General features: G+C 42.5%; 2 protein-coding genes across 2 annotated transcripts; one reads left to right on the top strand and one right to left on the bottom strand.

Moving 5' to 3' along the window:
* Positions 1–16,862: 16,862 nt before the first annotated feature.
* Positions 16,863–19,537, top strand: CNR1 (cannabinoid receptor 1). Its single transcript, XM_031052688.2, has one exon. It carries the CDS (start codon positions 16,924–16,926, stop codon positions 18,343–18,345), a length of 1,422 nt encoding a protein of 473 aa, XP_030908548.1. The 5' UTR covers positions 16,863–16,923; the 3' UTR covers positions 18,346–19,537.
* A 25,580-nt stretch (positions 19,538–45,117) lies between these two features.
* SPACA1 (sperm acrosome associated 1) lies at positions 45,118–65,063 on the bottom strand. The gene is made up of 7 exons (XM_034060748.1): positions 64,850–65,063; positions 61,201–61,257; positions 55,270–55,371; positions 52,711–52,817; positions 52,069–52,207; positions 45,482–45,623; positions 45,118–45,208 (listed from the first exon to the last, which is right to left on the bottom strand). The coding sequence occupies exons 1-7, from the start codon at positions 65,061–65,063 to the stop codon at positions 45,118–45,120; spliced, it is 852 nt and encodes a 283-aa protein (XP_033916639.1).
* Positions 65,064–72,089: the final 7,026 nt, after the last annotated feature.

Raw genomic sequence — 72,089 nt, 5'->3', positions numbered from 1 at the left:
CATGCTGCTCATTGCTATCCTAGCAGCAAAGTCTTCTAAACTGGACAGTGTTTGAGAGAAGCAGGCAGTCTTCTGAAGTAGAAACTAGACATAAGACCAAATCCTGTCTCTCACTCAAAAGTAATTTAAGAAACTGCCGCATAAACATTGTGAAAACCCATTTGCCTGTGGACAGGACACAGGGTAAGAGTATTAGAAGCCAGTGTGCTTCTCTTGGGAGATCAATTATTTCTTGTTCGATAGTTGTACCTACCTATGGAAGAAGGCATAAAAGTGAGCAAAACCTCCAAGCCCATATGAGGCAGCAGCAGGAAATACTTCCTGTTGTACGGATTTTTGATAAGTGACACTCTAAATTTATTTTTCATTAAAATACAAAATACAGGTATTTGGGAAAAAAAATCTGACTGAGAGGCCAAGAATTGGCAGAATTTGTGATTTAGAAAGAGCACAGGATCACCTGAATTATCTCATTTCTTACCCCCTTTCCTTCTCTTCCTGAAACAAGGACCGAAGGAAATTCCAGTTGCCCTATGTTGGGATTTAACCCCAGCCAGCCACACAGCCACTCACTCACACTCCCCCTACAAGGAGATGGGATTGAATTGGCCAAATAAAAGTAAAACTTGTGGGTTGAGATGAAGGCAGGTTAATAGGACAGAAAACAAAATGGTAATAATAACAATAATAATACAAATAATTAGAGTTTGAATATACAAAACAAGTGATAGACAATGCCCAGCCAGTTCCTGAGCAGCAGCCCCCCCACCATTTATACAATGAGCATGATGCCATATGGTATGAAATATCCCTTTGGTCAGTGGAGGTCAGCTGCCATGGCTGTGTTTCCTCGCAATTTCTTGTGCACTCCCAGCCTACTCACTGGTGAGGTGGTGTGAGAGGCAGAAAAGTTCCCAACTTAAACACTGCTTAGCAACAGCTAAAGCATCATTGTGTTATGAGCATTATTCTCATTCTAAATCCAAACCCCAGCACTGTACCAGCTACTAGGAGGAAAATTAACTCTATCCCAGATGAAACCAGGACACAATATTACTGGCGGTGGCCACCTGACTGATGCATTACTTTGAGATATATTAACTGAGAGCTATCAAAAGGAAAGGGAGGACTTCTGCTCTCGGGGTCTATGTCCACCCCCATCTTTTCCTTCAGACCTCAGCTTTGTTGTTGAGTAGTTTTCTCTTGACTGGTAGCAAGGCTTAAAGTGTGAGTAAAGACAAGACTGCAAGCAGCCCTCCACTGTTTTAAGTATTTTGCAATCACGCACTTTAGAAAGTGTGTGCTGGAATTCCATCATGGGGCTGAGAGCGCAACAAAATTCAGATATTCTAGTTTCCCTAGGTGTCTGGCATTTAAAATTTTGCTCCAAATCAGAACAGCAGAATTCTTTACCTCGAGCAAGCTCTGGAGAACATTAATTTCAGATCAATGGAAACATGTGATTCAGCTTTTCAAATTTGGTGTTATTTCATAATATATAATATAAAAGGAAATATTTTGAAACCAAAACCCATTTTGAAGGAAGAAATTGAAACATGTAGCTTGGAAATGTCAAAATGAGATGTTCCCACACTGTTGGAACATCCCTCCACCACTTACTCTTTTTTAAAATGACATTTTCAGTGCAACCGACACAAGTTTGCAAAGCATTTCGATTTTGACAGGGTTGCATTTTCCAGTGGAAAGCTGTTCTTTAAGAGGTTTTTCCAACCAGCTCCACTAGGAACAGGTGTCAAAGGATTGCAGCAACCTTCCCTTTGCCAGATTCCTAAATTAAAAGCAGTATCCTGGAGAAGTGGCTGAGGTGTGCTAGGCAGGAGGGGTCACGGGGTGCTCCGCCATGAAGCGGGATGAGAACCTGGTGCTTGAATCACCTCTGGCCACCCAGGCGTCTTGTCTCCTTTGGAACTGCTATGCTTGTGGGCTGAACTGGCAGTAGCAACTGTGGGGGATTTTAGGGGGAAAAAAATAAAGCCTCTGTGTGTGGGCATGGCTACATGCTCAACACTGCAATTTCCCTCTTTACCATCTGAATAAGAAAGAAGGATTACCCCAAGATTGGAGTAACGCCCAGTTCAGGATGGGGATCTTCAGCAAGCCATGAATGTGGAGGTGGGATGTGCAGTAACACATGCCCTTAAATTCTCTCTGTGAGCTGATTTTAATCTGGTGATGTCCACTGGGTGTGACTTGCCTTTGCCATGGGGAGGTGTCCCTCCACGTGGAAGAGGAGTTTAACCTGGTAGGTTCACCCTGAAAGCAAAAGGACCCGACTCTTTCAGAGAATTAAGCAGTCTTAGCCCTCTGAGAAGCCAGTACTTTCTAAAACGCGTAGCCAAAGACAAATCTGTTCTGATTTACTGCAGTGTTAAATAAAGTTCTTTTTATATACCACCAACCACTTCCGAATGACCAGACTGACTAATATCAGAAACTCGAGCTGGGCACAAATGAGTTAGCCTTTTTTTCTTTTCCACTTTTCTCACAGGAATGCCTTTTGAAATAATCTCCTTTCTTGTTAATTTAACGATTACCATCAGAAAGAGCCAGCGGCAGAAAAAATATAGGCGGTAATTATGATCTTGCAGGCTCACTGTGGGACTCAATGCATGGAAAACAATGGACTTTGAGAATGGGTTGGTGCTCCTTGGCAGATGCACTTCCCTGCATGGAGCCCTGAGATTTTGGGTGCCTCAGGCCTTGGGGGCCCAGCCCAAGAGACCTTCAAGAAGAAGACACAATGTCAGATGGCAGACATACCTTTGGTTGGGTACCCCTGAAAAATACAGCCACCTGAAATCTTTAACACTCACTTGTGAAGAGTTGGGTACTTTTCCTCCTGAGAAATGAGGAATACAGCCTATTCCTCCTCCATGGCTGGATATGGTAGATGGACCAGTTGATTTCATTCGATACTATGTCAAATTATAAATATTTATCATGATTCTGTATTAATTTGTGTGAAGGCAAATACATATTTATGGCACTGCAGAGGCAGAAGCATGCAGAGCAAAGCCAGCTGGATATTACAGCCTTTAGGAATCAGCTGCTGAATAAAGACCAGCTTTTACGGATTTGCCCATTGCCCATGGCTTTTGGAGCCATTTCATCCCTCAGAGAAGAGGGATTCCCCAGCACTTCTGAGGGAAGTCCTGTAAGCCCCGAAATACCCAAGGCAGGACTCAAGAATCGTGAGGAAAAGGGAAATGAACGACGGTAAAACTCCGGTGTTCCACAGGGAAAGGGTTCAGCCTTGAGGGTCGCCTGCGGGCGCTACCACAGACCGAGGCCACCAGCCGCCAGCCCTCGCAGTCCCCCGGGTGCACCACCGGCGGGCAGAAGGGGGCAGCGGCAGGGCCGTGCAGAGCCGGGGCCTGCGGCGGAGCAGCGCTGCCCCCGCGGAGGGCGAGGAGGCGTCGTCCGGTCCCGCGGTGCGGAGGAGGTGCTGCCGGCCGGCCACATTGGCTGGAGGCGCGCTCCCCGCTCGGCGGGGCGCCGGCACGACGGGGCTCATCGCTATTAATGGTCCCACGGCCGGGTTAGCGGGGGGCGGGCGGGCGGCGGCGCGGAGCACGGCCCGGGCAGGACGGGGCGGTCGGGGCCCGCTCTCCGCCGCCGCCCGCCCCCCCGCTGTCCCCTCGTCCCTCCCCCCCGGGGCGAAGTTTAGCCGGTGCGGCCGCCCGTGTCCCCCGGCGCTGCCCGTGCGTGCGGGGCGCCTCCGCCGCTGCCAGGGCCGGGACAAAAGGCACACGGACACGTGATGGGAGACGGGCTTCATAAATGGGACCGGAGCGGGGCGGAAGGCGGGGGGGGACGCGGCGGCGGCGTGTGCCGGAGCCGCGCCGGGCGCCCCGTGGCTCCCGCGCTGCCTCCCCGCGCCGAGGCGGAGGCGGCGGAGGAGGGCCGGGGGCGGCGGCCAGGGGGGGCGGGCGGGAGGCACATGGAGCGGCAGGGCGGTGGAGCACCGAGCGCTGCCTGAGCAGGGCTAGCGAGGGCGGCGGTGGTCGGAGAGAAGGCGCGGAGGGGAGGCAGCCGCGGCGAGAAGTCTCCCACCTCCTCCTTCCCCTCTCGGGCACCGCCTCCTCGGCGCTCCCCAGTGCCGGGGTGCCCGGGCGGGGCGGTGCTCCTGCTCCCTGCCGGGGGTCGGCGCGGCCGGAGCAGGCTGGGGACGCGGCCGGTGCCGTGCGGAGGGTAAGGACGGCTTGGGGTGGGGGGGCGGGAGCGGGCAGCGGGTGCCCACCGGCCGGGGCCAGGTAACCGTCGTCCCCCTCAAAGTTTGTTGGCGGCGTGGGTAGAGGGGTGCCGGGGGTGACACCGCCCGCCCCGACGGCGGAGCGGCCGGGGGAGAGGCGTTTGCCTGCGGGGGCATCCCTCCCGGGAGCCGCCGCCTCTCGCCCTGCGGAGGGGCCGGGAGAGCGAAGCTCTCATCTGTGCCCCGGGCATGGCCCCGGGCAGCTGGGGAGAGTTGGCGGGTGCCTCGGGGCCGCCCGGGAGAAGCCGGTGGCACGAAGTGCGCGGTTTGCGTTCGCGATCCCGGGCGGAGGACGGGGGGACCCCGCTGCCCCTCGAGGGAAGCCAGCGGTGGGCGGGGGGCGAGTGCCGCCGTGGTTAACACGCGTCTATTCTTCTGTGTGCGGGGCCGGCGGCCTCCTGAGTTCCCACAGGACCTCATCTGACATCGGAGGTTTCTCCTCTCCTCCTCACCCACCGGTGATGTACAGCGGGTGGCATTCACCCCGTTTTTCCTGTGCACTTCTCCTCCCAAAACTCTGCCGTGGAGGCTGGAACCGAAATAAAAGGCGGTTCGTGATTTTTGTGCGCAGTGATGTTCTGTTAGAAGATGTCACTTTAGGCATCCGGCATCTTCAGAATATCCCAGTAGGGTTTTTGGTTGGTTGGCTGGGTTTGGGGGTTTTTTGTCTGAAATTCGGAGGTCTGGGGGGGAAACAGCCGAAAAAGAGTGAGCTTTTTAAACTTAACTCAGTGTTTGTCATGCGAAATCTTCAGCTGTTGAGAAATAATTAAGAGTAACCAGATGGGCTTATTTTAAATGGGCATCTTTTTGTCTCAAAGACGTCTGCAAATCTCCATTGAGAACACCCCTGGATGAGGTAGGTACCAAGCCTTTGGTAGGAGAGAGCTCTTTACTGCGTTTTCAGTCTGATTAAGTAAAATGGTGTCAGAAGATGAAGTCCATAGTTTTCTTCTTTCTCTAAAATTACCATCAGTGTTATTTTCTGTATGGCAGCAACTCATCATATGAACAGTTTTGTTTGTTATGTTTTTTTCTTTCAGAAGATAAAGGGACATATATAACATAGAGCCAGATAGCAAAATACTCCTTGTTGAGTGTCTACAAGTTCAGCTGGTTTTAAAATTACCCATAGTGTGGCTTTTTTAACCTGTTAAAGGTGTAGTAATGTTTTGTTTTTTTTCTGTTTTTTCCCTTAGATGTATCATCTTGTTTTCATTGTTATTGTTCACCTTTTCTTAAAGGAACATAGCATTTGCTGCTGGGGTGGCATTGCTGTTCATATGTACAAAAATCATGCAGAGGATCAGAGGATGATATTTAGTACGATATTTAGTAACAATATGTGTAACACTGCAAAAATTACTTGGGTGTGCTTAGTGCTTTTGAATTACACCTCATACAAGCTGCCAGCACAGGTTTTCCCTTCTCAAGAGAGGAAGAAAAACGTGTGACTATAGGAGGAATATTTATTATGCAGGCAGAGTTTATTAAATCAGCCGTAAAAGAAATGAACGCAACATCTTTAACAGTTTAGAAGATGAATGTGTAATTCCTGATTTGCTTGAGGTTAAAATTAGTTTTGTAGCAACCAGGAAGAGCTTTGCTTTATTATCTGTTGGTCTTTGGAATGAGAGGCAGAACCATTTGAATAAAAACATTTTAAAGCAGAATTGATAAAAGCAATTATTCTGACTGAGCCAGCAGGCATCTATTGCCAGGAGGAGAAAAGAAAAAGTTGGCTACGTAGAGAAATCAGCTGTTTGCTGTGAATTTAAATTGTTGACCATTTGATAACACCTAAACCCAGAGTAATCAAATCAAAATACCTGTAAAACTCAAGGTGAAGGTGGAAGCAGGTTATAGTACGGTGAGGATGAGCTGGTAGACGCCTTTGATCCTGGCTGTTGTTCTTTGGTGAATTATGTTAGCTCAGTGGCATAAAGGACCCCATTAAAGGCTTTCATGCTCTGCTGAAGGAATGGCAGGTCTTAGCCAATGCAAGCCTGCCTTTTCCTTTCTCCCTTCACAGGTTTCTGATTGGGCAGTAGAAGTTTAGAAATTAAATAACTTTTTTTTTTAGTAATTTCTGACTTTTCAGCCTTTAGTGTGGCCATCCCAAAATGCTTGGAGACTGTTATCCTATTGGGAGTTTCAGTGATGAAGGTTTTATGTGCTCAAGTGAGAGCTAGGATGGCTTTCATTTATACTGAGTAGAAGTAAGTGAGGAGGTTAAGAGGAAAGGGAGAGCCCAAACCTGGATATTCATGTAGTATTGGCCAAGATTTTTACCGATACATTGCCATTCATGGTTCTGTAGGTCTCGTCCACTATCTTCCACTCACCTAGTTTCTCTTGTTTCTGTATGTTCTAAGAAAAATTACTGCAACTTCTCCAATGCAAACTTTGTGACCTCTCTGGTCATGCAGTTGGCTATCTAGGCATCTGCAGAATTCATTTTTCTCAGTGGTGATTGCTCTTCATTTCTCTGCAGATGTCTCTGTTGGCTTTATCTGAGCCTCCTGAAACAGTAAATGATTTTAGGTGTGTTTCACAAATATTTTAGGATGAGTGGTCTACAAAACCACTCATCGACCATTTAAGTGAGAATCTGGAGGTTTTTCTCTTCTCTAATAGCAAATTCACACACTCTGATGCTGATTTTAAATATGGACTGTGGGCGACCCTAACACTGGGATTTGGCCAAGTTCAAAGCAGCTGTGCAGATGGACACAGAAGGCAGAGGGAAATAGACCCTTTTAATCATAACAAGGCTGCTCTTATTTTCCTATCTATAGTGGAAATGCATGCCAGACCCTTGTACTTAAAAACAAGCTGCAAATGTGCCAGAATAGACAGCAACGGCATTTGTTATTAATGCAAAGTTAAAAATGTGACAGCCCATCTTCTCAGTACTGCTCTTTACGTCTCCATATCTAGACTGTACTGCTGCAAAAAGTGCACATCTGATCACTGTTGGTGGGATGAGAATTCCCCCCTCCCCAGAATTCAGGCTCTTTGAAAGTGCATGGCTCTGTTAATGATCGCTGAAACCAGCCACAACCTGTCCTTTTGAAATGGTTATAATGACTTATAAATCAATTTCTCGTTAGAAAGAACTTCTTTTTTTTTTCCTTTTTCCCGAAGGTGCCATTGTTGCCCATGAAAAATGATTGGGTTTGCAACATAAGGTTGGAGCACATTTTATTCTGCCATTTGTGCCTCATGCAGGGGCATTATGGTGATGAACACACCAAGCCCAGTTCTGCCTCTGCAGTAGAAACATCCTTTCTTCATAAAGCTACCCACATCCAAATTACAGATAAAATAGGTACTTCACTATTCTGTGTGTTAATATAAGGTCAGTCCTCATACTTTGGCTGAACTGTTTGTGAAACTGGATGTTTTAACACCTTTCAGATGTTGTCTTGTTTGTGTAGATTGCGGCTAGATGGCATCAAATAATGCCTCATGCTGTGTTAACCTGTTTTATGGCGGTTGTATATTCTCAGGAAAGGTGTGTTAACTCGCTACAAAGTACTGAACAGGAGCAGTTTCACAAGGGATGCTGTTAGTTCCCTTTCAGCCCTTGGAGGAGTCATTTTCATCTTAATGAATTTTAGGAAACCTCTTAAAGTTTGTGCTTAGGGGCTTAGGGAGCTCCCACATTCCCATTGTGGTGACTATGTGAAATGTGCTCTTGGAAGTCATTGGGTTTAGCCAGTTCTGCCTCTGTTTTAAACAGTGCAGTACTGGAGTCCAGACTGTACATGTACCTGGAGTGTGTATATAAGTACCTATATGTATGTATACATGCAAAGTCTTTTTTACAGGTTCTCAGTGGTAGATGTACTCAGTTTAGATTCCTGCTTTTCCTCAGGAATGCTGTGTATACAGGAATTCAAAAGTGTGCTCAGTGGTCATCTTGCCTATATTTTTTGTACTTACACTTCTAGCTAGTTTGCTTGTCCCCTGGCATTGGGAATTTGAATTTATGCATGACAAACACTACTGGAGCATTTGTGAGATTTTACTTGTTCCTCTAGGTATGTGTATGGGTTTGTATATGTCTGTAAGCTTGTGCATAGAAAAGATACACATGCACACACATAAAAAGTCACAACTCATCGCTCAGTATCTTTTAACTGTTTTTCCAAATCTGGTGTAATACTGGTTTGAGTGTCTGCCATTTGTTGCTCTGGCTACTCAGATACCAGATTCTGCTCTAATTCTTTCTCACTTCTCCTCTTCTCTCCCTCTTCCCTTTTATTTTGTAAAAAAGAGAAGTATCTGCATATTTCGAAGACATGCACCATTGCCAAGCAATCTGGTGTAGTGGCTTAATATGCTGGCAAATAATTTCACAAGTTGTTTGTGTGTGTGAAGGCAGTATATTTGAATATCATTATAATCTCTGAGCTTATTTAAATTTTATGAAAGGCCAGACAGCTCCAGAAACGAAAAAATGTTTTACATTTTTTAATTGGAATGCATATTTTCGCCTTCGCTAATGCTGATGGCGTGGGACATTGCGTTCGCCAAAAGCCTTCCTCTTCTAGCCTATGAGCATGGCCAGTACTTGGTGGCCTAATAACAATTTTTGGGAGAAGTAGATTCCTGAGGACTGAGGTAGAAGGGATGTTGCTTTGCAGTGTGTTGTTGACCTTCTGTGCACTGTCATTGCCTGTAAGCACCTTTTTCTGTTCTGGTGTGTTTACCTGCTGTATGGGTCACTCGGTGGCTCTATTTGAGCATTCTCTCTTCCTTTCCACTTCTGAGGTCTGTATCCTACTTTTGTGCTTAAGCAGTCTCATTTTTATTAATGTCCCTGGCTAGATTTGCTCAGCTGATCTCACCTGAGTGTCCCCATCTTGGTCCCATGTGTCAGCGTGCACAGCACCATCCTTTCCTCTGACCTTACCAAGGATGGCTTCTCTGAGCCCTTTGCATTTTCCTTCACCGTTTGAATACAGATCAGAAATGGACTTTCAAAAGAGCACGTTGATGCCTGCAGAGCAGTGGGTCTATTCTCTCTTTACGGTGAGACCTGAAAATCCCACTTCAGATTACAGAGCTGTCTCTGAAGTTCATGTAGCTTGGAAGAGGAGGGAGGTTTTTCTCCTGTGAGTTTTCTCCTTCACCTGATCTGCTTTCCCCATGCTGATCACAAAGGCAGTTCTTTCTCCTTAAAATCTGCATCCCTACCTCCCAGGGGCTCCTTCTACGTGTGTCTCCTTCTCTTTCCTTGTTTTCTCCCATCTCACCTGGAGATGTCCTATTTCCTGTATGAGGACTGTAGTTCTCCTGCCAGTCCCCATCACACCAGTGACTTAACCAGCATTACCTTTGCTCTTAGCATCTCCTTGTTATCTCAGAAAGTCTTGGATTAAAACTTGTTATGACCACAGTTTATTGCAGGGGTTAGGACGACGCAGACATGCCCTCTGTGTAGTGTCTGAGCATTCTCCCTGGAGCCTGATGGTTTTGCTACCTTTCTGTCTCTAATCCTGACTCTTATAAAAAGTTCACTAACGTTTTCTGCTCCACCAAATTCTTGATCTTTATTGTTCTCCTCTGGCCATTATATGGAAGCTGTTTTCTCTGTATATATATGGGTTTTTTCCTAATAAATGTATTTTTCCCCATTTCCATCCTCTAGATGATATATTCTTTTGGGGACCTTTAGCATTTGGCATCCAGGGGAGCCTGGGTCTTTTATGTCCTGCTCTGCTCTTTCAAATGACTTCTCTCCCTTCAACTACACATTGTGTGTTAAGCTGCTGTCTGTTCTAGGTACTTCCAGGAGACTGAGTATTCAGCCCCCATCTCTTTTGCACCTGGCTGGGCTTCTCTGTCTCCATTTAACATTTATGTCAGTTCTGCTCAGCAGTAATAAGTGCTTGCACCTTTTGACATCAGAGAACGTCTAGAAAGAGGCTGGAAATGAAGCAGTTTCTATTGGAATATTGAAATCCAAGATAAATCCTTTTTTACTTTTGTGAAAAAGTTTGAGAGTTAAAAGTTTAATGAGTTCTCTTAATTTTTCTTTAAAATGCAAATACCAAAGCATTGAATCAAACTTTTCATACTACCTGCTTACTCAGCTTTATTGGGAAATAGGTCCCTGAACTGGAGCTGATTTTAAGCAAATACAAGCTCACTCTTGCTTTCATCTGAGGCTTTCATACTTAAGCAAGCTTCTTCACTCTCTCCTCAAGGTCTGTCTTTAGATGAAATTAAGATATACAAAGTAATCTGTGAAAGACCTTAAAATCCCACATTGTTTTAAGATAGCCACCTCCACGTTCCCTCATCTCTCACAAAAACGAGACAGACCAGGTAGCTGTAGCTTCCCATTAACGTGACCCTGACACTCCCCTTGCTGGTTTGTGACTCCAATACTTCATCTTGTCTCCGACTTGGTAGGAAATGTGTGCGTAGGGGCTTGTATTTCACAAGCTGAGGGCTTTTGAGTGAACTCGGGAGCTTTGGGGGTTATTCAGAGGCAGATGGGGCAGCTGGTCCTGCTTTTCCCCCTGCAGTTGTGTGGCTTGTGAGAGACACATCCTTCGTTTGCTTGATTCAGAGACAGGGCTTCAACCTAAGCCTCTCACTTGCTAGGTGTGCACCCTGCTTGCTGGAGTATCAGTTAGTGCGTTTATTTCTGGATGTTTAACTCCCGATCCAACATGGAACAGCTCGAGCAATTTAGAGACCGGAAGCAGAATGGAGAGGCTGCCAGAATGCTCGCCTGGCTCACAGGATAGCAAAATTTGGGTCCTTCACCTGCACCAAACAGAGCAGGAATTCAGCCTCACCTTTGAACCTCTCTGATGTTAAACACACATGTATGCCCTGCCTGTCTGGGAGGTAAGGCACAGCCTCTTTTGACCTGTGCCTGCAAGTCACCTGTGCTAAAACTGGTGCACACATCCACCTCCCCAACAAAACTTTGGGAGGGGGGGAGGAAATAATGATAATGCTTTTAAAAAACATTGTTGGTCACTGATTAACTTTTCGTTCTGTTTTTGTCATCCAGATTGTCAGCTGCTGGATGCAGAGGGCTGTCATGTAGGGGCAATTTTGTCCCCAGTTTAGAATCATCCAGTCCCTATCCTGCTAGTGTGCAAATGGTATGTTAACTAACATCAACAACCATGTGGTTTCTTGCTAATTAGGATTCAACTTCCCAAAGATATGATCATGATACGTAAGAACAGCGTTTGGGTCAGTACTTGCATGCCCTAGTTTACCCCACAGCTGGTAGTGCCTTGTAACTCGAAGACAGCATCCATCATTTGCTTCTCTCCGAGTGTTTGTGTTCCTTCCCAATCCCTCACACAGAGAAAATTCCCACTGAAGTGAATGCAGGTTTTCCTGATTTAGGAGTAAAGAGCATATTTGCCATTAATAGCCTAGGAGTAGCACAATGTTTAAGATGGAACAGTAAACCAGCAGTAAATAGGATAGGGGTTACATTGCTTTCCCATCATTGTCAACACATGTTTTTTCCTTGCTTGGTGTCACTGAGTCTGAAAGTGCCATTTCTCAGACTGCGTTTCTTTCTGCAAGGCTTCGAAACCTTGTTCTGTCCTCGAAGCAGTATTGTTCATTGCCATATGGGATAAGGTAATTATTAGCCAAATAAATTTTCATTTTATAGGACAGTTCTAATTCCTGGAGGCCAACAGTTATTATGCTAGCTCTCATTTCTCTCAAGCTTTTTCAGCTGACTGCACACGAGTATAAATGACTGCTGTTTCTCCCATGGTAGTGCTTTGTGGACCCAGTTTGGTAGGAGTCCCAGTGTACTGGTCACCACGCAAACTTATCAGAAGCCCTTCTCCAAAGGACTTACAAACCTTATAATGTGTAAGCAAGGAGAAAGTGTTCATGTATTTTTATGCATTCAGAAACTTTCAATTATACTTACTTGTTCTTTAGCCTGCTCTTAATTAACTGTGGGTATCACAGAAGAAATGTATAGGCATGGAGATCAAAATATTTTCTGAAATAGAAGCTAGGAAGGTTTGATTGTGCATTTCCCTTCCTTGTTTTGATTCCTTTTCTTGCCACATAAACAGCTTTGCAGTTATCAGTAGCATCATTGTATTGCTCATAATTACTTTCTGAGGAAGAACACAAATATTCACTGTTTCTATTCAGGCTATTAAAATTGCTCTATCAATCATCCTGGGTTGAAAATTATAATAAATTCAGCCCTTTTTTTAGACAACGATAAAAACCGTTCCAGCCTTCCCTCTCCCCCAGAACAGCAGGAGAAGATAGGTAATAGCATTTTAATGAAGTCACGTTCTTGTTCCCTGAGCAAACTGGTCCTGTGGACCAACAAGAAGTCCATGGGAGGTACGTTTCTCCCCTGGAGATGAGGTACCAGCCTTTTATGAATTACATATGTTATATTTTACCTAAGGGGTCTTTATATTCTGAGAGCATTTAAGCTTCTTTAAGGCTCTATGTAACCACAGTGGAGAGCAGTAGTAAGACTTGCCCCTCGACTCTTCACTGATTGTTTCACTTTGAGGGCAAACCCTTACAAAGGCGTGTCTTTGGCTGATGTTTAACACCTCCTATGATTGAACCCCGATAAAGCAGGCTGGGAAAAGAAAGGGCAAGAGGAAATTAAATCCAGGTCTCTGCAGACCGCTAAGCAGTGTGCTTGTAAAAGCCACTCCATCTAGTGGCAGTCACTTTGCACAGCTGGTCAGGCAGTGCCCATCAACCCGTTGATGGAGAAAAATCTAAACGTTCAGCTATGGGTTTTCTGGTTTTGGTCTTCAGGATAAAAGATGGTTGAAATGTTTATCTATTGTTTAACCCTTATCTATAATCATAATTCATTACTTACTGTGAATTGCTGCATGCATTCATGGAAATGCATCAGAAATTTTGAGTGCCAGCATTAGCACGGGCTCTTCCACATCTTTAATCAATGTTTCAGTTCTTTTTAGCTGTTTTAAAACGAGTGAGGTAGTAGAGCTCATATAAGGAAGGGACAAAGCTGAGAGCTTTGGAGACTCAAAGGCTCTGTTGGAGGAGTGGAATTCAGCAGGGCAGGGCGGCTTTCCATTTGCAGAGCAAAGAACCTCTCCCTCACTGTCCCCATGCCCATGAAGGGACCTTGCTGGGGTACGTGGCCATCACCCCAGTCCCATTCAGAGAGGAGGGATCTTCTACAGAAGCTGTGAGAAGCCACAGAGGCTCATGGTGTATTTAATGTAGAGATGGTCGTGGGTCTTGGGCAGTGTGGGTTTGGTTTGCGTTGAAGCCAGCTGCAAAGAGCAGTGTGGCCATGTGGTGTGAGGTGTCCCGTTTGCTTGGCCAGTGCCTGCTCACCACTCCAGATTCTAACAGAAGAGCTCAGAGCCAAAACTTGTGTGGCACTGGCATGTGCACCTGATCAAACAAAATGACCAAGAACCAAGCCACTGCTTCTGCTGCTGGCTCTTCAGTCAATGTCAAATTGTGCAACACCTCAGCCTGGGACCCTCCTGATAACCACAATGCCACAGGGCTCATCTTGGTTTTACTAGACAGCCATGGAAAACTTCGCTGATTGCTTCAGTGTCCACAAAGTTTCAGTATTGTAGCTTATACTGGGACAAACTACTGTCTAAATTAAAATAAACCAAATTCCAGTAAAGTGCGGTTCCAGATCAGGCGAATGGCTGTTTTACTGCAACTTTAATAAAAATCAACTGCTACTTGAATAGGTGCATGCACACATACTGCTAGATATTTCCAATTATGATATTCCCAGCAGCAAACAAAAACAAAATTAATGTCAGCTGCATCCCCCAAAGCCTAAGCTACACCACTAATGAACTCCCAAGTACTCTCAAAGAAAACTCTCTTTGCAGAGACAATAAGGTGGAAATTACTGTAATAATCTCAATGTAAAAATACAGAGGGGAAAAAAAAACCATTGACATTCAGAGTAAGACTTGCCTCTCCTGATCCCATTAACCATGTTGTTAGCACAGTGTATGCATGCATAGTGATATTGTCACATAACTCACTGCCACCTTCAAAAGAGCACACAGGAATTCGTGTTCTTTCATTTGTATTTCAAACAAAGGTAGGGGTTGCACGGCAGCTTGCACCTTATTCTGAGGAAGTCTGTACTTAACATGACTCCAGCAGGGACCAGCTACTTCAGAACAATTTGTTTGTCTGTCTAGCAGAAGTGCTCAGTTGCATACAATTTTTGAGGCTTTGCTCAAACATAATCTTCTCGACATGGGGCTGTGTCTTGAATCATTAAAATGGTTGTCTGTCTTCTGTCAGGAGTACGCTGGAATAACAGAGAATGTGACAGCCATCTTTACATGTTTATAGGACTACTTGATCTATTTAATAACTTTGTTTGATTGTTTTCAAATGGGTAACACATTTTTCACTTCTGATTCTGAGCTGGTGTTAATAACGCCAAGCTTAAAGTTGCCAGACTTCACCTAAAGCAGATTTGTCAGTTGTCAGCAGGGTCATTTTTGCAACACATAACATCTGCAAATTCTACGAGGAACAGATGTGAAGTACCTTCTGGAAGAAGAGTACCTCGCGTATTAGATGATGGCTGTTCATTTTTAATGTGTGCTTCAGTGACATTTCCCTCCCTCACTGCTCACACTCTCAGAATTAAATTTCTTAATATTGTCTGTCTAATAATGAAGTTGTTATTTGCTGAGGATATTATGTCAGCAAAAGCTGACGCAGCCAGTATGTGTGGTGTGTTGGACCATCCTGGTAAGGTTTGTTTATACCCATCCTTGTTTGCTGCACTGCAGTTGCATTATCTTCTGGAGATCTAGGTTCATATCTTCCCTTTAACACTTGAATGTCCAGGCCTGCTGAATCAAATACAAAACTTTAAAGTACTATGGAAAAAGTCTTAAGTGTTCAGATGCTGTGTGTAAACGCAGTAGAAGTATTCCAAATGATCTCTGCTTCTTTTGGAAATGCTCAGTATTTCTTCTGGTTTTAAGTACTGGTGTTGTAGAGAGGAACCCTTCTTTATTTTTTGTGGGAAAACTCAGCTGAGGTGCACTATTGTGCACGTCCCATCTTAGGAGTTGGGGTGATCAATATGCTGGGGTTCAACAGATAAATCTCTCATGGCCTTTCTAACCTTTTATTGTCAGCTGTGTAAAGTGAACAGGTTAAGTCAGTACAAACCTATATATAGCATCTGGGATTTCTTGAGTGTCACAATTTCCTCCATTCTCAAAACATGAAGAAGCTTGGGTTTGCTCGTGTTGCTGGTGCAATCATCAGGATGTCTCATAGCAGATGCAGAATAGCTGTAGCACACTGAAGCAATGATTCTGGCTGTTATTTACATTCAGACCACTCTCAGGCACTCTGGCAGTGGAAGGGGGCCCCAAAGCAGATGTTCAATGCATATTCAAGGCATGTTACACGGGCAAAGTTATATAAAGGAGCACAGCATAAGAACAGCTATAAGGCCTGTCTTACATATTGATGCATGTAAGATGCTCAGATGCTGATTAGAGTGTTATCCCAAGGTTACACTGTGCAATTAACTACCATCCGTGAGCAAAGGTTGGGTATGATGTGACTCAGAGACCACTGGCTACCAGGGGACCTTCTGCTTGGGTCCCCATTTCTGAGGGGACAGAATGTTTTTGAGGGTGTCCCCAGTGGGACGAATTACATTTCCTTGCTTCTCAGAGGAATAGCAGCTCCTGGTCCCTTTTGCCTGGAGTTTTGGCCAGAGCTGCACTCTGCCCCAAACTTGGTGCTGTGTTTGCCCCAGTTGAAGCTTTTGATCTATGCAGAATGGATCAGACTGATGCACTCACTGGCCTAGCAGTGCTGGTCACTTTTCCTGAAACTGGACAGGGCTGGTTAAAAACCCACCTCCCCCATACAGCCCAAATATCCCGGTAGCCTTGGTTTGCTTAGCAGAAGGAAGGAATAGAGTAATGAAGCCTGCATTTGTATATTAGGTACCTTGCTAATAAATTTGCAGTAACAAATTCAGGATGTTAGGAGACCTCAGATTGCTGTGACAAGGTAATGTGAATACACAGGCATCCTGGGTGAACTGTGAAACTTACGAGTGCATGGCTCTTTCCTCATTCGCTTTCTGTTATCAGGTTTTCAAAACCCTTGGTGCCTTTTGAAAGGAAAGTAGTGAAGCCTGATGATTCAGTTTAATGCTGCTCCTGCAGTGGCACTTGGTATTTAAATGAAGCGTGCCCAAGGAATATTGGTCTGCAGGGTACTTTGCAATCAGAAGCCAAGTTCAGATCTAGAGAAAAATCTTTGTGGTGCAGCAGCTCAGAAGGTTTTGATGAGAAATGAAAATTACTTTCCTGTCAAATACTCAATTCCCTGTGCCTCTGTTTTTCGTGTCACTTCTTAGAGTAATTCAGTTTTAGTGAAATCCAGGTTATTTCTAAGTGTTCAGCTCACTCTCCCACAGGTGGCAAAGCTAGACTGAATACAAGAGAAAAGTCAATTTTATTTGACACAGTTCAACTAAGTTGTTTGTGGAGTTTGTCTCCTGTTCATCTTAATGAATTATGGTCTTTTCCCCTTCTAGGCTTTCCTCTGATGCATTTTTCCATGCCCCAAGTCTCTCTGAAACCAACAAGACTGGGGTTATGAAGTCAGTCCTAGATGGCCTCGCAGATACAACTTTCCGAACAATCACAACAGATCTCCTTTACGTGGGCTCCAACGATATCCAGTACGAAGACATGAAAGGCGACATGGCATCCAAGCTGGGATACTACCCCCAGAAGTTCCCTCTCTCTTCCTTCAGGGGTGATCCTTTCCAAGAAAAAATGACTGCAGGAGATGATCCCCTGTTGAGTATTATTCCCTCAGATCAGGTCAACATCACAGAGTTTTACAACAAGTCCCTGTCCACGTTTAAGGATAATGAGGAGAACATACAGTGTGGGGAGAACTTTATGGATATGGAGTGCTTTATGATCCTGAACCCGAGCCAGCAGCTGGCCATCGCTGTGCTGTCACTCACCCTGGGCACTTTCACAGTCCTAGAGAACCTCCTTGTCCTATGCGTCATCCTCCACTCTCGAAGCCTCCGGTGTAGACCCTCCTACCATTTCATCGGCAGCCTGGCTGTGGCTGATCTCCTGGGCAGTGTGATTTTTGTCTACAGTTTTGTGGATTTCCATGTTTTCCACCGGAAGGACAGCCCCAATGTCTTCTTGTTCAAACTGGGTGGAGTTACAGCCTCCTTCACCGCATCTGTAGGTAGTCTTTTCCTCACGGCAATAGACCGGTACATATCTATACACAGGCCACTAGCTTACAAAAGGATTGTTACCCGACCAAAGGCTGTTGTAGCGTTTTGTGTGATGTGGACCATCGCTATTGTAATAGCCGTTCTGCCTCTGCTTGGCTGGAACTGCAAAAAGCTCAATTCTGTTTGTTCAGACATATTCCCTCTCATCGACGAGACGTACCTGATGTTCTGGATCGGGGTCACCAGCGTCCTCTTGCTGTTCATTGTCTATGCCTACATGTACATACTGTGGAAGGCTCACAGCCACGCTGTTCGCATGATTCAGCGGGGCACACAGAAAAGCATCATCATCCAGTCTACGGAGGATGGTAAGGTACAGATCACTAGGCCTGATCAAACTCGTATGGACATCAGGTTAGCCAAAACCTTGGTCCTTATCCTAGTCGTTTTAATCATATGCTGGGGCCCTCTGCTCGCCATCATGGTGTACGATGTCTTTGGCAAAATGAACAAGCTCATCAAAACTGTCTTTGCCTTCTGTAGCATGCTCTGTTTGCTGAATTCCACAGTGAATCCCATCATCTACGCTCTGAGGAGCAAGGACTTGCGACACGCCTTCCGCAGCATGTTCCCCACCTGCGAAGGAACCGCGCAGCCCCTCGACAACAGCATGGAGTCTGACTGCCAGCACAAACACGCCAACAACGCAGGGAATGTGCATAGGGCTGCCGAGAGCTGCATTAAGAGCACAGTTAAGATTGCCAAAGTTACCATGTCTGTCTCCACAGACACGACTGCTGAAGCGTTGTAAGTCAGAGACTTCTCAGCCTTGTGAGAAAAGGAGATAGTTTAAAAAATAAAGATTTAAAAAATCAACAACAGAGAAAACCAAACCTGTGGCTTAAAGTGTTTGTACCCTCCTGTAATATTTCTTTGGTTTGTCATTGTAAGCTGAGCGATGATTGTGTTAAGCACATTACCATCAGCCAGTTCTTCAGGTTTTGCAATTAGGGATTCAAGCTAGATCTTCAAAAGTGCTTTTCTCAGCAAGTGTTTACTGAATGATAGTATGTTTCCTGAAAGAACACAGATTAAATACCAGGTTAGCAGTGGTTCCTTTTGGGGTGTGAAGAAAAATGGTGAAACCTAATTGAAAACTAATGCATCCTAAACCAATGCCATTGAGTAAGAGAAAAAGCCGTGTAATCATGCTGTTCATTTCAATGTGAAGTGTATTTCATGTCTGTAAGTAATAGGAGGTTTTGATTTTTTCCAAAAGCGGCAGTGTTGAGTTTTAGAGGTTTTGTAAAACGTGTCGTGTCCTGTGAATTGTGTGCTGTTTTATTCCGTGTTATTGATATTTGTCTGATTAAACAAAGTGATAAAGTAGACTTCCGTGGAAATAATGTGAAACGTGGTATGTAAACCCCATTAAAAACACTGTATTTGAAGAATTCCTATGAGCTATTTTGGAAATTTTACACTCTTAGTGGTCTTCTGTGGACTTAGAGAAGAGGGTTTGTGTTCTTCTACTAAATTGTTTCCCCACTACCTTTTACTTTCACACGCATATGAGAGTAACAGCAACAAAGGAATAGAGGAGGAATGTAAGAAAGGAATGCACTGGTTCAGACTTTTAAATACCACTGCATTTATACAGAAGGACGTTTATGGTTGTACAGACTATTGCCCTGCTATTGGGCATTGCGTGAATATGAACACTGAGAAGTGAAGGTCCTGGATATTGTCTCCCTTAACATGCAACTGGTTTTTAGCTACATGCTGGTGCTGGACCACTGAAGACAGCATGTGTCAGACTCAATGTGCGATGTTATCACTGTGCAGTCGATGTATACTTGAATTGTGTCGCATTCCTGTATCCCAGGTTTAAGCAGATGCAGAGCCTGAGATGCCAAACTCCTGTCTTCACTAAAAGAGGAGGAAATATTGTCAGACATTTTCTTATTGTGTGAGCGTGTATATAAATAAATATCTGTGTGTGTACGTGTGTGTGTGCGTGTGTGTGTAAGTACACTAATCAGTGTAAGTCATGGTAGCACAACTAAGATAGGACACTGACCAAATGTAAACTGTATTTCTTGTTGCACGCTTTGCACATGAATTCTGTTTCTACAATTGAGTTCTTCCAACTGATTACTGATGAAAGTACCGTATTAAGAACATCCTGATCCACTATGAGAGGTGTATCCATGTGCTAGAGGAAGCAGTCTTTCAGTTATATTTGGGAATAAGGGGAAACAAGAGGCAGACCATGGCATGAGCCCGCACTAACAACTGCAGTGGCTGTAGATGGTGTTCCTGAAAACTGAAAAAGCCAGAAATAAATTATATCTCTTTTAAGGCCATCAGATTGCTTGAAATGAGGTGTCTCACTGTGAAACTAGGATACAGATTACAAGGTTTGACACTATAGATTTGAGGAAGAAGTTATTGAAGGCAAATGAGGACTCTTAGGTAGCAGGATTCTTTCTGCAGCCTGGGACTTTTAACAAAGAGCACATTACCGGGTAGTCTCTGGATAGCCTTTGAGGCATGAATAGTCTGTGGTTCTGTCATGAATCAGAAGGTCTGGGGTCCTCCTCTGCTGCCTTTCTTTTTTTTTGGCCATTTCCTTGCCCTTCTTCTGGCTGATTTCTGCAAAACAGCTGCAAAGGAGGCTTAGCCTGCCTCCCTGATGCTTGCTGCAGGAGGGTGGCTCTCACCATGGCACCAGGTAAGAGGAGCCAAATCCATGCTGCCATGCCATCTGTCCTTGGGAATACATAGGGAGAGAGAGGTGGATGGCACCCCTGGGTGTCTGGCCTCGGTGGTGTCCCCATGGTGTTTCTGATACTTCAGGGCAGCCCAGCTGATGTCAGCCAGTGGCTCTGTGGGGATGTTAAGTGTCTCCAAGTTCGGACTTGGTGAGGGCTGGCACACTTCAAAGATCTCATCAGGCAGGGTGGAAGACACAGAGGTACTTTCCTTCTCCACTCACCTCCCCTGCAGCTTACTCGGGTGGTAGGAGAAGGCACCATGGTCTCGGCTGGCCATGGCAGTCAGCCAAAACTGGCAGATTGCAGAGGATTCCTAAATGATGTGCAAGTCCTCCTCCTGAAAGGTCTTTCTTATATCTAGGCCTAGTCCATCCTGAAGCAGTCCTCTTGGAGGAGACTTGGGGGAGCCTATTTGAAATATAGAGGTATTTTAAGAGCCATTTTTGAAACTGTCTTCTCGTGAATTAAATGCAAAGGTAGTGGATTTTCGTTGTGCATTCGAGTTCTAAATTTTACATGATCAATCATGGGACAATGGGGCTGTCTTATCACTTAACTTGGTGCTTACTGATATAATAAGAAATAGCATCCTGTGAAATGTTACCATCTATCATCAGTATCTTCGTCTGCATAATGAGTTTTTTTAAAGCTCTGGAAACTGCATCGGTTCACTTGAAACCATTTATTAAAGAGGTGGCAACAATTTCCCTACGTGTTGCATACTAAGTAGAACAACTCTTAAATTAGAAATATCTTCTGCCGTTCCAAGATAAGCTGTACTTAAACCTCAGCTTTAGGTATTCCTAATTTGCAGTTGCCTACCTTCACTTAGTGATAGCACAGCCAAATGATACTGTGTTTCACAGCCACCCACACCGTCATCATCAATCAACCAGCGATAGTTGCAGTTACCTATCTGTACCATCCCCAAGCGTCGCATATGTATTGAGAAGACCATCTATGTCACATGTGTGCAGAGTTAGATTCTTAACTGTCTAATTGTATATTTGTATAATATTATCTCCTCGATGCTGTGCAATCACTATCCACATCTTGCACCGGCCTTCCGATGAAAATGTTAGTGTGTCTATTGTGAGATAGACAGCGCATTTTGCCTGCTGTTATTGGGCTGAATGTATGTAAATAAGTGAAAAATAAAAATGTCATCTGTACAAGCAGTGGCCTAAAAAGTCTGTAATTGTAGACTAGGACGGTTGTTGAAGTTGCTGTGACATCTCAAATACTACCTTTGAATAAACTGTTTACAGGGTTTCTTAGGATGCTGTTCATAGTGAAAGGAAACTTTTTCCTTGTGATAATATAAAGAAATTGGGTTACCTGAGCTTTTTATTTCCAGTGTTTCAAAGTGGAGAACATAACTCTTTATTGTCTGTAAATCTAACATTATTACTTCCTCTTAGAAGAATATTGTATCATTAGATGTTTGTTTGAGCTGGTAACATCCTTGCAACTGCTGCAATATTTTTCATTAGCAACCTGTATAATAGTTTGTACACAAGTACTGTTCAGATTGTCATGAAAAGTAGCTTTGACCATTTACCTACCAGTAGCAGAATAGTATTTCTGTAAGATTTCCAGTGTATTCCTACCATATCATATTTTATTTCTATAATGTAATTAAACTGTTATTTATTCAAGGAGAAAAAGTATTCCTCTACTTTTTTTTGTTTTCCAAATTTTGAGATAACAGAGGAAGCCACGTGAGGATGCTGCTTCATCCCACAATCTGGTGCTCTACGTTTTGTTTATAAGTTTGTCTGTCAGATTCTGAAACAACTGCTTAAACAACTTGACAACAGGTTGTCAGGCTTTGTGGGTTTTAATTGTACGTTGATATGCTTGAAGGAGGAGGTAGATTATATATTTTATATTTGTGTATTCAGTACTATGGAGACGAGAGAAATTACATAGTTAAAACTGAATCTCCTGTTTCATTATGTAGGCAATTTCCCCTTTCCTCTGTATTAGCCAAAATGCAATAAATCCCTTTTGCCTTCCTCAGATGCACATGTTTGCACAGAGATGTCACATTAAGACAAACCCATATACTTCAGCAAAACAAAACACAAAAGAGCAGGAAAAAGGAATACAAACTAAGAGTGCTGCCAACAGCAGCAATGACCTAAATTAGTTATTGGTGGTTGTAAATATAATCAAAGGCTTAGAGTTAGTCTAGTTTTGGCCAGTGTCAATGCGGCAGAGTTACGGATGGGTGAGTGGGGAATGATGGAGTGGTCCAACAGGCGTGAAAACAAGCTGTGCAAGGAGAGCAAGCTCAGCCATGCCACTGCCTACAGGGCACACTAGAGTGCTCCCACCACTGCTCATTCACAACTGAAAGGAAGGGTTGAAAACAGACTTAAGAGTCTCTCTGAGGTCTCACACGCCCAATCCAAAGCTCATTAAATGCTGTAGAAAGGTCCCTGCCCGTTTGAAAGGCTCGGTTTTCTGTGTGACTTAATCTCAGATTCATGGTTTTTGGGCAATTTTCCTTCTCCCCATTTGTGATTTGAGAGCAGTGGAGATCCTTAGAGGATATACTGAGCATGTCCTGGGGCCTTGGATCACAGTAGTGCCACAATATTTGCATTATTAAAAAATTAGGTCACTGATGAACTGAGAAGTCTTGGCAAAACAAAAGCAACTAGAAATGAAAGAACAGCTCTTAATCTTTAATTGCATATTACATTTAAAAGAAGAAGTCTGAATATTTGTTCTAAAAGGTGTCATTCCCAAAGCAGCCAGTAGACAATTCCCACTGTATTTGCATACTCATTAGAAAATAACATCTATACTGCCACAAACAGACACTTCTTGACGCTAACACCTGACTGCCTTTGCACATCTATTCGAAACAACACAAGAGGAAATAATAACAACTTCCCAAACTTTCCAAGTAACTGCTTTCCCACACTATAGCAGCTCAGGAAGCATGAGGGCAAATGTACAGTCATCGTTTCAACCTTTTACATTAGCATCCATTATTGTTTCTGCACTTCTGATGGTTGTTTAAAGAAGTCACAATATCATCATGCACACACATCATAAAACATCTGTCTTCAGTGAAAGTCCAGCTTTGGCTCTATTTAAAAGCTAAATCATAATATTTGGGAACAGATAATGAAAGAAGGAAAAAAAGTAATTTTGCTTGTGTTTAAGAAAGCATAGGGTGGAGGGTTTTATCTGACAATTTAGAATACATGCCTTCCTCTATTCTGCCTTTCTCCATTGGTGCTTGTAGGTAATGGATATAGAGTTTTCTTTAAATAGCAACATAACATATGAAGTACATGATTGCCATTAACAGGGCTCCGTAATATGAACAGTCATCTAATACTCATCTGTAAAATTCAGTTAGGAGTGAAAGGGATCATAGACCTAAGGTAATCTTAATGACTAAGTATGGCATATGCATACACTTCTATTGCTTTCCAATAAATCATCTTTGGTATTCAGAGCAGCACTTAGTATAATGTTAAAGCATATTAAGGTATGGAATTCTGTGTCAGTAAAGTCCCTAAGAAGTTTTTATTGACTTCAGAAGAAATAATACCTTGCCCCAGATTTTCAAACTATTAGTCTGCATTTGGAAAGTGCAATTTTATATTCCATTATATTTTCATTTTTACTGACATTAAAACAAAGATGAGACAGAATAAATAACAGCCTCTCTATTCATCAGTTTGGGCTTGGATTTTTTGCCTTCAAAATAATCTATTTTGAGTTCTAGTGGGTCAATGCAGAATCATAAAGTTTGGCAGGAGTTCAATGGACTTGTCATGAGAGTGAAGCAATTTATTTATCCATATGTGTGCAGATGGGGTAGAGAACATCATGAACAAAACTGCTCTCAAGTAATGCTGACAGAGTCATTTCCTGGCCTCTTGCACTGATGCTGTTTTGACACTGTTTTGCTTCCTTCTCTTGGTATACATGCACATATGTGTGTGCATGGTGAAAATGGGCAACACACATATTCAAAAATCTTTCCCCCCAAAAAAAAACTCTACATGTGATAATAGTAACAATAATAATAATAATAGTAATAATGCTAGCAATAATAATGTGAAACAACCTCACAGCCACTGATTTCATGAAGGGGAAACCTACCATTTGTAGCCATACCCGGATGGATCAAGTGCTACTACTGTTATCTGAACCATTTCTTCTTTTTCCCAGTGGATCTCACTCAACATCCCTCCAGGGCTCAGCACAACAGGGATACCCCACAATCTACTGAGCTGAAGAGAGGGAGAAGGGAAGTGAGCTGGAAACTCCCTGGTTCTTGTTTGTTGCAGGCTGCCCCTGGAGCCACTGTGTGTAATGTTGTGTGAGGGTCTCTGGGGACTCCAGCAGTGTCCCTATCCTTTAAGGCAGGGCTTGGTGGTTGCTGTAACCTGGCCAAGAGGAGAAACCTCCTTAAGAGTCCTCTCTGGTTGAAACTCTGAAAAGAAAGGATTTACGACATAGCAAGGTAATGATGCTGAGGTGAGGACCAGCTATGTGTCATTTCTTAGTTACGCAACAAGAATTAGGGGTATCATTTTAATAGAGGAACATAGGGAACTATGCAGGCTATGGATCCATCCAGTAAATACTCCTCCCAAACCTTCACAACAATAATAAATGCTGTAAGGCCTTTCAGCAGCAGCCTGGGAAAAAAATATAATTATTGTCTCTGCAGTGCTTAACTTGCAACCTAATTCAAAGTAATTTTTAAATTATACACCTACCTGCTACCAATGCAGTCTGAGTAGGCAAAATTAATAACAGGCATGCTCAGTAAACCCAAGGTTTAAAGCTTTAGCTAGAATGTTAATGTCTAAATTGAGTATTACTCTCAGTCATGAGAATTACAGTTATCTGTCTTCTTATCTTTTCCTATTTATTTGAGGGGTTTTATTTATTCTTATTATAGCACTAGCAAGGCCTGACAGCTCTGGCAGAGGGAGGGACATTCTCTCTGCATGCAGTCAGTGGTGCTGCAGAGTTACCTGCAGCAGCGGGGTCACGGCACCCAGGCACTGCAGAACACTGATCTGGACAAGAAAGCAAGGAAAGAGGATTAGCCAGTTCACAGCAAGCCTAGTAAGAATGAGAAAAGAGCAAAGTCTTCCGGGGCAGCTCCCTATTGAGTCACATCCTATATACCCTTACAGCTTAGCAGATGCTGGGTGGACACTACTGCAGGGGAAAGAAAGCTTCAGGTTCACACCCCCACTCCCACCTTGGTAGCTGATATGGGCTCCTTGGCAGGCACATGGCCAAAACTGTTGCACCCAAGAGTTAGTGCCCATAGCGAGACACTTGCAAAGGGAGATGGCTTTTCCTGCCTGTGCTTCATCATCCATAAGTGTGAACTGTGCATAGTTTGAACATCTGCTTTTTTACCTCAAATAGCTCTTTAAGAAAAGCTTCCACTTTGAGCTTTGGTGTTCCTGACTCGGGATGCAGGAGCTGATCAAAATGTGGCTATGTGCACTTGATAAAAACCCACACACATCTACAGTCCTTAAGGATAGATTACGGGAAGAGTTGCTTAACAGTGGAATGTCATAAAAGACTCAAAAAAAGACCATGTTATCCACCTACAAATTGGGCATCTAGCCCAAATACTTTTCTATGCAAGGTATACATGCACATAAGCCATTTAACCTCATTTTCCACTATGAAAGCTGAGGGTCTAGTTTAACTTAGTTAAGACTGAGTTACTTCACTCAACAGCAATGCAGACAGTGCTTGCATCTGGTGCTGGAAAGGACCACTTCTATAGTGACCCAAAGCTGACCTCCTAAACAGATGTCTAAGCTGAAACCTTTTGGGTTTTCTCATTCAAGACGTACAGCTCTGATATGAGGTGAGAATGTCCATCATTTCATTTCATTTCTTTTTAATCCAATTCAAAATACCACTGGGCCCTGTATGCTGCAGGTGCTTTATTTTATTACTGCAGGCATGATGAAGCTACTGGCTACCATAAGAAAGGACAGAAGGGGCCTTCAAACTCAGTGCCACTCTTTTCTTACACTTTTGCTCTTTGCCCTTTGCTGATTACAGGAGGGTTTTTAATAGTTGTTTGGGATCTAATTTTAGCTGCTCTGTCAGCTGGCCCCTGCTGAGGCTTAAATCCTTCTGCTGACTATGAAAGTGTCAACAGAAGTCTCAAAAAGGAACAGGGTGCTTGCCTTCTAGAGAGCAGTGCAGAGGTGGGAATGAATAGGAAGGCATTTCTTGAGGAAACTGAGCATGGCAAAGCACGAGAACATGGGCTGATGTATGTTTTATTTGGTCCCTTGCCCTCCGGCAGTTTGTTCCTTCTCCTCTCTGTGCTGCCTCCTCCAGAGTGCCAACACAAGTGCTTGCTGGTGAAACAGATCCAGCTGAACTGATCCAGGTAAAAAATAGCTTATTTTTCTCTTTTGGACGTTACACCTGACAAATCACTTCCAAGCTGCACGGCCTGGGCTTCGGAGCTGGGAACTGGCACAGAATTTGTCACATGAGCATCTTAACAGCTACATCAAAACAGGTTCCTGCTGTGCCAAGCATTTAACGGGACTTCAGGGTCTTCTTGTTTGTTATCAGAACAGTCTAAAAGTGTTCTGCACTTCCAAACAGGAGCTGTGAGGGAAACCTGAGTTTCAGAGCCCACTGAAGCACCAAAACTGAAGAGATGCATCTGTGTTCTTCAAACACAAAGTCCTCACTAGAGGACTAAGAACTAAGAAAACTCTCACTGGAACTAAGGAACTTCTCCCCATTCTTAGTGCCAATGGCTTTGCTGTCATCAATATAATTTTTTTTTTTTTTAACAACAAAAGTAACCACTGGGATTGAAAATTCCCTTTGTCTTTTCCTTCTCTTTAAATATACCTATGCTCTTGTGGATTCTTCAGAAATTCTCCTGTTGAGTCTTTAGAAAAGCCATAGGTAGATAGGCAGAACATGCAAGTCATTCCTCCTGCTACTAGCCACATGGCCAACTTGCCAGGGGCACGCCTTGCTCTGGGCATGTTATGGTGAATGTGTCTGCAATGGTGATCCCCTCTCCACACAGATACACAAAGTCCCAGTGCAGGCAGGGCGAGCTTGGTGCTGCAGTGGCCCTTGTATCGCATGTGAACACCCCCTAGCACAGATGCTCATCTCCTCTGGGACAAACTTCTCTCACTGCGTGCCTTCTGTTGTCCTTCTCTGTACTGCTGTGTCTGTTTCTGTGCTGTTGCTACTGGGAATCAAAGTAGTAAATGAGTAGAAATTGAAGCAGTTAGTTTCTTGTCACTGCAGAGACACAGAGATGCTTTGCAGAAGGAGCTGCTGACCAATTGGTGGGCAATTATGGAAACAAACATCTTGGGTGCATCTGCAGTGCTCAGGCAGGACAACCACAACAACCTCTTTAGCAGCATGAGCACTTGGTGCTTTTTTGCTGCTCGAATTTTATTTGAATCCCTACTGATGACAACACGAGCACTTGGGAAATGTTCACTCACAGAAAAAACAGGCCAAACTTTGATTTTATAGGCCTGTGCTGTTAAAAAAAGAAACTGTCTGGTTCCTTATAAAGAAAAAAATCAATCCTCTGTAGAGGCTGGGTTGGTAAATACGTCAGGAGGAGAAGCTGCTGTGAATTAGAAAAGTTCCACCACTTTCGCAAGCAGAGGGATAAGGGCCAGTCATGCATCAGTCAGGCACACTGCCAAGCTGTAGGTGTTTGTACCCCACAAAAGTAATGGCAACTGTACCCTTTCACAGGAGGGCAAAGTACCCCACATTTTCCCTGGGGTGCAAAGGTGCCCATGGAAAGCTGGTAGCCATCACCATCCCTGACAGTCCACACTGTACCTCTCCTCACACTAGCATGTGTATAGCTTGTGTACCCTTAAGCCATCCTAACCTAAACGGGGGGCCAGACTAGCCAGACGTTACCAATAATGTGTAAGCTCTCTGGCCAAAGAGTAGTAGACTCAATATTCTCCTTTGCAAGTGCTGAGTTAGTAGCCTGGTTTTACATATACTGCTATTACACCTGGCAACTCATGATAATAGAGGCTTGAGGAATTAGCAACAGCGCATAAAACATAAACAGCTTTTATCAAACCATTCCTATGAGAGAAAAAAAATACAACCCAGCACTGCATATGTCAAAGGCTGCATTATTGGAGTGGTATTTAGTCTGCAGCTAAAAGGCCACACAAGCCTTTGCTTCTAACTGCTAACTCAGGTCTCCTCAAGGGACTTGACTGGGATTTAAAGGGTAAGTATTGTGGAACAGTCTGCAGAGGAGAGTGCAGTCTCCTTAATGCTGTCTTTTCAAGGCATTTTTCTTTCCATTTGTATAGAGACAACTGCTCCAGCTAACCTGCCTGTCCTGTACCCTAGGCAACCTGACAAATTAAAACTAACGGCCTAATCCATCAAACAAATGGTTTGCCCTGGCTCCATCAAAAGTAAATAAATAGCTATCCCCCCTCCCTGAAAAATAAAACACTTCAACATCAAAGAAAGCTTCTTCCCTGCCTCATCTTTCCCTCTTCACATGTCTAAAGGTAAGCCCTTACAGCACGACCACAAGAAGACAAGATCTAAGGACTATCTATTAGCACAAGTATTTTCTCTCTAATCCATCTGTGAACTCAGGGATTCAGGGGGGACTTGCGAGTGACACAGTAAACCATATCTTAACCCCTCTGTTGTGATTCTGAGAGGAGGACTCCAAGATAAAAACCAAACCTTGAGGTTGATGGCTTGTCAGCCAGGGGCAGGTCTTGCAGAACACTCATCATGCTCTCTTCCTTCGCTGCTTTCTTCAGTAGCCTGCAAACGCAATCTTTGCCAGTGCTCCTCACAGCATCTAACTTTGCTTTGAAACTCGGAATGTATTTACTGCCTTTGATTTCCTGGCTGGGGATGCGTGCTTGGAGACTTCTAATGAAGCTTGAGGAAAAGAATTGAAACACTTTCCCCATGCTGGCTGGCACAGGTGGAAGGAAACTGCCTGGCACCAGCCACCATCCTTGCATGCATGCTAGAAGACAATGGTATGAAACAACGCACAGCAAAGGCAGGTACAGGGCTGGGGCTGTGCATCCCTGCACAGGTAATTCCAGCTGATGCATCCCTGCACAGGTAATTCCAGCTGATGCCTTCCCTGTCCTGTACTGCCACAAGCCATAAGCAGATAAAAACTGCACTATATACCGACTTTAGGCAAACAAAACCTCATTAATTCATTAGATTGGCAGCATCTAATATCTAAAGGCACTTAAAATCTTTAGCAATCACCATTAGCACCTCCATTCTGGAGCATAAAGGTATATACACACCTAAATAGGAGCTCTGGGGCTGCACCCTTGTCCTGATCTGAAGAGATGGGCAAGGGATGGCTGCCTCATTAATCTACTCTCCACTTCAGACTCCAGCAACATCTAATCTCTTGCAGCAGCAGCACTGGATTAGGCAGCAGGCACAATGATGGGTATTGCTAGCTGGCCAGAATTCAATTGAACACAGACAGAACAGGCAGCCTGAGCTGATGCAAAGTGCTTCCAGTCTTTGCTTCTCCTTGGGGTCCACAAGCCGCAAAAACAACAGTGCTTCTCAGTTTGGTCATAAAACTTCCTTAATGCTATTTGCTGTTTGTTTTTTGAAGTGAAGCTTTCATTATCCAGAAGAGATATTCAGAGACACTCACAGCTACTTATCGCTAATAAAAACAAACATTAGGCCTGGACAAGCTAGGTACATCAGTGCACTTGTTCAATAGCTGCTTCTTCCTTGCCCTTAGTACCTACCACCCAGGAATGACCACTCAAAAGCCTCCTCTTTGGAAGTACCACTATTTGCACAGAAGTTGCCAGTTCTTGGGGGAGCAAAACAACACAGAAGCATCAAAATTATGTTCTCTATGGTGGATCCTTGGTGAACCGTGCCCAGAAAGTCCATGTACCACATCACAGTGTGGTTGCTCATCCATCACCCCATAGTTTGTATCCCATTACTGGAGGTTTATCTCAGAAGCAGCAGAGGCCAGGAGAGTGCCCTGCTGAGTACCTGGCTCCTGGAGATGCACACCACAGTGTACAGCAGGTTTTCAGCCAGTTTGCCCAAGGGAACAGTATGCAGCATTGTCCTTCTTGCCAATCCCATGATGAGCTGGAAGGGCAGGAGTCGGGATACACATCTGGATAAAGACTGTATTAAGCCTGAGGCTACCTGTCCTGAGAAGGACAAGACTTAGTTTTCAGGCTGTGCTGAACAGATTGAGAAAGCTTATCACCTTCCAGGACTGCACCTAAGCATTGTGTTTATGCATGACTATGTCTTAATGGCACCTGGACTATATACTAAATGTATCTATCCAGGGCTTCCTCCTGCAGACCATAACCAGACACACGAATGTAATTTCTTGTAAGGGAAAATTAGAAAAGGTGCCAAAAAAGCCATAGAAATGATTTAATGGCTTGAAAATCTATTTTTCTGCAAGAGACCTGGCTCATAACATTTGAGTTTTTATCAGAGAAGGCTGAAAGATGACTCTCTTGTAGCATGTGAACTATTTCCATGGGAGGAAATACCAGCTACTAAAAGCCTCTTTAACCAGCAGAAAAATGCATAACAAGAGCCAGTGGCTGGAAGCTAAAGCCAGACAAATTAAAATGGGAAATAAGGCATATATTTTTAAGAGTGGGGGTAATTAACCACTGGAAAAAATCCTCAAGAGAAGCTGTGGATTCTTATCTCTGGAGAATTTCAAATCATGGCTGGATGCCTTTCTAGAAGATGTACTTTAGCCAAAGAAGCTATTAGGTTCAATACATGGGTAATTGTGTGAAATGTAATGGCCTGTGATATACAGGAAGAACAGATGATCTAATGTTTCTTTCCGGCCTTAAACCTAAGAAGCTATTCATCTAGATGGGAGCCCTGTACCTATAGCTGAGAATTTGATCCAGGGCCCCCACTGTAACATTTATAAAACATGTGAAAAATGAATGTATAAACGCAACAAAGAGAATAGAATCAAACAATGAATGGGGAGCTAAGGACAAAGAAATACATCCATATAATACTTTATTTCTTCTTTTTTATATTGAATTATGAATTATGCTGGAATGCAATGAGCACCTATAGAAATCAGGACCGTGAAGCAGTAATTTACACTGGAGAAATTCAATGAAATGGGAAGATACAAGACCATGTTTGGACACTGTCAGTTTTCTGTGATAAAATTGCGTTAGTAATTAATAATCTCCAAGAAAAGAGGGAGAGAGGGATCATCTGCTACCATGTGTCTATTAGCAGATAAATCCAAAGTGAAAGATATCCCCTCTGGGACTACTTGATGGATTATATTAAATTTAATGGTAATGGAAGGAATACTGTAATTGGAAGATGCTGCAGGGAAAAGATATGGTGGGAGCAAGAGAAGGAGGTGCATTGCTGGTGCAGAAGACCCTATGCTACAGAAATGGGCTCAATTCCTGCCAAACTGCACCAAAAGAGCAGAAGATGCTCCATTCCTCACAGGCAGGGATCAGAAAACACATGGGATTATTTTAGCTAATATGGAAGCCAATCTATACTATCCCCAAGGGAGGTATGTTTGGCAACTGCAATATGGAAAATAAATATTAGAAATGCCAGAATTTTTTTAATCTGTGAGTACATTTCAGAGGAATAAAATGACAAGTTCAATTAGGTTCCTCGAAGCAGAGGAGAGAAACTGATTAATCAGGCATGGAAGTTCCTAAGTAACCAAAACAACTGTGTGGGCTTCTCCTCTTGACTCATGTTACAGGAGGAGGGTGTATCTATTTGAAAATGGAATATATTTCCCCATGTTCTGTAAAGGAGTGTCCAAACATATCTAGATAGAAAATGGCCCCTGTTATCTAGGTCTCTCCAGAGCCTCTCATATGTTGTGTGAAGCTCTGGAATACATACAGGAATTTTAGGGTATTTTCTTTGAAGATAAAGTGGCTTTTTAAAGAATACATGGACTCGGTGCTAACATCCCAAAGGGGCAATATAAACTTCACAAGTAAACTTGTATTGAGGAGAAAGATAACTACACCAAATGGCAACCTAGATTAAAATAAAACAGCAACACATTTATGATGTCTGAAGCCCAAAGGCTTCTTGGAAAAACAGCCGTGTCTGTCAGAAACGCACGATGTGGAGAACCATATCCCTGCAAATTGCCAGCAGAACAGCAAGAGTTACCATCCTCAGCCAGTGAAATATCGAATTATTATTGCATCTGAGCTGGCTCTTTCCCAGAGCATTGGATACCGTCTCTACCAGCCTCGGAAAGCCGCCTTCTGCAGATGGGCTTTTTCAGAGGTGTCGTACACCTCACTGCTCAGGGGAAGAGACAAACAAAAGCCAACGCATGTGACACAGAACCGAACTGTGCAAATGATACCACGCAAGAGGTTGCATCCGCATCATAAAGCTACAGGATATCTGCAGAGAAATTCAGTTTTCCAGTTTGCTCACTTTGGCTGAAGGCTGAAAGAGGGGGAAGGGACCCCTCACTATTCTCAGACCCCTCATGCTTTGAGAGGGATTTGGGGATCACTTTCTATGTTTTTTTTGGTGAAAGATGATTGAATTTGATCACAACAGCATGTAGGATGGTGACCAAGGTAGGGCTGTACTCCTTGGTCGCGAACACAGCAGAGCAGAAAGCCACTGATGCAGTTGCCATGCTTATCTTGTTTGGGGTTTTTCTCCTTTCTGCCATGCTCTCCAGTGCTCCTTCACTCATGTGCCCCCTTCTCACTGCTGGGACCTGTGGGTGCATGGCCTCCTGGTGTCACAACACATCTGTGGGTGTTGTTAGTGCCATGAGCAACTCCAGCAGCAACACTGATCTGTGTCATGTTGCCTTTCATCCAGAGTACCAGACACTCCAACACGGGGAACACTAGCTCATTTTTACTGAATGTTTTGTTCATGTGGACTCGGAGCTGCTTCCCACAGGAGAACGTCTTGGAGTAGGAAATGTTCCAAATAACATATGAGCTGCTACATGCATCCACCATAGAGAAGTGAGCTATAGATGAAGCACAAAGCTTGGCACTGAAACCTCACATTGCTTAACCCTGGCTCTGCCAGTGACTTGCTGCAAGAATGGGGATGAGCTTCCTGCCTAATGCCTCTCCCTCTGGCAGTTATCGTAAGGATGAATTATTTAATGTGTGTACACAGCTTTCATGTTGTATGCACCATTTCCTGTATACATAAGTGCTAAAGATTATGGGGTGGTTCTGTCATTGCTAGAACACTAAACATGTGTTTCTGGGCTTAATTAGGTGTGTCAAAAAGGTTGTACACAGCCACACTGGAAAATGTGAGTCCTGATGTATAAATAATTGCAAGGCCATGGCAAAATGGATCTCAGCAACAGAAAGGCCATCTGGATTTAACCTTGGCCAAAGCCTACTAAAGTGCCTCTAATGGCCCCTAAGCTCTTAAGGCACCCAGAGAGGATTCCCACCTCAGTTCTTTTCTGGTCTGCCTGGTGTGAATTTGAGCAGAACTGGATGATTATTTCATTAAAAAAAGAATAAAACAAAAATGTGTGCAGAATTCACAAAAGCTTTGCTACAAGCTCAGATCTTGGGCATGGGTTTATCAGAAGTTTTGCAGGGGCTTCTCTGTACCCTGGGGGGCAAGGTGGTGGGCTGTGAGTTGCCTGGGCATCAAGTCACTCTCAGGCACTTTCCATGGCTTTCCTGCACTCTCCACTGCTCTGCTTTAGGTGTAGTATGTCACATCCAAATACCTGCTAGCCAGTAGCCTTTGGCTGTCCTGGAGAAATGTTCCACTTGCAGAGCCAGCATATTGACACTGGTGAAACCTGTTTCTGCATGTCACAGAATGGTTTGGGTTGGAAAGGGCCTTGAAGATCCTCTGGTCCAACCCATCTGCCATGGGCAAGGACATAAGTCAGCAAGGCACAGCAAGTTGTGATTTGCATTTGTGCAATTTACTCCTTTTTGGGGGCCTGGCTAATCTCCACCAGTGTAAATAGCACCTCTGCCTGTATGCACTTGGGGACAAGAATGACAAAGCCCCATCAGCGGCTGTCACTGCTGGACATAATGGATATAATATGGCAAAATCCCCAGACCAAACAAGACCTTAATTTCTCATTGAGTTTTTTGTTTCCTGAAATCTAAGCTTGAAAGAGGTTTCATCCCTTGCTCAAGGGGTAAAATCCTCTGGCAAGAAAAGGCAAATAAAGGTTCACAGTGCACAAGCTTTCTGCAAATAAATGCCTCAGTATCTCACCAATGGGATCAGCATGATATAAGTGCAACAGCATCTCAGCCTGATCTGTATTGCAGGACCTTGGGAAAAGTAAGTTCAGCTTCTTCTGATGATCTTGTGCCATCACGGGAATGTTTTCAGAGGACATTCTTCATTTGTTAATAGTTTTGCACGTTATTAAACTGGATCTAATTGTGCTTGGTTTGCTAGGAGCAGCAAATCATATTCACAATTGTGATTTCATTAAAAAAAATTATTCTATATAAAGGTTTCATTAAGATGTTAATTTCTACTGGAATTAGATGCACATAAATAATAAACAAGAATACATGCCCATTATTAGGAAATAATTTCCACATGGCAGTGTTCAAGACCAGGTTGGATGAAGCCTTGGGTGACATGGTTTAGTGTGAGGTGTCCCTGCCCATGGCAGGGGGTTGGAACTGGATGATCTTAAGGTCCTTTCCAACCCTAACTATTCTATGATTCTATAATTCTATGTACCAAGCTGTTTAATTTGGTTTAGATTTTAAGTGGCAAGTGGTGTGTCGGGCCACACTGGAAGAGTAGGTGATGCTCTTTTATCATTGAGAAAAACAATGACTCATCTAAAAAAATCTAATGATGGGAAACATTGTGCAGGTTTGAATCGCTGAAGGAGCCAGCACAAAAAGGCGCAGACTGTCAGACAAATGTGTGAGGACAGCGGACACTTTTCTGTCTGTGGATATTGTATTTTAACCAAGCAAGGGTAAACATCAACCTTCCAAAGAGGCCTGGATGGAGTGAGCAGGTCCCCTGCCAGAATCCCTCTGAATTTGCTGGTCTTTCTTTGTGAAGAATCCACTGTGAGATGGAAAGTAAGCTCCCTGGCCTGTGGGCAACTGCCAGCCCCCGGATAGCAAGGGCAGCAAGGACACAGCCATGGCCAAAATCCTGACAGACAAAGGTCCTTCCTCTGCTGAGCTATCAGCATCCAGAAATAACACCAGTTTGCTCAGTCACATCACAGGAAAGCATCTGTACTTGTGCCTTTAGGTCTCACAGTGCAATGACAAGATGGGGCTTATTTCTGGCCTCTAGAAAGAGGATTTCTTGCTCTTGTAGAACATATCTGACATAAAGATCAAATGTTTCTTATGTAAGGTTTTCTGACGTGCCCTGTTGGGGCACAGAAAGAAGAATGAAAAGGAAAATACAAAAGGTTTGGCAGTATCAACAAATTCTCCCCTCTGTGCCTTCCCTCTAGCACCACAGGATGACTCCATGTGCAGGAACAGAGAGCTTTTGCTCAGGAGAAAAGGGGAATTGAATGAGAGGAATCTAAATGCAGTGTGAATCAGAAAGCACACTCGGAATTATAAGAGTTCTCCACTTCAAGAGGAGTCACAATAGAAGCCTGGAAGCCTGAGCAATAGGAGCTAGGAAATAGAAAAAGGAAATTAAATTTTTAAGACCCTGTATGTTTAGATGGTGTTATCTTCAAGACAACAAACAGCAAGGGGCCAGGAAATTCCAAATTTAATCCAACACTCTCCGTATTTCCTGATTTTCTCCTGTTAAGCATAAAAAGCACAGCCAGGATCAAGTTAACATTCTATTTCCTGCCATGTGACTCTGTTGGCATCGTTTTTGTTGCTATGTATATGTGAACTGATCCACTCTGAAATTAAAAAGAAATACATTAATTGCCTTGACATGCAGAGAGAGGTAAGCCAAGAATTTCAGAGCTGTAGTTCACATGAAATGCAACAAGCCCAACTGCTGGTGCCACGGGTTTATTTCTAAATCCAAGGTGAATGTCTCACGGATTGGAGTTCATGTCTCATGGCAGGCTCTGTCATTATTAGATGACACGTATTGATTAGTGTGAGCTATCTGACAAGTGTTTATCCTACCAGAATTTAAATCATGTAGCTCTTTGGTGCTGCTCTGACACAGCTGACATCTTCTAGAGTGCATTAATTCCTGTGAGCTGACAGGCAGGAGGAAAACTTCATGAATGCACCCTCCAGTCCTTTGCACCCAGCAGGTCACCAGGACTGCTGGCTGCCTGAAGATCTTGGAATGCCCTGCTGCATGGCATCTGAGGCACACGGTGATGATTTGGGCAATAGGATGTTTCTAGTCCTGTGGGCAGTTCCTGTGCAGAGTGTTCATCTAGGGAAGCACTCCCAGTGAGACAGTGGGGTGGTGAAATGAGGCCTGACCAGCTCCCCTCCACCAAAGGGACTAAGGTATTAGTCCCTTGTGGTTGTCCATGTCCAAAGCCCTAGGAGCACACCTACCTATCAGAAATAAAAAGCCAAAGCAGAAGGCATACCTAGCACAAGCACTGAAAACTGAGCTCCTCACACATAGGTGATAGTTGTCCTGAGCCCTTACTAGCAAAGTGTGCACGTATGGTATCTCACTGCAATCCCAAGAAAGGTGTTGTTTTGTTAGCATAGACACTGCCAGTGATGTTCCTGGACTGGCAGCAGGAACTCCTGAGGTGAAGAAGTAACACTCATGACCCCAAAAAGTGGTGCAAGGAAACCTGTTCCTTCCCCAGGGTCATCATCAGCTTGGGGTAAACTGCCCGGGGAGAGAGGATGCCTGGTCTGCAGCCATGGCCTATGAATCTAAGCCCTAAGAGCAGCATGTGCAGGACAAGAGTTAGTGGCAATGAAGCTTATTCCCCAGACAAAGGAGATTTAAAAGCCACCTGCATGGATTACAGCCCCCCTGGATGGCCAGATGCCAGTTGCATGTTCTTGGCACAGGCACTGAAGCGTCCAGCTACAGGCTGGTGCCAGTCTTACCATACTCCTCACTCTGCAGCTGAGGTCTTCCCAGCTACTGAGGCTCAGCACAGCCTTCCGGTAATTTCCTTATTATCAGGAAAATAGTTTGGACTCAAACCTTATTAATAGCAAGGTTTTGCTCCAATGAACTCTGGGGGCTCAGTGGCCATAAGCTTTCTGCAAGTGCTTCCACCTGTGTTAATGCTGACTCTGACACAAGGCCTTTCTTTTGGTTTTGCAGCAAGGTCCATCACTGGCCCAAGAACAAACAGTAGCCAGGAGGTGTTGCAGACCCCACAGAGTAGCAGATGCTGCCTGGCTCCCACTAGCTGTGCCCTGTCCCTTCCACCAACATCTGTGCTCTGCCAGCATCCAGTGGCACACAGGTCCCAAAACACAGCCCAGGAGCTCAGCTGCAGTTTTCAAAGCAAAGAGGCACACTTTGATTATTACTTCGAGATTATTGTTACAGAGCAGTTTTAGTCATCATGACCTGACTTTTCACTGATACCTATGAGAGCTGACCCAAACTTCTGAGCTAACTTGGTGCTTTCAAAAATATCCTTTGACAACCCTGGTATCCTCAGACCTGAGGCTGAGAAGTGTCAGGACATTGTACTTTTGCCTATGCCAATTTGGATTTTAAAAGCTGCCTCCTTTTACCCAGAGTCAATACTTTTTGAAAGGAATGAGGGAGGGAGTGACAGAGGAGTGCAGGAAGGGAGGAAAGGGGGAAGGGGGAAAGAAAGTAAAAGGGAGGATGGGAAAGGGGGGGGGGGGAAGGGAGGGAAAGCGACAAGTAAGGAAGGGAAAAAAGAACAAGATGAAAGGAGGACGGGAGAGAAGGAGGGAATTTTACAGTGTTCTGATCCTTCCATTTTTTTCCTATTTAATGTGTTTTCATTCACATTGGAAAAGTCTAGCAATACTGTTCACATCTCAAGCAACACTGTGAATCAGTCTGCCAAAGACAGATAGATACAGTTATTTCTCAGCTAAGGTCTGATGTGCCACTTCCTGATGAGCCGATCTTACCAAACACATGTTGAAATTTTAAGACATAACTGAAGGATAATGTAAGTCCTTTCCAGGATTTGCAAGGAAGTTTTGTCGTGAGGGTTAAAAGTTAGGAATAAAGGCCACCAAAGCTGGTGGCCTGGAGCTGCTGTAAGTGATACCTGAATACAGCCCTGCCATGACATGCTTTATGAAAACCATGAGCAAGAAAACTATGAAAATTAGACTAAATTTTCACTTTTTACATTTTAACTTTTGAAACTTTTTGAGGTCTCTGGGCTTTCTTTTGCATTCTGTACCCTTTCCATTTAAAAATGCTTGAACAGAAAGAGAAGGAAAAACAAAGACTGGAGGGACCACGGTAATGGAACATTATTCATTTTATTTGTCCTGAAGGGAGAAAGATAAAGCAACAGATTTAAAACTTTGTAGAGTTGGATTTTTCATTATTAAAATGATGAAGCATAAGTTTCACACTCTTTAGAACTTACTATAATACGAAGAATCTACCCAGTTTAGACCAGCACTAGCCCCAGGCAGAGGAAAGCTTCCCCAGATGCATACATAGTGTGATTTGTATGAGTCAGGAGGCAAGGGAGTAAGAGAGGTCTCCAGCAAAGACAGAAGCAATGACTAGGCACCCAAAAGCACTTAATGTGCAATTTAATGGACTGTCCTCTTTATAAACTAAGCTCCTGTTGTGCTCAATTGTTCAGTGACTAAAGACCCCATTCTAGACCCATTTCCTTACTGAAAGGAAAGGCAGACCTATGTCTTCCAGGAAATCACCTTCTTCTGGTCTCTTCTTGCCAGTGACTTCCAGTCTCCACTCTTATGGTTTCTCAGTCCAGTTTCTGCTTTCTTATCCATCCAGCCCTACTCTTTCCCTGCAGCTTTGTTCTTCATCACTCCAGTCCTCCAGCCCTCCTATCCCAGCATTCAGTCCCAGGTTGATTCCCCAGTTTCAATGGTCTTCATTCTGCCTTTTATCTCCATGTTCAGTATGCTTGGCTCCCTGCTTGATCTCTCCCTCTCCTGCCTCACAGGGTGTCACAATATAGTCTCCTTCCCCATGTCCCTGACAATTCCTGTCTGGCTTCCTATCCAGCCCATTCTTCCCCTCAGTGAAGATCCTGCTCACAGGCATCTCTCTTTTCACAGTATCTGTTCCTTCACTCCCATCTGGTTTCTAAGCACAGCCTCTTTGTTCCACACAGAGTACTGCTTGGTTTCTTTTTTCTTCTTAGCCTTCCTTCCATGACCACTTCTCCAGCACTCCCAGTTTTGCTCTCTTCCTAATTTCCCTCCTCCCAGGCTGCTCTCATTAGCCCCTCTCAAAATACTCACCCAGCCTGACTTCATCTTCTTGCTCTTTCCTACTTCTCCTCCATCATCTCCAAGTCCCAGTGTCATTTCTTTCTTGTCCAGTCTTAGTCTTACCAAACTAAGGAAGAGCTGCTGATGGGAAAGTAGGCTGGGAATGGGAAAACTGGGATGTAGCAGAAACTAGGAATGCAAGAGAAATGGTCCAGATGGGATTAGCAGCCTATTTTTCCACTGAGTGGGTCCCCAGAAAAAAATGAAACATTTGACTGCACTTTGCATACCCGGAAAGATCGTAGCCTGAGTATCACATATTCATCATGGAAAATTTCTGCCTTAAAGACTAAAATTTGGCAGTTATAAGTGGCAGAAAATTGGATCATTGCAAATATCAAGGGAACTTAACAATTTGCCATTATTCTAGGTGTTATACAACATCTTGTTATCCTGAAATAGTAACTGCTTCATCTGCATGACAACTTCATACTATTATTTAATTCTTATGTTGTGATAATGTGATATCTCAATAAGGATCAGGACATAGTGTTATAAGACTTTGTAGGCACACAGACTACAAAACCATCTCTTTGGGAATGGGCTTACAGTTCAAAATGAAGATATAACTGGCTCAGGTATTCTCATTTTGCCCAGTAACTTTCTGATTATAAGAGTATGAGGATAGAGTGCAAGAGACATGTAGGTTAAGTAGTTTTAAATAACCGATTATCCATATGTAGTTATGTTGGATTTGGTGTTTAATTGCTTCAGACACGCAAGCTTTTTCTCCAGTTATCTTTTCACAGCCCACAAACACAATTTCCTGTTAAAGTGGCATTATCCTGAAAACTCACGATAATGGATTTTCCAGCCGGAGCACTCTGACCCAGTTCTAAGTCAAAAGTTTTTCCTTACAGCTGAGTAAAAAACTTAGTAAATCAGAAGTGAACAATATTGGCCTAATATAATGAGATTTCATAATGAAGTAGAAGCTGAATGCTCAGCTCCTGAAAAATCAATCTCTACACTTTGTAGATAAACAACTGGAAACCGCAGAGCTCTATTTCCTAAACCCATACAAAATCCTGTACATTTGACTTAACATTTAGCTGTAGCTGATTCATAAAACCATAAATCAAATTATTTGCTTTTTTTCTCCCTCCAATGGCTCCACAATGCTGAAATTTTGCCACCAATTATGGAGCACTGAATAGCTTTTCAACTAGCATTTCTTTATTTTATTTTATAGAGGTTCAGGTTAAAAAAATGATCCACATTTCTATGGCAATCTCTCTCCTGTATACATAGGAGCAAAGAAATAAAAACCATGAGTACTTACTATTTGTTAAGTGTTTGACTAAATGAAGTTATAAAAAAATAATGAAAATCACTGCAATTCACCATAAAAAATTCATTTCCAAAAAGAGTTAGTAAAGATGTCAGAGCAAAAAAAAAATCATTTCTATGGTACATACTATTAGACCATACATAAATGAAACTGCACATACATCAAGACTTAAATAACTATATAAATGCATCCTAAATTTCCTGAGACAGATGGTGGATCATATATAGACAAGATATGCATTCCAAAAAGATTTTTCTTTTAAGAAGAATGAGGAAGGGAAAATGAAAGAATAGTGGGGAAATGTTTAAAATACTATTAAATTAAAATAAACCCCACAATATTATGCTGCATTATTAGACAATGCAAAGCAAATGAAAGCAAGGGATGACACGGTCATTTTGGGCCTGATTCAGGAAATTGCTTAAACACATGTATAAAGACATGTTAGTTCAGGAAAGAATGTTAAGTACAGGCTTAAATTTAAGCATGATGAGATTTTCACCTTTACTCTGGACCCCGTATTATGGAATTAGCAGCTGGAGTAGTAGGAGGAGATACTAAAAGTCCTCTGTACAACAAGGGCAGGTCTCCTGGCAGATGAATCAAGCTTGGTGGCCCTCCAAGATGTGATGTAGGTCATCTGAATGAGGGCAATCTAAGAGCTCCCAGGTCACTGGGATTTCTGTATGGATACCACTTTCTAGAGAAGATTAGGAAGGCTGCCTAATCTGCATTGACCAAAAGCTCTTGCAGGCTCCCAAGATCAGGAAGATATTTTAATGTGACCTTTATGTCCCTTCTTCTAGTTCTCCTGTGATTCTCCCCTTATAAATGCATCAAATTCTCACTTAAACACCACTGGCTTAAATAGGAGTTGGGCACATGCCTAAGGTCTGTGAATAAGAATACTTCTGTACCTTGGGGTGATCAGTAAAGATAATGTTTTCACTGCAGTCAGCAAGCAGAAGGAAATAGTAAATATAAACTTAAAACTGTAAAAAAGATAAAATCTTGCTGTGTTTCTTCATTAACTCACTACCAGAAAGTAACAATGAAAGCACTCTTATGTTTCTCAAGCACTGCAAATAAAAGGATTTACATGAAGTAAAGTTATATATCCTAGATGACGAATACTTCTTGCCAGGAGTATTCAAGCAGCTTATAGTATGTTCTTTCTCTCTTTAAAAATACTTAGTTAAAACACTTACTTCTTGATGTCCTTTGTCTGTCACAGCTGTCCACACTGTTACCAAACTAATAACTATATTGTTCAGATTATGGGATCAAAAGTCAGGCAAGGTTGCCATGGGTTGTGCTAAGATAATGATTTTGCTATTCCTATGTGTTTTATAGTGTATCTACTACAAAAAAGCAATTCATTCAAGTTTATATTTAGGGTGAGAGAGTGATAATAGAGTGGTTGTGTGATGGCTGCTTGGACAGAGTAATCTTAAATTCAGGAATTTCCTCATTTCTTTGAGTTTCTGCTTGAGACTTCAACAACAGAACAGCTTGTTTATCCTATCTGTTGAGCAGCAAGGCACTCTTCTGTATTTCATGCTACAGTTTTTGCACCAAATTTTCTAGTGAATGTTTTTCCTATTTTGTAGGTAGCTTTAAGAGGTTATAAGAAAACAAAAAAAACCCCCAAAAAGCAGAAGATAATCCTTTTTTACAAAATACAAGTGAATAAAGAACAAAACCTCCTTGATCTACCCTAAAACCCCCCACACTCACCGCTATGGACTAGTTCAGCTGTTTCAGAATTTCATTTTCTGAACCACTCTGCTTATGTATCTATTACTTTTAGCTGGATTTGCCAGCAGACCAGGGAAATTTAAACCCCTTAAAATATCAACCCAAGTAAGACTGGAAGTTCTTTGCCAATGTTATTAACATACAAACTGGTTGCATAATAGTACAACTTTGCATCATTATGGAAAAGAATATTCTAGTTTCCTCTTTCACTCCTTCAGCTATGTTTCACATTAATTACAACACAAAAGCAAGAGTTCAGATTCAATTGCAGAGCTGACAGCAGGGCTTCATATTTACTACACTTTCAGTGAAGACATTCTCCTGAGTACTAACAACTAGATTTGGCCTGTTTTTAAGACCAGCATTCCAAGCCTAATCCCAGACTCACCACAATATACTGTCGTCGATTGCATGGGGTAAAACACCTCCCTTGAACACATAAGATGGTTTTTCAAACTGCAGAATTTTTACTGTCCGCTTTTTCCTTCTCCATGCATTTTCTTCTTAATGTTGCAAGACTTTTAAGTTTGTCCACTTAATGATATAAAATGACACAGCTAATGATACTGTTTCCAAAAATGTAATTTCCTTTTTTAAAAAAGATATTTTTACAGAATTTAGTGCATGTCATTTTGAATGAATATTTTTGAATACGATGGTTTATTTGCAAAAACGTAAATGATCTTTTCACTAAACAGCAAACCAAATGATGTTATCTCTGAAAAATATGATAATGCTTTTTTAAGGATGTGCAGATGGTGCAGTTAGAACATCTGCAGAATGGAGGATCTGAAGAGAACAGGAATTCTTTGAAAGGATGAGTTACTACCTCCAATCTATTTTCTTTTTTTTTGCTATTCTTTTGCAACATTCTTCACTGAGAATCATTCTCTGCCTGAGAAGCTCAATATTTGGCCTCTTTTCAGATCTTCTACTACACTCAGAAGAAAATCTTGATAATAAAATCTATTAAACATCTTAATCAGTCCAAGGTCTGTATTTCAACATGTCATCAGCTTAGGTTTTTCATTTGCATCAAACAATGTTTATTTACACAAAGAGAAAGCACTTTTATAAACAAGATAGTAACGTAATGGAGGAGTGCTAGCAAAGGTCAGCAAGGATGGTCAGAGATATTGTACAGTATCAGGATGAAGAATAACTAAGTAATCTTGCCCTTTTCAGTCCAGAAAGAAAATAACCAGGGAATATGTTAGAGGTCTAAAAGACAGTGCTTTTCAGGTAAAGGTCAGTGTGGATTGATAGCTCACTGTCTTTTCCAGAAGTAAGGTGTGACAAATGAAGCTAGCAGGAAGTGGCTTCAAGCTGGACAAAAGATGTGGTTGAGCTGTGGATCTCCCTGCTATAGGATGTTTTATGCGACAAAAGCATACACAGATAAAAGGGGATGCTGAACAAAGCCATGCGAAAGAAATCTATTCAAGATTACTAACTGCTTAGAAATTGCACTTGGTTTAGAAAACCCGAAAATGTCTGCAATCTGAAGGAATGGGTGTAGAAAACATCCTACAGCCTTCTCTTGGGTTTGTTCTCTTCCCTAGACATCCTTTTTTTGCCCAGGGTTTTGAGTACAGAGGTAGATGAATCCTTGGTTTGACTTTATGGGGCTACTCTTCTGTTCACATTTTTTGGTCCCCTTAATGCAGAAATGGTTATGTGTGCAAATGTGCAGGTAAAAATTTCATGAAAATCATGAAGCAATTATCTTAACCTACAATGATCTTCCCTATCATTACATATCCTTCCATACGTCAAGAAGAAACTGGATTACAGTGACTACTGTGCTGTGCTTGAAGATCACAAAAAATGGTCTCTGCCTAGCCTATATGCCTAGTTTCACCTAGTCTAGGTTAACATCTTCACAAAATTAAGACATATTAAATATATCATTTTCAACATCTTCACAAAAATCTGGCCTTGTTTCTCTAGTTCAGAGGTGCTCGTACCATTACACTACCTGGGGAATGGCATCCACCTTAAAATACAAATATTTTAACCCATGTTTAACTTATGGACCAATAATTCAAGACAGTGAATGAACTGTAAAAATTATTTCTTAAAACCAGCATTTCAAACATATTTTAATCTTTATATCATATTTCTATGTAATCAATGTTTTTTTTCTAATGTTCATTATGCAAGTGGCTCTGCCACTTTTTGCATTACGGCTTTTGCAGATGGTAAGAACACTGTAGCTGCAGGTAGAGACTCCAATTCCTTGAAAGGAAACTCTGGACCTTGAGGGAGGGGGCTATTTATTCCAGGTTATGCAGTGAACTTTTGTCGATCAGCTTCTCTTGGTTGTCTTGCCCAAATTTTGATTTCCAAAAAGATTTTACAACACCCCTGAAGTGGAAAAAAGAATTAAACAAAAACATACCTTTAAACAGGCTTACATAAATTGGTCTGAATCATTCCCTTCCCATCCACAGTCACTGTAACTGCTTTGCAAAGTACTTTTTTACAATCTCCAGAAGCTTGCTCCTGTTTTCTCTACTGGCAACACAAATATTAAACTACCGAGAAACTTAAAACAGTTCACCCAGGTCATGCTTGTCAGCAGTAATACCATATTTTGACCAAATAAAACATAAATTACATTGTACGCTGTCCACCTACCAGTGAAGAATCATAATGGTCATGGCAGAGAACACACCAACAGCCACAACGATTCCAGTTACAAGGCAAAAGATCAGAATGGCATCTGTCTCTTTCCTTGAGTACTCTGTCTGTATTCTCTTTGGTTCTTCTGCTTGTATTTCTGAAGAAAATAAATACCTGGTCATCATTATGTTCAAATTTTCAAATGAATCAGGCATTTCATCTGATGGATAGGACTGAAAAAGAGCAGGTCTTGAGGCTTGAATATTTACTGACATCTTTCATGACCTTCATGCCTTTACTGTATCAGCAAAATTTAAAAGAGTAACATTTTATACCTTCTTTGTAAAGGCATATCTAAACAACAAAGATGCAAAGAAATGGAGATTAAGGCATGTAAAGTGTGATACCTGTCACTTGACAGCTGTGAAACACAAGAACTGCAATTCCTAAAGACAAGGAAAAAATTGTGGGGAAAGTATTTATATGGAACATGTTACAAAAGACAATATAATAATATTTTTGCTTTAAGAAATGCTTTAATCTAAGATTTCAAGACATGCCCACAAAAGATGTTTGAATGGTAAAGACAGAAGAATTACCACAGGCTGTCTGACACTCGAGGCAGGGTGACTTCTTTGTTCTGTGCATGGTACCAGGTGCTCGGCCACCCAGGGCTGAGGCAGCAAGGTAGCACTGCACTACAGAGGAATTCTAACAGTAATTGCTGCAATAATAATGACGATAATGAAGCCAAAAGAGACTATGCTAACAAAAGACCAGATACAAGGACTTAAGTGCTGCTTTTCATTCCCCTGTCTCTGCTTGGGTCTGCAAAGCCTTTATTTAAAGCAAATAACCACTCAGTATGGAAAGGGCTTTTCTGCATGGCCCAGAAACACACAGTGAGGAGCAGCTGCATGAAGCTGAGAAAAATGTAGCAAGGATATCTAATAAAAATGCATGTTGTAATGCTGCAGCCTGTTCAACCATGTACCTAAGGAAACTGGGGGCCCTGACAATACTCAGGCAGTTTCTCTAAGACCAGACATACCAGTTAGAATACAACTCTAAACAATCCAAGAGTGGAAACTGCTGAAGATGATCAACCAACTTCCTCCATTTGTTTTTTTAAACTGGGTAAAAAACACCTGGAAATCAAACCCAACCACCTTGTGCTGAAATTTAATTGACCTTATTTGTTCAGCCATATTCAACCAAATCAATGAACCATCAGACACCTACCCAGATCCCTCCAGCTTTGACAATTTTACACAAGCCAACACTAATTTTTCTTTCATTTTCCCTCATATAGTGTCTACAACTACAAGGTGCTATCTAATTGCTGACTGGTATGCAAAATTCATGTTCACACTGGTAGGAATTCTGTGTAGCAGAATGACTGCAGGAAAACCATTTCTATTTCTGTTTCATTTCTACTTCTATATAAGGTCCTGTGCCACTGTCATCACTGTAGTATCTAAGCAACTCTCCCATTGCATCATTTGAGTTTCATTCTCCCGCACCACTGAATTTTCATTCTGATATTCTTAATCCACAGCTCATCTATAGGATTCTCCTGATCTTTTTGCAAGATACAGGAGAGTTAAGAATGGTCAACTGGCTGAGAATGTCATAGATAGTAGGTCTGAATACAGGAGTTTTCATATAGTGTAGAAATAGCTGCTTTCAGACTAACTCACTTCACTGACTGGACTGTGTCTTTTTAGAATTACATGCAGTTGCAAGGGATGCAGGTTAATGCAAAGTATCTTCGATTTTGCAATTTCATTAATGTAATATACTTCTCCCTTGGCAAGATGTGAATTTGGAACTCTAAGAATACCTCTATTACAGGCTGCAACAGAAGCCTGCTGAAGAGAAAATCAAGTTTTATGTTATCCACAGCTAATCTACTCAAATTCTCTTTTTAGTCATTCTTCCAATAGCAAGAACCAAAGCTGCCTAAGAGACAACCTGCTAATACAGAGGGGATGCCTTCCAAGTCAACACATGTGTTTAAAATGCAAGCAGCTTCTCAATAGGCTGGTTCACAATGAGCAAAGGCTGATTCACATCAGGTGCGCTTTTAAGCCCCCGACTGCACTCCTAAAATCCAGGCAATGCTCCAATTAGTCAGTGAGGCTTTTGCCACAGCCAGAATGTGCCTTAAAAACACATTCAGCTTTCAGCTAAGGTTACAAAGATGTTTTACACCAACTTTTTTTTTCTTGAAAATCTTAGTTTAATGAAACTAGGAAGAACAATTCTTCTTTGAAAGATGGGAAGCCTAGTTCAATGACTTTCAGCTTGAAGCCTACATCCCACTGTGGGTCTGTGGACTACTTCACTATAAAGAATTATGAAAAAAAAAAGCATCATCATATATATATTCCATGATTACACTGTAAAAAAAATACCTAATATGTGTGCATGCACTCCCTGGCAGTGCTCAAGGCCAGGTTGGATGGGGCTTGGAGCAACCTGGTCTAGTGGAAGGTGTCCCTGCCCATGGCAGGGGGGTTGGAACTGGATGATTTTCAGGTCCCTTCCAACACAAACCATTCTATCATTCTATGATTCTGTGATTTGACGTACATCAAGAACAGTGAAACACCTGCTTTTTCAGCACCATTTCTATCCAAGGGAAACCCACTACTTCTGCCAGAAGCACTGTTCCTCTTAATCCTCCTCTTCCACTGGGTTTTTCATGGAGCTGGAGTTCCTCCTAGATCATTTGGCTGTCCATCTACAAGCAGACACTCAACAATTTTTTTTATACAGTCCAGCAGCCAACAGGAGTTCTTTCCACCCGTTTTCAGATCCAGAAAGTATGTATCAGTTTGGCAGCAAGGAGTAAGATTTTGTCTCTGCAGACTCTAGTTCTTGGGGTTTTTTTGTTGTTTTTTTTTTCCTTAATATAATGGTGATGAGTAGCTTTTTTGTTTTCCTTCTAGATTATCTATAAGCCTTTTTCTTTGTAATAAAAATTGATGGATATATGCTAATGTGAGAGCAGAACTGCATACATACAGAGGAAATCTAGGCTTTTTATCTTGAGCACTGGGAGTCCCCATTTCATTTCTGTGCAAATGCACAGACAACCTGGCCATGCTGATTACTGTACTGCTGGTACAGTAACCAGTTACAGAGATGTGATTTTTCTGTCAAAAGGAAGATCTGGCTCTGAAGTCATCAGCAGGAAATGAAGAAAGATGGGGGGTAGAACAGCCTCTGAGACACAGAAATGCTATTGCCTCCATCTTCTCCACAGAAGCGCCACTAGTACACACACCCAACTGTCTCACTCATGAGAAGTGTGGAGCTTGGAGCACAGCTGGGATCTCAGCAGGTTCACACCCTTCACATAGCATCTTAATGAGGATCCTTCTGTGCTCTTGCATTCCTCCCTTGCAGAGCCCTCCCTCCTCACAGGACTATTATTAGTAAACGTGAATAAACGGCCTTCCAGCTCCAGAGTCTTCACAAAACACTGAAAACCACAGCAGGCATGCGTGTGAAACAACACCCCTCTGTATTTCATGATAGTGATTTAGTAAGAAGGACATATAGACATGTCAGTTATTAAAAGCTGGGATTTTCCTTGCAGAGATCCCAATAATTTTTGATGGAAATATTTTTTTTTTCCCCTACAGTGTTTCTCTTGCTATAAAAGACAAAGAGAACCCATAAGTCTGGACAGTTCTGAAACAAAAGGAAGAGCCAAATTACTAAAGACCACTTACACAAAAGGTCATTATGACTTTATCAGAAGGTCACCAAGAAGCGCAGTGATCACTCAGTAAAAGAGGCATGAAGTTCTCCATGCATAATTTAAAATTAACTAGTGCAAAAATTAGCCACATGGCAGATACACACAAATTCCTGTGAGGTTTTAGCTGCCCTTTTGCAACATTCCTTCCCTTCCTCCCACCTCACACACCTCAAAATCTGAAGTGGAAAGTGTCATGCTATGTGTTTTCAAGTGGTGGCTTTGCAGTGTGCAGATGCTGCTGAATCTGGCCACTGCTGTTCACGCAGGCAAAGCATCAGAGCACTGGAAAGAGGAGGAAGGATGAAACAAAAGCAAATGCCATTTGCTCCTTATCAGCTGCACTGATAATTTTTAGCTCTGCTGGCAACTTCAAAGATTCCTTGCTAGGAAAGTGCAAAGAAAAAAGGCCAGCCACAGAGCAAACATGTCCACTTCCCCTGCCCCATCCTGGAGCTCTGGCATGAAGAAATGTATCTCTGTGGAGTAATGAAAGGAGTGATTTAGATGATAAGAAAGGCAAAATATACAAACTTAAGTTTATCAGCTTGAGTGAGGCAAAGAGATGGACAGAATCACTTCAGCTGGATTAAAAAAAAAAAAAAAGAAGTAATTTAGGAGGTAACAGAGAGGACCTGCTCTTTCCTGACTAAAACTGATTTGTCTGTTCAGCTGGTTCAGATACACCTCCCAAAACCTATACCTGTTGTGCCAAGTGCCAGTGCTTACTGTGGAAAGTAGCTGGGGTTACCCTGTGACAGACACGTATGGTTCCAGCTGGCTCCAACCCAGCCATCGGTGAGCCCACCACACACCCATCCTACCTGCACTGACTAGAAATCTGTCCCTGGCTTTGGATGCTGGAAAAAACACAGTTCAGTCTTGCAGATTACCCAAAAAAGGAGATTTTATTCCTGTGTCTGATACTGATTTTGTGATTCTGCCCTTGTTTACCTTTCAGCTTGGAGACCAGATAGATAGATGGCAGATGTTCACTCAACAAAGAGTCTTAGATTTTCTGGAGTAGGTAGGGTTTATAAACTTGTCTCAAATTTTCCAAACCCCATTTCAAAAAGACTTTTAATGAGGAACTAGAAAAGGTAGCATTGTACCATGGGCAGAAACTTTAACACTTTTTAGGGTCTGAACAATATAGCATGCTATGCCTCCAGAGAACAGAGCAACTCTGCAAATACCAGGCACCAGCTAAGAAAGCCCACACCCAAACACAAGCTGTTAGAAGGATCTTTCGTATTTCCTTCTGATCCTGTTGGAAAAGTAAATGGAGTCCTCTGATCTGGCTAGGCTCTGACCATTCACAGAGAGCAAAACTCGATCTCTATGATGAAAGTCCTGGCACATTTTCAACCAAAATTTCAACTGATAACTTCTTCTATGTACCTAATTATGAGTTAATAATTTCTGAAGTCCAAACAATGTCACACCTGGGGAAGCAAAGCCCAGAAACTCATCTGGGCATCTACAGACACCTCTGCACAAAGCCATAGGACACTGATCTAGCAGAAAGTAGAACGAACCATTCCTTTCATACTCAAAAAACCTTAGAGCTTGTTTTCCTCAGACTTCTGTATAGTTGTAAATGTTTTTTTGAATCAACAAATCTCAACCCTTGTAGGAAGTTCTCAGTGGGTATGTCTGTTGGGTGGGTTTCATCTGGCCACTTTTCACCAAGACCATGCAGTCACAGCTTAAACACAAGTGTGTGAGCCCTCCCATTGACGACTCAGCGGGCTCAAATCAATGGGGCCATTTGCACACTTAAACCTAAAACAGATTATATGCTCTGCTAATTCAGGTCTCAAAACGGAAGTTTCCTCTGTGCAAAAAAGGAATGTACAGACTGAATAGTGGGAGAAGGAAAAAGAAAAAAAGTGTTGGGTGTTTTGTGACTGACGATGGATTTGGAAAATGAATGAACAAATCCCAGTTACTGTACAATGGCAGAAATTACTTCAACAGAGATACAGGAATTAGCTTATCTTACTAAAGAGAGAGGAAAAAAAAGCAGGATTACCAGGCCAGACAGTTTTACCTAGGTAAACATCATAAAGGGGAGAAACACAGGGAGGGGTATCCCCAAGGATTTTTTTTCTTGCTAGTCTGCCAGAATTTTGCATAAGATCTGAATTTACATTTTTTCCAGAAAAAATACCAAAACAACAGCTCTTTTGATGAGCAAGGCACTTTCACATTTTCTCTGATTAGGTAAGATGGAGTTTCCATGTGGCTGTTCTCATGATCTGAGAAAATCAGCACACTGCTATCTTTCCTGACAAAGTCAGCGAAAATAACATTAGCAGAGGATGTAAGAAAGATAGTACTGGCAAACTGTCTTATGATGTATTCATTTTAATGTTAAACTTTGCTAAATCCATTGTGCATAAGCAAAATCCAGAGTCACTAAAAGATGAACCCAAAAGGTTGTTTTCCTGCTTCAGTATTGAAGTGGAAAGGAGACTTAACTGCAGAACCTGTGCTGCTGGTGCTATGTGGCTTAGTGATTCAAAAATGAGTCTATGTTAACCAAATGCAGTAAAAAATAAACAGGTAATAGGAAACCCCCCTTATTTTAGCATGAGTTTTTAGAAAGGATGAAGGAAACAATCCTACCACAAGGAACCTCTTCATTCCCATTCTATCATTTCCTTTTATATGTCCCTTTTATTGGCCTGCATTTCATGACAGTCATTACCACAGCACACAGGCTCCTGCCCATATACTACTGGTGACATGCAATCTTACAAAGATTGAGTACTACATGAAAAACACAAGGCCATCTCACAGAAGGCAGTAAGCATCTCTATGAGCTTACCAGTTTTTGCTTGGACTGTGTATTTTACAGAAGCAATGGCACTTCCTTTCTTCCTTCGAGTTTCACATTGGTATGTAATCAACTGGTCACCTCTGCAAACTTCCATAATAGATGTATCATTGGGAAGAGTACTTGCTGTCTGGCAATATAGAAAGGAAAAACAAACAAACAAATAACAAAAAAGTCTGTATTTTTACAAATAGATCTGCAAAGACGAATTGCACAGAAAAGTGCACATTCTACTCCAAGAGCTTTCAACCTGTCAGGACCTCTTAGCTATGGGAAAATTTCTCCCATTTCTGCAGCATTTCCTACTTGAACAACTGGGAAGCGTAACGTGGCTGTGACTTGATGACATGTGTGCATTCACTAGTCACTATGCCCTGTTTTTCTGAAACAACAGTAAATGTTACTCTCTAAAATTATTGTTTCCCTCACATAGACAGGAAACTGAATCTGCATAGAGAAGCAAAACCATGGGAGTCCTTGTATTACAAACTCACCAGTGAGAAATCAGGACTATTTTGCATTATGACAGCAAAAGAAATAAACTGCCCAGAAGTCTGCAGAATTCAAACGGACCATGTGGTAAATACGCGTGGTATGCATTTTTTCTGCACAAAGTGGGGTTCAATTACTCACCTTGTTTTGAATTAATTTCTTCCAAATGTATTTAAATCGATTTTCAGGAGGTATATAAATACAATGCATCTTCACACACTCAGGGCCCTTAGAAATTGGTATTCCCCCTGTTGGAGGAATTTTTAATAGGTATGTCATGGACTTTAAGAAACACTTTAGTATAGATCATAAAATTTGTAACTCTTCAAACCAAAAAACATTACTTGGAAATTATCCCTTCCCTTAAAATTACAGAATCACAGAATCCCAAGGGTTGGAAGGGACCTCAAAAGATCATCTAGTCCAACACCCCTGCAAGAGCAGGGTAACCTAGAGTACATCACACAGGAACTTGTCCAGGCGGGCCTTGAATATCTCCAATACAGGAGACTCCACAACCCCCCTGCGCAACCTGTTCCAGTGCTCTGTCACTCTCACAGTAAAGAAGTTCTTCCTGATGTTAATGTGGAACCTCCTATGCTCCAGTTTACACCCATTGCCCCTTGTCCTACCACTGGATATCACTGAAAGAAGCCTAGCTCCATCATCCTGACACCCACCATTTACATATTTGTAAACACTGATGAGGTCACCCCTCATTCTCCTCTTCTCCAAGCTAAAGAGACCCAGCTCCCTCAGCCTCTCCTCATAAGGGAGGTGTTCCACTCCCTTAATCATCTCTGTGGCTCTGCGCTGGCCTCTTTCAAGCAATTCCCTGTCCTTCTTGAACTGAGGGGCCCAGAACTGGACGCAATATTCCAGATGTGGCCTCACCAAGGCAGAGTAGAGGGGGAGGAGAACCTCTCTTGCCCTACTAACCACACCCTTTCTAATGCACCCTAGGATGCCATTTGCCTTCTTGGCCACAAGGGCACATTGCTGGTTCATGGTCATCCTCCTGTCCACCAGGACCCCCAGGTCCCTTTTCCCTTCACTCCTTTCCAGCAGGTCAACCCCCAACCTGTACTGGTGCATGGGGTTGTTATTCCCCAGATGCAAGACTCTACACTTGCCCTTTTTGAATTTCATCAAGTTTCTCCCTGCCCAACTCTCCAGCCTGTTCAGGTCTCGCTGAATGGCAACACAGCCTTCTGGTGTGTCAGCCACTCCTCCCAGTTTAGTGTCATCAGCAAACTTGCTGAGGGTACACTCAGTTCCCTCATCCAGGTCGTTGATGAAAATATTACACAGCACTGGTCCCAGCACTGACCCCTGAGGGAGTCCACCAGTCACAGACCTCCAGCTAGATTCTGTGCCATTGACCACAATTCTCTGCCTTCTTTCTTTCAGCCAGTTCTTAATCCACCTCACTACCTGATCGTCAAGCCCACACTTCCTTAGCTTATCTATGAGAATGCTGTGAAAGACAGTAGCAAATGCCTTACTGAAATCAAGAAAAACCACATCTACCGCTCTACCATCATCCCTCCACCTAGTTACTTCCTCATAGAAGGCTGTAAGGTTGGTCAAACATGACTTCCCCCTGATAAAACCATGCTGGCTGTTCTTAATGACCCCCACATCCTTGATATGTCTAGAGATGGCATCAAGAATAAGTTGTTCCATCACCTTTCCAGGGACAGAGGTAAGGCTGACTGGTCTATAATTACCCGGTTCCTCCTTCTTGCCCTTCTTATAGACTGGTGTGACATTTGCCATCCTCCAATCCTCAGGCACCTCTCCCGTTTCCCACGACTTACCAAAGATGATGGAGAGTGGCCTAGCAATGACCTCCGCCAGCTCCCTCAGCACCCATGGGTGTATTCCATCCGGACCCATCGATTTATAGATGTCCAGATTGCATAGCTGATCCCTAACCCAATCCTCATCTACCAAAGCAAACTCCTCCTTTGTCTTGACTCCTTCTGGGGCTACAGGAATCTGGGGCCCCCAGGGAGAGTCTGCAGGAGTAAAGACAGAGGCAAAGAGGGCATTCAGCACCTCTGCCTTCTTTATATCCTCTGTCTCCAGGGCACCCACCTTGTTCAGCAGTGGCCCTATACCGCCTCTTGTGTTAGTTTTATTTGCTATGTATTTGAAGAAGCCCTTTCTATTGTCCTTAACCCGGATAGCAAGATTAAGTTCCAAGGAGGCCTTAGCTGTCCTAATCCCCTCCCTACATCCTCTAACAACTGTCCTATATTCCTCCCAAGTGGCCAGCCCCTCTTTTCATAATCCATAGATTCTCCTTTTCCACTTGAGTTTGCCCAGCAGCTCCTTGTTTAACCACGCTGGTTTCCTAGATCCCTTACTTGATTTCCTATCCATTGGGATGCTCTGATCCTGAGCTTGGAAAAAGTGGTCCTTGAATGCTGACCAACCATTACTGAAAATACTTTCTATTTTTTCTAATTTTTGGAACAAATCACAGCAGATAAACAGCATTTTAAAGGGACTTGAAATCAAGCACACATCAGTACGGAAACAAGATCTGAAATGTTAGTGGGTTGCTTAACAGGGTAATTGGAGAGTGGAATGCAATCCCTTCATTCCACTTCCACTACACTAACAGAGAATCAGGATGTTTCCTTTGAATCAACTTATTTGCTCTAGATTACTGTATCACAGTGTTGCACTTACATCCACAGTCTACCGGCCCCTCGCATTCCTCCACACCGATAATACATTTTGTTTCAGCTGCAGGGCATCCACTGGTTAACAGAACTTCTCGAATGCCAATCCCTTTGAGGGAAAAAAAAAAATAATCTTTCACTCTGCATTTCCTTATTTCCTTCATACTCTGTTTTTGCTTTCTCTTTCTTTATCCTGGATGTTAATATGATGTATCTACCAGATACCAGGCAAAACAGATCTTCTCAGAGTGCCTGCTAAAGCTATCCCGTATTGGTATCTAAGATTTCAAGACAACATCTACTTCTGTCAGGCTCTGCACCCTAGGGAGCTGAGACAGATTCTTAAAATCATTGTGTCAGAACAAGAACTGAACTTTTTTCTACACGAAACAAGTTTGAAAAGAAACTGATATATGTTCTGCAAAACAGTTAATTCACTTTAAATATCATTCAGGCTCCTGGCCTTTAAATGCTCAAATCAGATAGCACAGAGAATACTGTACAGACTGCCAACTCAGTCTGCCTGCAGTCTTGTGACTGTCTGAGCATCTTTAGCTCCCATCAGGGTCAACAGAAACTGAAGGTACAAAAAACCTCCTGGCAGTGGGACTGGGGAAAGTTACCTAACAGTGACCACCAGCGAGTGACACAGGAATATACAACCAACAGCCTCCAAAAGTAAGCCCCCCTGGGAAGCTGGTGGTCAATAACATAGGGCTTCTCATGAGAAACGGGTGAAATCAAGTGTTGACCACCAGGACTCCACCTGCAACGTGGGGTGTCCTACTGAAGACAACAGGAGGCAACCTATCACAAAGGTGTAAAGTTAAGGGAATTCTTACACAATGTTCAAGGAAGCAAAAAAAACTGTTCACTCTCCCTATCAGGATTTCAATGGGAACATCCCTATTTTGACAATTACAACAAATTCAAAACAAGTGCTATAATTGTTTTTGCCAAACAGTGTGTACACAGTTCATTGGAATGACATAGCTTGTGGAGGAGGCAGGAATAGTATGTTTAGGCCCAGTAAACACTGAAGGTTTTGCCATTTTTCCAGAACCAATTTGTTTACTAATAGGCATGGAAAAAGGAGAGTTAAACTCTTTGCAGTAGAAAAATAAATAGGAAATTAGATAGAATATTGCATTTACGATGCATCTGCCTTCCTTAAATGTGTATAATATAAACCAATAGATTTCCAAATGTTTCAGAGATGTCATGTAATTCGTGAAAGAGAACTTGAAGTGACAGAGGGAGACACCACCACTTACTGAATATGACACAGAATGAGGATCATTCTCCTCTCCAGAGAATGTCTCATCTCGTGGATGCAGAGACAGAAGGTGTAAATAGCAGTGAACAGACACTTTTATTAAAGGTATTCCTCTTTCTTCAGTGCCATGTAGTCTTTTTAGCTAACAAAAAAGACAGGAAACTATGAAAAGCCAAAAGGCTGGACTGATAAAATCTGACTGCTGGGCTAACATTATTCATCAGGAAAAATCTCAGCATGCTTTATCTGTGAGAACATTATAATGTGGGAAATAAGTCATACTCAAAGGGTTGATGAAAAAAATCTTTTAATTAGATCTTCAAGTTCACCTGGTATTCCTCTGCCTCTTCCTTCTGGACAGCTTTTTCTTTCATTCCCATGTTTCCTTTCCCTACCTCTTTTTAGTAGCTGCCAATACTGATGAAATTAATCTACTGAGATGCTCTAACAAATGAAGTCTTAACTTCAACAACTTCATACAAGTTAACCTAACAGGAAACTGGTCACAATGCAGTTAAATAAATTACCCAAATGAAATTCATCCTAGAAGAAATTTAAATTAATAGACTGGGGAAGGGGTGGCAAAGAGGGATGACTCACAAAGTACTGAATACTTAGCAATACAAAAATACCAGTTATGAGGGGAAATGAGAGGTAAGAGTGGCCAAAACAATTACATTACAAAGAGACTAAGGCAAAACTGAGGCAAGTATGACAAGACATCATTAACATATGCTTTAATTACGTTTCAATGCCTCCATAAACCTGGACTATGACTAGAGGAGCAATGTATCTGAGCCACAGGATTACTGGGAAAAAATTAATGAAATTGAGTCAGTTTAGAAAGCAAGAAAATAAATGGCTACATAGATGAATCTAAGGAGTAAGAAGGACTGAAGGAGGCAAAAAGCTTACAGCTTTACTGAAAGAACCAGAAAGCTTTCTTTCAGGCTTTCAACAGACAAACACCGAATCTTGGAATCACAGAATGGTTAGGGTTGGAAGATCAACTAGTCCAACTCCACTGCCATGGGCCATTGCCCCTTGTCCTGTCACTTACATGCCCTTGTAAAAAAAAATCCCTCTTCAGATTTCTTGCAGGCCCCTTTTATATACTGGAAAGCTGCTCTAAGGTCTCACTGGCATCTTCTCCAAGCTGAACATGCCCAACTCTCTCAGCCCATCTTCATAGGAGATGTGCTCCAGCCCTCTTAGCATCTTCATGTCCCTCTTCCAGATGCACTCAAGCAGGTCCATGTCCCTCTTGTGTTGGGGGCCCCAGAGCTGAACACATTACTCCAGGTGGGGTCTCACAAGAGCAAAGGGGAAGGATTACCTACCTCAACCTGCTGGTCACGTTCCTTTTGATGTAGGCCAGGGTATGGTTGGTTTCCGGGCTGCAAGTGCATATTGCCAGGCCATGTTGAGCTTCTTGTCATCCAGTACCCCCAAGTCCTTCTCCTCAGAGCTGCTCCCAATCCATTTTCTACCCAGTCTGTACTTTTGCTTGTAACTGCACTGACCCATATGCAGCACCTTGCACTTGCCCTTTTTGAACTTTGTGAGGTTCTCATGAGCCCACTTCTCAAGCCTGAAAAGATCCCTCTGGATGACATCCTTTCTCTCCAGTGTCAACTGCATCACATAGCTTGAGTGTCATCAACAAACTTGTAGGGGGTGCACTCAATCCTACTGTGCATATTGCCAGTGTTAAACAGCACCAATACCAACCCCAGGAAATGCCACTTGTCACTGGTACCCACTTGGACACCAAGCAGTTGAACTCAACTCTTTTGAGTGTGAACATCCCACCAATTCCTTATACATTGGGTGTTCTCTTCATCGTATTCATTTGTCTCCAGTTTAGAGACAAGGATGCTGTGCAGGACAGTGTCATATGCTCTGCACAAGTCCAGGTAGATGATGTCAGTCACTCTTCCCTTATCCACCAGCACTTTAATACCATCTCAGAAGGCCACCAAATCTGTCAAGCATAGTTTCCAGAAGGATCTGCTGTATGATATTGCTGGGCACCAAGATGAGATTGACCCGTCTTCCTTTTTTCCCTTTTTAAACATGGGGATTATGTTTCCCCTTTTCCAGTCAGCAGGAATTTCCCCAGACTGCCACGACTTCTCAAATATTATTGACAGTGGTTTACCCATTTCATCTGCCAGTTTCCTCAGGACCCACAGATGCACCTCATCAGGTCCCATGGATTTGTGCACCTTCATATTCTTTAGATGTTCTCAAACCTGATCTTCTACAGTGGGCAGTTCTTCTCCCAGTCCCTGCCTTTGCCTTTTGTGACAAGGGTGGTGGGGCTGGAGCTATTGGTGACGACAAGGCAAAAAGGTCATTGAGTACCTTGGCAATCTCCATATCCTGGGTAACAAGTTCTCTTGTTTCCTTCTGGAGAAGACACACATTTTCTCTAGTCTTCCTTTTATCATTGATGTATATAGAGAAGCTTTTCTTGTCCTTGATGTCCCTGGCCAAATTTAATTCTATCAGGGCTTTAGTTTTTCTAACCTTATCCCTGGCTGGACAATTTCTCTGTATTCCTCCCAAGCTACCTGTCCTTGCTTCCACCCTCTATAGACTTCCTTTTTGTGTCTAAGTTTGTCCAGGAGTTCCTTTTTCATCCATGAAGGCCTTCTGACATTCTTGCCTGATGTCCTCTTTGTCAGGATGCATCACTCCTGACCTTGGAGAAAGTGATCCTTTTTTTTTTTTTTTTTTATGATGTATTTATTATATTAGCCAACTTTCTTTTACCCCTCTTCTGTCCAGAGCTTTATCCCATTGTACTCTACTAAGCAGATCCCTCAAAAGGACAAAGTCTGTTTTCCTGAATTCCAGGGTAAACATGCCATGCATTGAACAGCCAGACTGGAATGAATGCTACAAACATGATCCGAACTCCAGATACTAGATGATGCCAGATATGGGATGACACCTTTTCTGTAAAAGCCTCCCTTTCCTTGTTCTTCAGTAAGACTATAGGGGTTAAACATTTTGTGTTGAGTCTGGCTGGGAGGGAATTAACTTTCCCTGTAGCCCTAGCAGTGCTGTGCTTTGTATTTGTAGCTGTAATAGCGTGAATAACACACTGATGTTTTGGCTACTGCTAATCAGTGCTGTCACAGCATCAAGGATCAAGGCTGTTTCTTCACACATGCCCTCCAAAGATCAGTAGGCTGTGCGTGGGCTAGAGGCTGGAAGAGGACACAGCTGGGACAGCTGACCCAAACTAACCAAAGGGATATTCTGTACCATACCACATCTTGCTCAGCAACAAAACCTATGGGGGAGGGGGGTGAATGAAGGGGGAGGAGGGAGAGCACTTTTGTTAAGGCATTTTTCTTCTGAAGCAACTGCTATAGATACTGGGGCCCTACTTCCCTTTCCAGAAAGTTGCTGGACGTCACCTGATGATGCAAAGTAGAGAAAATAATTTTGTTTGTTTGATTCCTTTGCTTCTGTGCACAGCCTTTGCTTTTCTTTATTAAACTGCCTTTATCTCAACACATAGCTTTTTCATCTTTCCTGTCCCACTAAGGAGGGAACTGACAGAGTGGCTGGTGGCATCTAGCCAAGGCTGACCCACCACAACATTAATTCTGATGGACTCAAGATAAAACTGAAACAAAATTTAGTGAAAATCCCTGGAAATATGCAACATTCAAGACATCTGCTAGAGGGATGGGCCATAAGGAACAATTTCTTGGTATCCAAAATGTGTGCATCAGAGCAAGTGAGGTTAAGTGTATTGGTATACATATACAACATCAGTATATGGAACATACAAACATTTGAAATTATGAAGAAAGAGAAATAATGAAGCACAAAGAAGAAGAAAACAAAATCTCATAAACCCATAATGTCCTAAGATGTAAAATATGAGGGAATCAAGGAAGTCCTATCATTGGAAATATGGAAAAGTTACTTGAAAAAATAAAAAGGCATAGTCTAGAAAACATCAGATTGATGGGGAAGTTTTTACTCTCCCCTTTCTTTTTTCTGTGGTCTTATGAGAAACTGAATCTGTTCATGAAAAAAAAAAATAATAGCATTTCTGATTCAAGACTGCTTCCTAAGTGATATAATTACCACCTCACAGCAGTTTCTATCATCGCCCCAAACAGAGAGATGTCTTCTTAAGGCTCATCTCATTTTTCCTTTCTCCCTTCCTACTCCAGAATGACACCTCTCCTCTCCACTGCACAATTTATAAATTGTATAAATGCAGAATACAGAACAGGCTACTGCAGGCAAGCAATTTTTTGGCAATATTGTATGTGGGAAGACATCTGTGAGAAGCATCAGAAGATCTTTCATCTTCTGAACATCTCACAGATGTTCACAAATAGCGAAAATTGTTACTTTGAGGAAGGCAGCTCATGTGCCAATAAACGTTGCGAACTGGTTTAAAATAGGAGCTTTCAGGCTGTGAAATTAATAAAACAACAGATCTGACCTAAACTCCTAATGACAATCAGCCTGATTGTTTTTGTTAATTATAGTTATTGGCAATTGAAATCAATGAGAGGTGAATGAGGGCAAGCAAATTACAACTGCTAAATTGCTACAGTTAGCACTTTCTTTCCCCCCAAAAAAAACAAATGACAATATGTTTTATTCATATGTTTTTCTACTTACCACACGTAACTGTGCATTCTCCATATTCTATTTTCGCGGACTCAGTGTCACGCAGACCTGAACACAAAGTGTAAAGTTATATCTGTAATACAAAGACAGGGTGGAAATATCTACTTAAGAGCAACCTCGGTCCTTTGTATCTTTACTACTTTTTAGTTGAAATGTCAAATTTGCCAATATTTTTCTTTCATTAACTAGACCAGAAAAACAAGACGTTTATGGAAAAAATACCATAAAATCCAGTGTGAAGAGCATTCATGCTTAAACCTTAAAGCGATTCTTTAGAAAGTGTAGTTCTCTCCTAAACCAGGCCAGAATGTCAAATTAGCCTACTGAATGCTATGGGAAGGGCAGTGTCTAGATTCTATGCAAATTATAGTTCTTCCCTGAAAGGAGTTAAATAAAATTTTCATTAAACAATATTCCGTTAACTCATTTCCTTGTTTGTTCTTTCTGGCTAATGTACGCCTTCCCACATAATTTTCTCCCCATCACACTTCAAGGTCAGGTTTAGACAGCCAGCACCAAGATGAGTCAACCAGGTACAATATTTTAATGAAGTACTGGGTTTTTAATCACTGTGATTGTGTTCCTTCCATTTTTAATGGTACTTTGAGGTTACAGAATGGGTTTCACAGAATGTACAAAAGCAAAAGGTTCTCATCTCCATCTGGGATTCAAATCTGGATTATATGTTTTATTCCTAATAGCAGGCAAGTTGAATGTTTGTTTATAAGGATACTGAGATACAATAACTGTTCCATAGAGAAACTAACTTAGTGAAGCTCCTTTGGAAATTATCCACTAAATAAGCAAGAGGTCTTTTCAATTTTTCCAAATACAAAGTCACTATGACTGTTTTTATGAGTCTACACTGCCAATACTGCCTACTCAGATTATTTTTTTCTGATAACAAGTACTTACCAATGTAAAGTTTGCTTTCACTGTCTCTCAGTTTTTTATGTTCCAGATTTATGTTTACAAAATGTTATTTCTGTGCAGCAATGCAAGTTTATATGCAAGTTTATATATCACTTCTTGCTACTAAATCTCTGAGTAACATTTATATTTTTCACACACTACCCAAAACTTTAAATTTCTCAGGTTGAAAGGAACAGATTCATTTCTCTTGCAGTCAGGCATATACAAACATAAAACCTTTATTCCTCCATTGCAAAGGATTTACACTACAGCAGCACGCTGCATTCTCCACAATGATACACTGATACTGAACTCTTTTTCCCGACATTATAAATGAACCATCAAAATCTCATTCTTCTGTTATCTCTAACTGTCTCTATGGTTTTGACATTTACTTCAGCATATAAGCTGTGCCCGTCAGAACAGTCTTCTAGCATATGCACAATAATCCTTAAACGGTAACTAGCCAGTTGAATGATAAGGAATCCAACCTTAGCCAAAACATAAGGGGAAAAAAAAGGTAAGATTAAAATCCTATTAAAACAGAGACAATCTTTAAAACAGCCAGAGTCTCAAACTCTGCCTCTAATGAGCCATAACAAGTACCAACTTCTTTAGAGGCTGGTTGCCACCATGGACATCCTGTCATGTTTTCCTTAGCTTCTTTTAAATTAATGGGTCAGTCATTCAGTCTTGTCTAACAATAACTACCTCAGCACAGCAGAGAGGAGGAGTAGGAGAACTTAAGGATCCTGTCTACAGTTTAAACACAATCCTGTTTAAAAATAGCTGTTTTCAACTTCATATAACATGGGTTGTGCTTGTTTACTTGCACAGAATAAACTTAAACGTGCACAAATTAATGGGAGGGATGGCTAGGACAGCTTCAGGTGATGTAAATTCCCAAATCAGTAGACATCTGACAATTCATATCAGCTTACAGGAAGGCCCAAACCTCTACCCTAAAAGTAGGTATTACTGTAATTCAATTTTGAGATGACAAGTTGAGTGCAGCCACCGCAGGGTGTCATTGTAACTGAAAGGAGAAGCTGCCACTTCCCATCCAGACACAAATTAAAAAAAAAAACAAAAAAAAAAGAAAGAAGAAAAAGCTTCAGAAACAAGAAGTGACACAGAACTGCAGATGTTACTAATGGAAGGTTGAGGGGCTTTGCTAACCAGTGAAAGCAAACTTCTCCTAATTATAGGTGAAGATATCAACCACGATATCCTGTCAGGATCCTTCTGGCTTCAGCAGCAGCACAAAGCACGACATGGCTTTTCTGTCAGAGATTCATAATGATGAACCAACTACAGCTCTAAATAAAAAGATACTGTTTTTTCTGAGTAGTATTAGTCCAAATAAACCTTTAAACACCTCTAAACACTAAAAACTGATTGGTTCTAAATTAACACATTAATTAGGAATCCTCAATCCCATTTTCTGACTTAATGAAATTAAAAATAACTCTAAACAAAGCAACAAGAAGAAACTTTAAGGGAAACAGGATCAGATTCATCGATCATCCCCGGCTTAGCATAACACTTTTTGTAAAAATGATATGAACCTTCTATGCCAACATGACAATACAAAGTTTTGTATTGCTTCCTTACTTCCATTTCCTCCATACATTCCAAATGAACCAAACTGTTGAGAAACCTTCTGGTATGAAACTACAGATCTTTCTACTTATATAAGATGGCTGGCTCCAGTTGCATCAGGTTCAGATAAAAATACAGTGTCAGCCTTATGCAAAAAGAATTATGTACTTATGCTTCCATTAACATTAATAGGAGTTATATATGTAAATCCCACACATGCTGAGATAAGAATGTGCTAAGGAACTGCATTTACATTCCTGTCAGGGGGCTGCAATTAGTACCAGTGCAGCAAAGGCAGCCTGTATTCCTCTCTACATTTGGAAGCCTATGAGAACAGAAATCTTTGCCACTATACACCATTTTAATTACAAGCCACATCATGGCGCACATGCAGAATATTTTGATGAACACTTAAACAGCCCAGAGAAGTTCTACTAGAAATGCCAACAGAGAGCACTCAGTCATGGCGGTGAACCTGCGGGGTACTCAGGCCTAAATCGGCCATCTCATTCTTGACAAGTGGTGCGGGTTTAGTACTTAAGGGATCCCAAAGGTCAGAGTGCTCCATCCCCAAAGTGACACCGCAAGGGGCAGCTCAGGGGACACAGGTTTCCCAGGATGGAAACTTTACACGTGTAACTGGCTTTACACTTGAGAACACAACAGCTGTGAACCTGGTTCGGTTCGGTGCTTGACAAGGACAGACGAAAGGGGTTTGCATGTATCCAACTCTCCATAGCCCACACTGGCTGTGAGAGTAACGAGCGGATCGGGAGCTTTCCCCTTCTCCCCAGCTTTGGGAGGGTCCCTGCGATGCTGCATGGCTTAATAAAGCACTGAATACACTCCGACACCTTCCCACTGCCTGCAGATGACACTGAGGAGAGTGCATTACATCACGGCCGTGATTCAGCCTTGCTCAGTAAGCACGACTCCAGGCAGCCTCGCAAATATCTGCTCTTCCATATGACACCTGGTCTCCCTGCACCCCGGCCAGCACCCACTGCCTGCAGAGAGGGAAGCCGGGGGGAAAAGGGGAAACTCCACTGGGCAAGAGTGGGAATCACCAGATCTCCAGGAGATGACCTAGGGGCAGGAGGGCTCAGGGGAAATCGGGTCCCGACACGTCTCGGGAAGGGCCGGAGGTATCGAGGACGCGTCGCTCCCGGGCCCGCCAGGACGCCCCCAGCGCCCGCGGCCTCCTCACCCCGGTTGACGTGCATGCTCGGAGCCTCCGTCGGCTTTGCGCTGATCCCGTTGCCGCTGCGCGCCGCCAGCGAGGCCAGGAGCAGAGGCAAGAGCAAGGCCAGGAGCCCCGCCGCGCCCGCCCGCAGCGCCATACCACCGCGGCCACCTCCCGCCGCGCCGCCTGGCAACCACGGCCGCGTCACAGCGGGCCGAGCTCCGGGCCGAGCGGGGTCCGGGCTGCCTCCGGCTGGTCCGGGAGCCCCGAGGTCGTAGGTGGAAGCTGGCAAGCGAAGTGAGAGCAGTTTGCAGCCCCTTCATTTGCTGCCACTCGTGCGGGACAGCAGGACTGAGGTTCTAATAAAATGGATGGCAAACTCCGAGGTACCCAACGGGTCGGACTGCCTCCTAAAGACAGCGCTGAATAATAGCGTTTATGGTTGCAACTGAAGCATCTAGTTCTCCAAAGTCCAAAAAAGGTGACTCCCCCTTCTTAAATGTACTACCCTAGGTTTTCCACAGGACCTTGCAACCCCCCGTTTGCCAGATCCCTGTGCAGAGAGTGTCTCTGCAAGCCAAATAAATGAACACACATTCAGGAAACTGCCAGTCGTGTGTGATGGGTTCATTGGACAGAAGTTCTGGTTGTGAGTGGGATGCCAGGCCAGCAGGTTAAGAATAAAAGAGCCTCTTTGCAATAAGCATCCCCACTACCCAAACCCAGTGTTTACAGGTGATGCTCCCACATTTTACAGAGAATCCACGTCATCATCTTTGCTTTGATCTTCAGAAGGCCTCTGCAGATGTCCCAGGCTATCTGGGTGAGAACTTCCTCTAAAGTCAGTGTGACTTCCGTCAGCAGTTGCGCTTCCCCAGAATAAAGAAACACAGCCAACAGGGGATTGCTTTGTGAGGGCAGAGCTGGACCTGAGCTCTGTGAAATTTGCTTTCATGGGAGTTGAAAATGAACAGAGCTTTCCCTGCATTTGAGACTACCTGCGTATCTTATCTGTTTGACTTACCCTTTCCCTAGTAATTTCTTCCCCAGACACCTTCTCTCACACGTGCAACAGGAAGAAAATTCCTGGAGCTGATCAAGATACTTCCCTAAAGGCTGAAAGAGAGATTACTACTTTTATAAAATACTTGGGAGGCTCTCAGATGCTGAAGGCAAAAAAAGCTGGAGAAGTGGGAAAGTACTATTTGAAGTACTATTTGATGGGTAATGAACCATTATCTCTTCAATAAAGTTCATGATGCTGTCAAAACAATAATTATATCTTTAATAATAGCTCCCATTTTGGGTCCCATCTTGAGGACCCAAAGTCATCTATAACTAAAAAATATATATAAATTGAATAAAACCAGCTGTCTCTAGGGAAGGGGGGAATATTGAACAGGTTACATCCAACTATGCATTCTACTTTTTCTTTCATTGAGGCATTTTCAACATGCTTTCCTCTCTATCTGTATGCATGTGTAAAATACACCTATATATACACACAGATGCACATATATTCTGTGGCTGCTTCTGATGGGATGCAATTACCATGAAGGAAAGATTAATAATTTCCAGGAACAGCAGGGCTACATCACTAGAGGAACTAAATCTTTACTATTTCTACAGAATAAGCAGGAACTCTGCTTTTTAGGCTGGGACCTAGTAAATGTCTGGGTGGCATTTTGTATATTTTCTCAACATTACTATCTAGTAGCAATGTCTTTCCCATTCCTTCCTTGTACTTACACGTGCCTGGTGTTAGCCTTGTTCTCTTTCTACAGTCTATCTTCTAGCCAGGATCTCTCTCATTTTTTTTCCAATCCTTCTTACTTTCTGTTTTTATATAAAAACAGGAAATAACAATACTAATGGCAATGGGCAATATTCACTTGGCTCATGCTGTGAAGTGACTCTGTGGAACAGTAGTGAGCTTGCAAGTGGGCAGAGCTGTTCCTCCTACTTGTGTTGCTCCCACAGCTGGCTGTGCCACAGGCTGCCCAGAGAGAAGACTGGCAAACAAACAGCTTGGAAAAAGCTTGCAGCTGCTTGTTCTTCTCCCCAGCCTCAGGACAGCCCTAAAGTGTTTCTGCAGTGGGAGTGTGTATTTGGAAGCTCTCTTCCAGGCTGCTCCTTTTCTCTCCTTGCTTGGCACCATCTCCCACACAATCATTTTCCTCAGTCATTTACAGGAAGAACAGTCTTCCTCGACTGGGAGCCAGTATCACTCCCCTGCCCAGGGTTAGGAATGGTGGGAAGAGTCACTGTATCCTTAAAAGTGAAGCTGGGGGCGAGAGATGCAGCTGGGGGTAGCTTCTTCAATGTTAACAAACACCTGGAATACAATTAGCTCTCAATTCTGCCTTCAGGCTGTATGGGTCCTGAGCTTTCAATTTAGCCATATAATGCAAAATGGTTTCTTGCTGACTTTATTAGTCTAGTTGCTAATTAATAGGCCAAATAACAGCGTTACCACATTGCCAGCAGATCTGTAATTTAGCCTGAACTCACTCTCAGTAGCAACATGGCCAGATTTGATCCTCAGTAGTTTTCTTAGGTAATAACTACTTGCTAAAAGGTTCAAGTGGTGTGCAGCCAAATGACATAGACAACACTCAGAGGAAGCCAGAGCAGCCTTGTCTCTTTGTTCACACCAGTAATCCGGGTTGTTATCAAAGTAAGGAAGAGGTTTGACATTCTTGGAAAACAGGAGTTCCATGCAGCACTGGACTCCATTAGTCAATAGAATTTCCTTATTCTCTGTGCATGGGCCAATGAATAATTCTTTAAGTCATATTTTGCTGAAAGCTCCTGCAGCAGGAGCTCATGCCTGAAGGTCACCACATCTGTAGTGGTCAAGGGGAGGTGGGCAACAGTTCTGAAAAATGCCTCCTCATGTTTTGTTCCTATGCACAGATAATGGCATGCTTCTTCCACTGTGTAAGACTTGTTGCCATAGTAATGTTTCCAGCACTCCTTTGGATCAATAAGAGAACAGAGGGTTTTTCAGGTATTTCTGTTATTTGCAAGCCTGCAGTCATACCCCATATATATTTCTGTTCCCTTCTATGAAATAAGTTCAAAGATCTTTCAGGACTGTACAATTATGTGAAGAAAGCAACGTAAACATGGTGTGCAAAGATCTTAGGTCAGAATCAGACGATGGCAAGAGAGTAGAGTTGCATTTGCTTAACCAAAACTTCTCCCCTGTAGTCCTATCAACACCTCACCAAATGCAGGAACAAGCTGAACCTGTGGGACTGTCTGCATTTTTTTGTTGAGGGTCCGGTGTAGTTCCATTTACAAATCAGTGGGACTTAGTTGATTTAAAGTCCATTTGCTGGTTCATGAACACTCTGTAGGTACCTGACATATTGCCACAGCATAGGTTCAAGCTGATTAGATGCTACTAATTCTAGGTGGGAGTTAAATGGAAGCTTTCCATAAATTGTTAAGGGCTGAATCTGCAAAAGTGTGGATTTAGTCACTGCACTGCCTCTTTCAGCAACCACCTTCAACATGTAGATCATAAGAGTCTGCCCATCTGCTCTACACATGTCAAAAGACTGTGTATGGGTTGAGTAGAGTACCCTACATTTCCCCTATGCAACATAACAGTTAGGACACATCTCAGGATTTGCAATGAGCTAATTTAGATGTTTACTGGGAACAGTCCCATTCCCAGTAAGCAACTTGCAACAGCCTTGCTGTATAGGAATTTTAAGAGTCAACATGATCCATTCATGACAGTTGACCCCAGTGTTGGAGAAGAGCTGCAAGCATAGTTAATATATGAAGACAGGCTTTAGTTGAAGATGAGGTATTGCCATGTCTAAATGTTTTTGTGAATTTAACATGAAGAACTGAGGACAGACTTTTCTTGATGCAGAAAATGTTTATCTTGCCATATTGATATACAAGTAATAAAGGAGAGCATGAATTGCTAGCAGTATATTTTTCATCTTTTTAGGCAAAACATCTCAAACTTTACTTAGATTTATCCATGGGCTAATGATTCTTTTACTTCAGGAGTTTAGATCTAAACCTTATTATTCACAAGCTTATTATGCATTTTTCTGTGCATAGATTCCACAAAGAGCGGTATTTGCCTACAGATGCATCGGAAGGCTCCTTCAGGTATTAGTTATTCACTTCTAATTGGAACAGGAGCATGCTATCTTCTGCAATTATATGATACATTTTTTTAAATAGCAGCTAATATTCCATTGCCTGCTGAAAACATCTCCAAATCAGAAATACAAGTGGCTTCTGTGGGAGCAGTGATAATCAGCACCATAGACACAACTTGGAGAGATTCATTAGAGTTCCTCTGCAATTCCTAGGCTGGTGTCTGCATGCATATATCACCACTGAGCAGAAAAAAAATGGGCGCTACTTCATCTTTTTTTCCTTTTATCTGACATTTCTTAGGAGATGCTAGGATAAGTAGGTATTTCATATCTACTCATTTTCCCCCTTCCTCGCTTCCACCAAAACTGGAGGAACTTTCCTTTATGTTCTGCAACTCCTTCCTGCTGGCAGCAAGGCCCTCTTGCCTACATCTACACATCTGGCCTTCCAGAAAGAAAGACAAGAGGAGAAAGAAGTAGGGAAGGGGGTAAAAATATGCTTGGGTTTTGTCATGAGATGGACTCAGGAAGGATCTAGGCTGCTACACACTCTAAAACACTCTCAAATCCTGTAGCTTGTATGTAATTCTTTGCCTTCATGGTCTTGTGAAGACAGGGAGATTCAGCTAAGATTCTGAGATTTCTGTCCATGTTCAGCAGCATGCTGTGATAATAGGATTTTGCCCATGTTATTTAGGAGTGATACATGCCTTCCTGACACCCAGTCTCTTCAACAGCAATACTCATAGAACATTTTATGTCAGAAATATCAGAGAATTCAGGTATATTATTGGACTTTTTGATATGGTCCTGTCCATTTTCCTGTTACTCTGAACAGGCTTTAGTGAGAAAGGTTAAAGGTACAGTAACTGTGTGAGGAGAGAGATTGAGAATTGAGAGAATCACCGCTGAAAGAGCACGTTTTGCTCCCACTGTTACAGCCCTTTCTGGTGAGAGTGGTTGTTCAGATGTAAATAGGGACTGACTACAAGTTGAATTAGCTGAAAGCCTGCCGACATGAAGGACAATGGAAGCTGTCTTTATTATGTCATGGGGATCAAGACTCAGGCCCTGAACACCAACAGTGATGAGAAGATGCGGTTTTATCTGTTTCTGGCTTGCACTCAACACCAGTGAAAATAAAGTCTGTGCTATAGAAGATTCCAGGTTTTACAAGTAAATGGGTACATTCATTTGCTGGCATTTTGGGACAAAAAAAAAAAAACCAAAATAGCCTTAAAATACAGCAATAGCAGGTGTGCACATCACCTGGTCAACCAGGTCTTTTTGTTAGAAGTCTAATTTATACCTTTTATCGGTTCAAGATGCTGATTGCTGTACTGAGGCCTTACTTTCCAGCTCAGCTGCTGTTTGTTCCCTAAGGGAATGCCCCCGAGGCTACCCCTGGCACTTCAGCCTTTCTGTTTACCCACTTTCTCATCCAGAATTCACCCGCCTCCACATGGTGTTCCTTGGCATACTCGCTAACACAGAGCTTGCAGTATAGCTTTGCTTGTCTCTGCACACAAGCAAGAAAAACGCCTGCAGATAAGCCAACATGCGAATGACCTGCCACCTGGCCAGAGGCAGACTGCAAGGCACTGCTAAGTAGATGCCAGGGCTTCCACACTGTCCTGCTAGCTTTCCTCATCAGGCAGCTCATCACATTCAGGAATCATGCTGGTTTCATCTGCTGTACCCTGCAGTTTGGCAGAAACATCCTCTGAAGAGATGTAGCAAGAGCTAATGCTTATTAACTCCTCCTTAGATATCCATGGGTCTGGATGCACTGAGGTACTATGGTAATGAGAGCAGTAAGAGTGTCTGGACAGACAGACAGATAGTAGTCCCACAGCTAGGGGAGAAATTTTGCCAGTAGATACTTCATCAAATTAACTGTTAGGTATTCTGAAGAGAAGAACATTGGAATATGCAATCTGTGCTTACGGTGAACCTAGTGATTGCCTGCTATGACAATTTTTATAGGGTATCACAGAGCCTCTGGCAAATACACAATTAACAAAATATTTAAAAATTAAAATTACATCTAATATTTGACAAGCTGTGTTATTAAAAGGGCTTCTTCAGTAGTATTGAACTTTCCTGGTTGTGATGGGGAGCCAAACCAATCTTCCAGATTATAGTTCTTAAAAAGAGGGAATTAAATCATTTTAAAAGACTGTCTCTTGCATAACCTGGACTTAAATGTCACCACAACCATTTCTGATAAGGATTTCAAAGTACAATATCCATTTCTATCTTAGATGTTGCTCAGCTGAGCACCATTCCCTTATGTGCATTTGCCTTGATAAAAATAAATCTTGATTGACTCAGGTGCGGAAATTAGGAGCTGGCTTGAATATGTTTGTTTGTTCTCAAGCATAAATTATGTTTGAACAATAAGGGCATGGCTCTCCAAAGGGCTGAGCACCTGCAGCTCACATGCCACTCAGCTGGAGCTATAAATGCCAAACAGCTCTGAAAAGCCAGGGTTGTAACGGTTATGTTGAATGAGATTCATCCAAGCAGTATTGATCGACAACTAAATTTCAGTATAGGGCTGCCTTTCTTTTTCCAACTTACTGTGTTTACTTAAAGGCCTGGATTCTGTGTAAAACATCCAGAATAATGTTGTTTAATTAAGAGACTGCAGTGAAAGGAAAGAAAGGCAAAGATGTGCCTTGTTCTGCAGTACAATACAAAATAAGTAAATACAATACCAGTTAATTATCCATCACTCAGTACAGAGACTTCTACTTAATCTAATCACTGGATAATTAGATTGTCTGTTTTGTTTTATCAAATCTACTGTAACAAAATCATCTTCATTTGCATTGTGCTTTGTACGTTTTGATGATTTTCTATTATTAAAAAGGTCACTATCAGGTCAACTTAGGCCTGTATTTGTTGTGTAATACAATAGGATTTCACATTACATAAATACCTTTCTGCAGAACCCAATTTGAGGCTCAGGCTTTTAGAGATATGCAAGTACTGAAGGATCTAAAACCTAATCTTTTCAAAGGAATTAGATGCCCAAATCTGATAGAAAA

The sequence above is a fragment of the Melopsittacus undulatus genome, chromosome 3, assembly GCF_012275295.1.
Source record: "Melopsittacus undulatus isolate bMelUnd1 chromosome 3, bMelUnd1.mat.Z, whole genome shotgun sequence".
In the NCBI taxonomy this organism is placed as follows: Eukaryota; Metazoa; Chordata; class Aves; order Psittaciformes; family Psittaculidae; genus Melopsittacus; species Melopsittacus undulatus.
This window is presented reverse-complemented; position numbering and strand designations above follow the sequence as displayed.

Excerpts from the sequence above, each read along its gene's own strand:
- CNR1 (XM_031052688.2), top strand. The coding sequence starts at position 16,924 with ATGAAGTCAGTCCTAGATGGCCTCGCAGATACAACTTTCCGAACAATC.
- SPACA1 (XM_034060748.1), bottom strand. The coding sequence starts at position 65,063 with ATGGCGCTGCGGGCGGGCGCGGCGGGGCTCCTGGCCTTGCTCTTGCCT. Across the intron at positions 52,208-52,710 it reads AGAAATTAATTCAAAACAAG|ACAGCAAGTACTCTTCCCAA; the intron begins GTGAGTAATTGA and ends CTATATTGCCAG. Across the intron at positions 45,624-52,068 it reads CACAGTCCAAGCAAAAACTG|AAATACAAGCAGAAGAACCA; the intron begins GTAAGCTCATAG and ends TATTTTCTTCAG.